General features: G+C 43.8%; 1 protein-coding gene across 10 annotated transcripts; it reads left to right on the top strand.

Moving 5' to 3' along the window:
* Positions 1 to 718: 718 nt before the first annotated feature.
* AKAIN1 (A-kinase anchor inhibitor 1) lies at positions 719 to 51,717 on the top strand. 10 transcript variants are annotated; one of them, XR_006338141.1, is made up of 4 exons: positions 719 to 2,758; positions 4,980 to 5,051; positions 48,632 to 48,706; positions 49,664 to 49,798. XR_006338141.1 is itself a non-coding variant. In XM_043888974.1 (2 exons), the coding sequence occupies exons 1-2, from the start codon at positions 17,669 to 17,671 to the stop codon at positions 49,861 to 49,863; spliced, it is 216 nt and encodes a 71-aa protein (XP_043744909.1). In that variant the 5' UTR covers positions 17,532 to 17,668; the 3' UTR covers positions 49,864 to 51,717. The 10 variants fall into 10 exon arrangements, 1 of the variants encoding a protein (XP_043744909.1); XR_006338143.1 differs by having other exon boundaries at positions 48,607 to 48,706; XR_006338138.1 differs by having other exon boundaries at positions 719 to 2,818; positions 48,607 to 48,706.
* The last annotated feature ends 8,639 nt before the right edge of the window (positions 51,718 to 60,356 follow it).

The raw sequence follows: 60,356 nt of genomic DNA, 5'->3' as shown, positions 1-60,356 counted from the left end.
CCCACCCCAGACCCACTCAAACTCTGGAGATAGGGCCAGGCAGTGTGTGCTGTCTAGTAAGTCCCTCAGGAGGGGTTGATGTTCCCAAAGCTTGAAAATCACTGCAGACAACTGTTGACAGCAGGCCACTTGACAAGGATCTAGGAAAGATGAAGGATTTCACTGAACTTGAATAGTTATCTGTAGTTTGCCTCACATAGGTAGTCACTGCTCTGCTGGTCCATGACCTTCAGTTAGTTGGCAGGAAATGAAGATGTCTGAAATAAACCTATTAGATGAGACTTAGCTTAGGCAAGCCGGTCCAATTGTAACAACCTGCGTGACACAGACTTAAAAGCAAAATGATGCTCATCTGCTCTAGGTGCACTCTCTAGTTGAATAGATGAACAGTTGCCTGATTTTCTGGAAAATTATAAAATGCCCAATAAAGCCACATAAACCAAACTCAAAAGAAAATAACACACTTGTGCACCACCCCCCACCCCAACATGAACCCTTAAGTTCACCTGACTTTTAAAAATTATTTATTTATGGCTGCACTGGGTCTTCATTGCTGCCTGCTGGCTTTCTCTGGTTGCAGTGAGCAGGGGCTACTTTCGGGTCGCAGTGCATGGGCTTCTCATCGCAGTGGCTCCTTGTCGCAGAGCATGAGCTCTAGGGTGAGCGGGCTCAGTAGTTGTGACACATGGGCTTAGCTGCTCCGCATCACGTGAGATCTTCTCAGACCAAGGATCAAACCCGTGTCTCCTGCATTGGCCCGTGGGTTCTTCACCACTGAGCCACCAGGAAAGCCCCATTTTACTATTTTTTAAAATTTACTTTATTGTGGTTGATTTACAGTAATTGTATTGTAGTGTACAATTGTACAGTTTGTGTTAATTTGTTCAGTATAGCAAAGTGACCCTTTTCATATAATTTTCCATTGTGGTTTATCACAAGATACTGAACCCATTAAAAGTTCCTTGTGCTGTACAGTAGGACCTTGTTGTTTATCCATTCCCTATACACCAGTTTGCATGTACTAATCCCGAACTCCCAATCCTTCCCTCCCCAACTCACCCCCCCACACACCTTGGCAACAAGTCTGTTCCCCGTGTCTGAATCTTTCGTAGATATGTTCATTTGTGTTGTATTTTAATTTTCATAACCTGTCTTTAATCAAATCATGCAAAAATATAACCAGAGGTTTTTACTACAGTCCTTATGTATGTAAACTGTTCACCAAGGTGGCAAGAGATGAGTTTTTCTTAATACAAACTATCTTAACTAGGAATTTAAGCTATTTCAGTGAGACTATACTGACCACCGGAATGACAAAATTCATGGACATTTAAGGGAAGGTAGTACAGACTTTGATGCCTAAAGGATTTCAAGAACTCCTTTCTTTAAAAGGAGGGCTCCGATCTTTCTTTTTCTTCCCCTTATTTGGCTCCGTAAGAGAAATCTGAACTAAACTCTAATGATCAAGTTATGCCTTTAATAACAGAAGAAAAACTGAGGCCAAAGCTATCAAGTAATTTACATAAAGAGGGAGCCAAGTCATCTAACATAGGAGAATCAAGTGGCTACAGCTTAAAGAATGCATGCCCCCCCCCATCCTTTTTGCGATTAGTTGCACCCATCTTGAAAAAATACCATCTTTGCTTATTAAGGAGCAAACATAAAAATTACTCAAGTTGACTCTTCTGCCTCCTTGTAAGATGCACGTTTTTAACACGTACTTAATTTTTTAAATTTACTTTTAACTGGAGAATGATTGTTTTACAGTATTGTGTTGGCTTCCAGTCATATTAACATGTATTTCAAAACCATGAGGTGAAAAGTTAAAAAAGGCCATAAAACAAGAATCCAATATGCCATTCTTTACACACGACATCAGAACATTCACTTAGAATTTTTTTCTTACAACTGTGTTCCTGTGGAGATACACTTGGTCTTACTCATCTGTATCTCCTGTAACCCCAAGTACGTAAGATACATATTTACATTTTAAAAGGAAGTACTTTTCAAATGTATTGTCCAGCGCCTGGACTTCTCCGACTAAAAGGCACAATCTCTGAAACTGTTGTGGTTTCAGAACAGAAACAAAGTATGTGGAAAACAGATTCCTAGGGTACAAGGGCCAATATTTGGTCGCCAGGCACGCGAACCCTGGCATTCGTCTCAGGGTTTCAGCTCTCCATCGGTGTCCCCGGGGGTGTGACAAGCTCGGACACTTCCTAGGTGGCCCAGATCGTCCAGGGCGGTCTGCAGCAGCCTTCGCAGACTCGGAAAGTCTCGGGAAAAGCCACGGGGCAGGCGGGCGGGCATGCCTGGGACAGCAGGTCTGCCTTCTTGCACAGCAGCCGCCGAACCTGCTCCATGAGCGCGCCTTTATCCCTGCGCAGCGCGTGGTTCAGGCCCAGGACGTCCTGCATCAGGACCGCCAGCGCCTCCATCACCGCCCGCCAGTTCCCCCCGTGCCGCCGCGCCGCCGCCGGAAGTGCGTGTCGCTCGGGGGCGGGTCACGGCGGCGGCGCGTCTGGCCTCCGCGGTCCAGGCCGGGCCAAGGCCCGAGCAAGCGCCCGTGGGCAGGGTCGCCAGCATTATTGGCCGCAGAAGCGGCGAGCCGAGAGTCCTGGCGCCGGAGGGCGGCGGGGAAGAGAGGAAACATAGGGTAACTGGCGGCCGAAACGCGGGACCTGACGCCGCGCTCGGCGGAGGAATCTGACTTCGTGGCAGCGTGCAGCGACTTCCGGGGGGCTCCCTCCGCGGGCAGGTGCTTAAAGGGGAAGCCGCGCATCCGTGGGAGGCTGCGGGTTCGCCGGCCCCTGCCGAGGTATCATGCCGTCTTCCAAGTATTTTGAAGTTCCACATTCCTGGATGTTAACATGTTACGCCCAAGACCTCACAGCCAGGAGGAGGCAGTTCTAATAAATCCCGCCCCCACCCCACCCCTGCTTGCAGAATAGGCCGTCCCTTGGGGCTTCCAACCTGCCAGGAGGCTTCCAGCCTCCCAGGTGCCTGACGCCTTAGCCTATCGCATCCTAGCTTCCCGGCTCTATGAAGCCCTTGCTGGTTCTTTGGTAGGTTTGTGTTTTTGTTTTCCTGAGGACACAAGTAACTCAGAGTTGACACACTTACTCTGGCTATAAAGTCGGGTGGGTCGTTGGCGGAAGCTTCCCGAGTGCTAGGTGTTTGAAGATGAGCTTGAACTTCAGGTGGCGCAGGGTCTGTAGATTGAAAGGGACCATGTCGAGATTAACGCCGTCTCTGTATGAATGAAAGGAACACGTTCCATCTGGTTCAGTTTAGCCAGTTTTCTGTTCCTTCTTGAGTCAGTTTTGGTGATTTGTGTGTTTCTAGGACATTTTTCAGTTTTGTTTAATATATTGGTGAACAATTATTCATGGCATTCTTTTATATAAAGTTGGTTGCATTGTCATTTTCGTTTCTGATTTTAGTTATTTACATATTTTTTTCCCTCAGTCTAGCTAAAGTTTGTCAATTTTGTTGATTTTTTACCCCCTAAGAACAAGACATTTGATTTCATGGAATCTATTGTTTTTCTGTTATCTATTTCACTTATTTCTGTTTTAATCTTTATTATTTACTTTGTTCAACTAGTTTTGGGTTTAATTTGCTCTTCTTTATCAAGTTTCTTAAAGTGTGTTATGGACCTAATTGGGTCCCTTCAAAATTCATATATTGAAGTTCTAATTCTCAGTGTGACTGTATTTGGAAATAAGGCATTTAGGGAGGCACTTAAGGTTAAAAGAGGTCAGAAGGGTGGTTTTGTTTTTCTGAAGAACACTGACTAATACATTCTTCTTTTAGTCATTTATAATTCTTCTTTAATCAAGGGTACATTCGTGGATATATTCTATAGGAAAATATCTTTCAAGTGTATTTCCTACCAAAATAAAACTACTTTTTACAAACAAGAACGAGGCCCATGAATTTGTGTGTCTGTGTGTGTGTGGTTCTATGCAGTCTCAAGATGTATTAAAAGGTTTGAAAATATATCGAATGATGGTACACACCTACTTTTTGCACAGGGTTCTGTGTGTGTGTGGTGTCCAGTTTTTTGCAGCCCCATGAACTGTAGCCCACCAGACTCCTCTTTCCATGGAGTTTTCTAGGCAAGAATACTGGAGTGAGTTGCCATTGTCTACTCCACGGGATCTTTCCAACCCAGGGGTCGAACCTGCATCACTTAAGTCCCCTGCATTGGCAGGAGGATTCTTTATCACTAGCACCACCTGGTGAGATGTAAAGTTGAAGCTCAGGCAGAATTCTCTGGGAAAACTTCAGTGTTTGCGCTTAAGGCCTTCAACTGATTGAGTGGGGCCCACCCAAGTCATGGAGAGTAACTGCTCACTTTAAGGTCAATAATTCTAAATGTCAGTCACATCCAAAAAAAAAAAAAACACACCTTCAGAGCAACATGTAGACCAATCTTTGACCAAACAATTAGTCACCATCGTCTTGCCAGGTTGACACATAAAATCAGCTACATGTACGTTTAGTCATTTTAGAATAAACATTGAAGACATTCAAAGAAGTGGCCCAGGCAAACATGGGCATTTGTAGAACTCATCTCAAAGTTATTTTTTATTTGACTCACAAATCTTTTAGAAAAGAAGTGACATCAGGAATATTTCAAAACAGTTAACTTCCTTTAGGCAAGTAAATGCAGAACCATGTCCCTGTCTGGGTGGGGTTACTCAGAATATATTTCAAACTGCTAAAAGAAGTTATAACAAAGGACAGTGTGACCAGCAAATAAATGGTTGTTTTTATTTCCAGCATGTACCTTCATCACTTGTTCACTCTCTTTGGGCCATCGTTTACAGTGACTCAAAGTGTGAGTCAGGGAGTGAGCTGTCCCCAGATAGCACATTAAAAAGACTTGTGAGACTCATAAACTATACAGGCTTGATGAATGGATCACGTATGGAATTGAAATAGCATTTTAAGTGGTTATATTTCTCTTGCAGATATCCTCAGGAGACAGTCTTCCTGCCTCCTGGAATGAATGCGCTTTGCTTTGATGTGGGCGCCATACTAAGGTAACAGTCTGTCTTGATCATTTGTCAGTGTGTCTGGAGCCCCAGCTATAGACACCAATCTTTACAGATTTGTAGGGGAATCAGATGAGTAATGCATGTGCACACATTTTGGAAGCAATCAAAAATTAGAATGTTGATGATACACGTAAGACAGTGTCTTTACCAAAGAGATTGTAAATGTCAGAGGATTTATCAGAGGCCATTTGTTGGTTGCAGAGCTGGATACAGTGTTTAAATGAATTTTGGCATTTTGGGTGGGAAGGATGGTTTAATTGAATTTTTGGAGCTTTCAGTGTGGGAAACAAAGCATTAAAGAATGTTCTGAACTCTAGATTTTAATAGCGGAGGCAATAATATGGCTTCTGTGACTCTCAGTTTAATGAGGTTAAGTGGTCCTTTAAAGGACAGAATTTTAAGACCAACTATTTGGGTTTATTGTAAAAAATACCAATCATGAAAAATTTTGAGAAAATGTTCTCTTACTTCCGGCCCCTCTTTATAATGCATTCATTGAAATGCTGATGCTCTTCATCTTGGGTCTTTGTCTTTTCCTCCTCTGCACCCTCTCCGTTTGTTATTAAAATCAGGATAAGACTACACTCCTCTGTATTCCAAAACTTCCAGATCTTTGCCTCCAGCTCTCTTCTCACCTCTGGACCACTATTCTCAACTGCTTCCGTGTGTCAAAAGGATAAAATGAAATCTAAGTTAAAATCCCTATCTCTGCATCAGCTTCTGTTGCAGAATCTCTAACTGGGCTAATAGCATCACTGTTCTGTTAGTTGACCCTAGCTGCTGGGTAAATTCCAAAATTTTAGTGGCTTACCCAAATAGATGTTTATTTCTTACTCATGCAAAGTCCAGTCAGTGCAGAGAAGGTGTGAGCCTTGTTTCCAGGGACCCAGGCTCAGAGCAGCTCTTCTTTCATCCCTGGTGTGCGCTGATGTCCAGCTGATGGGGGAGAGAACTGAGGATGGACCGGAAGTGGTGCTCATCCTTGGCACTCATTCCTTTGACCCCAAATCAGTCACCTTGTCATGCCTGACTGCAGGGGAGACTGGGTTAGGTCATCTGCTCAGTGAGGGCTTACCTGATCACTACTATTTAAAATTTCCAACTTCTTCCCAGCACTCGCTCCCTATTCCCTTCTCCCACTTAATTTTTCTCCACAGCAACCATTCATCCTGGTGAAAAATACATTTCTATATGTTTGTGCTTTTGTTCCTCCCTCCCCAACGAGAATGTAAGTGTAATGAGGAGAGGAGCCTTGTCAGCTTGTCAGCTTGGTTCCCTGTCATGTCATCAAGGACTGTGCTCGACCTGTAAAAGTCTCAGTGTTTGTTAAAAGTGAGACTGAATGAATCCAAGTGCATATTGTGAGTAGGCAAGTCGGTCTATAAGTCTGGAGCTTAGAGGAAAGGTCTTCACTGGGGCAATGCATTTGGGACTCATTGGCATAGAGATAGGGTGACCATGTATCCAAGTTGGCCCTGAACAGTCTGGGCATAATTGCTAGTAGTACCCCACCTTTACTGTTAAAAATGCTCTGTTTTGAATGATCAATTGTAAAATTCTAAAAGTTCGTGATAAATAAAACCATAGAACTGGATGGGGTTCCCTAGAGAAAACCTGTAAAGTAAAAACAGAAGAGGATCCAGGAGGAGCTTAGGTCCCTTAGGAACTTAGGTTCCCTAACTTTTAAAGCCTCAGAGAGGAGGGAGGAGCCAGAGAAGGAAGGAAAATCACAGAATCACAAAGCCAAGAAAAAAAGAGTGGTTCCAAAAGGAAAGTGAGAGATTGATCAAGTCAAAGTCTCCTGAGAGCTGGAGTTAAGAGACACCCGTGGAGTGAGAGACACCCGTGAGATACTTGGAAGTCAGGGAAGACCTTGGCAATAGAGCTCATGGTGGAGTGATTAGGGCAGAAGCCAGATTGATGTAATGGAGAGAGGAGAGATAAGGAAATGACAGCAAGTTATAGAAAATCCAATTAGTTTGGTTGTGAATATAAAAATTCTGGATCACCCATTTAGCAGATTGAGTGTGTGCTCAAGGCAAAGCTCATAGCAAAACAAATATGCAAGAATTTAGTACTTGACAATTTGAAACAATGAACTAAAGGAGTCATTGCCAACAGCTCATAGTTCTGTTGGGCCTTCTGTTCGTTGTTTTAATGTTGACTTTACACGTGGGAGAGGGTACCTGAGTACTCAGTCCACTGAGCAATCTGGTCTGGCCCTGAATGTGGTCACAGTGAAGGTGGGAGTGGCCTTGAGAGAGAACATTTTCTGTTTTTGTTGGAAGAGATTTGAGCTGAAATGTTGCTGGGCAGGATCCACGTGAGAGGGACCTGCAGAGCACACAGGAGACGGCAGAGAGGATGGATGGTGGCCTTTCACCTGGGCAGGTGGGAGGACAATGGGAAGAGTGGCCAGAAGGTGGGTCGAAGGGTATGGACCAGCTATAACTGGAGGAGGATCTGGGCTCATGTACAGCTGGGTTTGTCCAGGTAGACATGGGAGGAGACGTCGCTGTGGCCTGAGGTCTTAAGTGTCCCTGAGATGGAGGAAAGACCACCTTTGTGTGCAGGAGGTGTCTGTCTGTGGTTTAGAGCAGGTAGAAGGGTGAGAAGATCAGCGACCAAGGAAACAACGTCAAGGGTGCTTTTGAGGTTGGTGATCATGAATCATCGGCCGACATGTCTTCAGTTACCCAGGTGATTACAGGAAATCACAGGCTTTTTCTGTGATTTCCAAAACCACCGAGAGAGAAGTATGTAAGAGGGACGTTATCTTCCACTTGTTTTTTTTGCTATGCCGTGAGTCAGCATAAACATGTGGGGAAAGTAGGGATCATTAGGAGAAAAACATTCTGGAAAACATTCACTCTGTTTTGTTTTGTTTCTTCTGCAGGAATGAGTGGGATTGATACTGAGGTTTTCCTGAGATGCAGGTCTCTCTGGATTGGGTGGGAGTCAGGGGGCCTGGGTCACAGTCCTGGTTCCGTTGGAACCATGTGAGCCTCTCTCTCTGAGTTTTGGATTTCTCACAGAAAAGCTGTGAACAGATGATCTTATTTTCCTTCCACTTCTAGAATCTATGAGTCTATGATGTTCTGTCTCCATCTCAGCTGCCTCCAGCTGGCAGGCAGGCGTGGAAGTCTCAGGCTTCATTGTGGAGTTGGAAGAGTTCTTACAGATCACCGGAGCCTGGATTTGTGCTCCTAGACACTGGCTTTGGGAGGGCTCTGATAAACTTCTTGCTGGATGCAGTTTCGAACCCATTAGCAGATGCGGCGAAGGAGTCAGGCCGGGATAGATTAAAACATTGTTTTATTAGTGGTCAGTCTGATACTGGAAAATGTAGATTAGAGGAGCAGGCCAGCCGGCTCTGTGATACTGAGTTCCCAAATGAGGTCATTGCACCCACCACAGTCACAGGAGTGCGGAACACTGCAGGTCTTCCAGCATCGTCCCTGAGGGTGCGATCACATGGGGAACGAGGAAGACACAGACTTTCTGCAGGCTCCCTGCTCCTCAGAGGCCGAGGGAGGAAGCAGGGTCAGTCAGCAAGTATCAGGTTCTCTCCTTGACTTACCACTCAAAAAAGTTACTTCTTGTAGGGAGAAATAAGGGTGCAGCAGAAAGGGAGAGAGGGGCTTCCCTGGTGGCTCAGTGGTAAAGAACCCTCCTTCAAGCAGGAGACACAGGAGATGCAGGTTTGATCCCTGGGTCAGGAAGATCCTCTGGAGGAGGAAATGGCAACCCACTTCAGTATTCTTGGCTAGGAAATCTGATGGACAGAGGAGCCTGGTGGACTACAGTCCATGGGGTCACAAAGAGTCGGACATGACCAAGTGTGCAGGCATGGACACAGAGAGGGAGAGAAGGAAGGCGGGAGACAGAGATAGAGAAAGAGCAGGATTTATGGTAATGGACACCATCCTTTCCGAGGTTTATGAGAAGTGTAAGTGTGAACTCCAAGTGTCTGCATCGCAGGGCAGTTTTGGTCATATAACACACACATTGTGTATGTATATGCATATGTGTGGGGTACATACAGATTAAGTGGGCAACAACATTATTTTGTTCAGATGTAAATATATGTGAAGATACTGGCAGTGTGTATATCTTCCCTCTGTGTTAACATGGCTGCTCATTTAAAATCTCAAATATCAGACCTGGGTCAAATGAATGCTTTTCCGTGGACAGAGGCTCAGATGTCTGTGGGTATTTGCCCATTAAACTTTACCTTTACACATTTTTTTCTTTGTTGCTCTTTTTTTTTTCTTTTTGGCCATACTACATGGCACGTGGAATTTCCCTGACTAGGGACTGAACTCATGCCCCCTGCAGTAGAAGCATGGAGTCTTAACCACAGGACCACAGGGAAGTCCTACACTTATTTTTTTGGCCTGTGAGTCTCTAATTTTAACTTATATAAAACTTATTTTGAGAAAAACCTCATTTCTGTAAAGTTGGAGGTAATCTGTCCATTGTTTGAATTCTTTGGTTTTTCTTTACATTTTTACTTGGCATTTAATCCTATTCTGGCTTGCAATATCATTGTTTATATGTTGGTCTTTCTCCTTTATTAGAACAGAACCTTCTTCCTTTTTTCCCCCTTTTTTGGACCATGCCATGCAGCACGTGGGATCTTAGTCCCCAACTAGGGATTGAACCTGCGCCCCCTGCATTTGAAGCATGGCGTCTTGACCACTGGACCGCCAGGGCAGTCCCTAGAACAGAGCCTTCTTGAGGGCAGGGATCCTATCTTATTTTTATACCTTCCACAGTGACTAACCCTCTGCTTTGTGTTTCATAGGTGTTAAGCAAGTATGTGTCAGATGAATAGTTAGTGAACAATCTTCAAAAAATATCTTAACTGAAGTATAGTTGACTTCCAGTGTTTGAGGTATGCAGCTTAATTGATAACCTTAAACATTATTTTCCCATACCATTTGAAAGGGCAGATCAACTAAGCCCATGGGACGCAACTGCTGAGCCTGAGCTCAGAGCCTGCATTCCGTAACAAGGGCAGCCACCGCAATGACGGCCGGGCTCTGCCACTAGGGAGTAGCTTCCACTCGCAGCAGCTAGAGCTAGCTCGAGCAGAAAGCAGTGAAGATTCAGCGCAGCCAAAAATAGCCAATTAAAAAAAAAAAAGTAGCCGGTAAATTAAGAAATACTTAGAAAGTAAAGTCAGGCAAGTAAAGGATCACTTGACTTCCAGTGTAGATGAAAGATGCTGCCTCTATTTGAGAGAGTGAGAACACAGGAGGATATTTATTTGGGATAAGGATGATGGATAAAGTTTCAAATAAAGTGAGTCTAAGATCTCCTACCTCAGCCCACCTGTCACCTCATTCAAGACAGTTCTGAGCTTTGGAATTGGAACAAGGATGGCTGCTGCAGTATAGTAATTAAAGACAAAAAAAGATTTTCCAATGGTTTGGTTTTTAAGCTATCCGCAAATCTCCTCGAATCAGATCCACCCCTATCGCATCTTCGTCTGTGTGGTTGTCCCCACATAGATGGCAGGGGCCATCTGAAACCTCTACTATAGTTTGTCATCAACAAACTATACCCTTGGGTTGAAAATGGCCCCTGACCCCGTCCAAGAAGGAGGAGATTGTGTTGGCCCACATTCCAGTGTCCTGGCCTTTGGGAGGGTCCATTGGTCACAGTCCTCCTAGTGCACAAGAACACTGAGGCCCAGCTACTGCCTTCTGTGTTTGTGAAAAGAGAAAATGTCATGCTCTGCAGTTGTTCTTAATTTAGTTTTTTTTTTTTTTTAATCCTTCTTACTTGAGTTTAAATTCTGGCCCTACCATTTACTGGCTGTGTGACCTTTGCAAACCTACTTACCCTCTCTGTACCTCATTTGCCTTGCTTTTAGAATGAGAGCAATAACAGCATCTATCTCAGGATTAAATGAGACACATTCAGGCAAAGAATTTAGCCTAGAACTTGGCATAGTCATTCAACTGTGTTTCTCAAATGGTTGAGGTAGAACTGAGACCATGCTGAGCAGTGTGAGCTTTGGGATAATTAAACAGGCACAGGTTCTGGCCCTATGGTGATACCATTGTAACACTATAGCAAATAAACGGTGTGTATATTTATGTGTGTGTGTGTGAGATAGTAGTTGGTGGTTACACATACCAAGATTAGTTAGACAGGAAAAACCTCTCCAGGAGTGATACCTAAACTTGGACTTGGATGAGAAAGAGACGGGTGTGTGTGGGATGGAAGGAAGAGCATCTCAGGTGGCCAAAACCTCCGTGTGCATGTCCTAAACAAGCACTGGAAAAAAGCATTTAGTGTGGGTGCTAGAGAGTCACAAACCTCAGATGGGGAACAAAGGTTGTTTTTTTTTTTTCTTTTAAATAACTGCTGCTGCTGCTGCTAAGTCACTTCCGTCGTGTCCGACTCTGTGCGACCCCATAGACGGCAGTCCACCAGGCTCCCCCGTCCCTGGGATTCTCCAGGCAAGAATACTGGAGTGCGTTGCCATTTCCTTCTCCATTAAATAACTGAGAGCCAATCTTTTTATCATTGTCTGATAGCAGAAAACTTAATCTAGTTACTTCTAGGCAGGCTCAGTCAAAATGATTATTCAGAAATTTCTGAGTAAAGTTCTGGATTTTTAAATAGCTAACATAGGATCTCCACTGTGGACGTTGCTTCTGAGGCTGTGTCTAAACTCAAGGGGAGGGGGTGAGGGTGGGGTGTCCAGTTTGCAGGTACTTGCTCTGCCTTTGGCGTAGCTTCCCTGATGGCTCAGTAGGTAAAGAACCCTCCTTCAATGCAGGAGACACGGGAGATCCCCTGGAGAAAGAAATGGCAACCCACTCCAGTATTCTCCCATGGACAGAGGAGCCTGGCGGGCTAGAGTCCAAAGGGCTGGAAAGAATCTGACATGACTGAGCGACTGAGCAAGCAGGCTCTGCCTAGGCAGTTACTGAGACATGACTTTGTCTGTCCTTTGCTTCTGAGACTTATCTCTGGTCCAGTGTCTTAGATGCCCGTGTCTCTGCATGGCCTCTGGTCCCTCTGGAGCCTTCCTTATTCTGACCTGAAGACCCATCTTGAGATGGAGCCTGAGACCTGTCCCTATGTGTCCAAGCCCTTCTGTGTGTGTGAGTGTTCTCTAGGGCTGGAAGGGGCCTAGAAGGTGACCCTGAAGCTCACCTGCCTGACCATTCACTTCGCCATCTGTACATTATCCCTCTAGCCTCAGCCTGGAAATTTTCAAGAGGCTGGAGAACTTTTTGAGCTATGAACCCTTGGAAGTCAGATGAAGATCTTGGGATTTTTCCAAGTTCATCTGGGTTCTCAAGTCATTTCCCCTTGAGGCCTGCTGGCTGAAAAAAAATGCGCAACATGAGAGTTAAGTTTTATTTGGGGTAATATGAAGACTGCAGCCTGGACGACAGCCTCAGATAGCTCTGAGAAACTGCTCCAGAGGGGCAGGGGGGAAGGTCAGTATAGATGTGATTTTGGTAAAGAGGGAAATACATGCAATCAAGCACGTATTTTGCCAAAAAGTTTCTCATGACGTCTCATGAAGCCTTTGCTAGTTACGAGGAACAGTCATCACCATGAAGGATTTTAGTGCTTTTACAGATTCGAGGAGATACAAGAATTGAGTTCATAAAATCAGCTCCTGAGAACATCTGAAGACCTGTCCTGCCAGTTTTTCCCCTGAGCGCAGAGTGCCTCATTTCTGTTCTCCACCCTCACTTCCTTCAAGGAGTGTTGAGGGTCAGCAGCTGAGGCAGCACATGATTTAATCCTTGTAGAGGCAGATGGCAAGCATAGCAAATGCCAGTTTGCAGTTGACAGGCCCCACCTCTCCACGGATTGACCAGGGCTGGGAGCAGGCCGAGACACAGTCCCTTTGTTTGGAGACCTTGCGAAATCTATAGTTTCTTATCTATCCTTGTTAAAAAAAAACAACAACAAAAACCTTGCCTCCAAGCCCCAAAGGAGATTTCAAGCAAAATAAATGCAAAATATTTCCTTTGGGGTTTGAATGAGTTTTCAAACAAAATAAAACAAATGCAAAACTGGCTATGCTTTTTTCCTGCTTTTCATTCCAACTCTATTTATATTACAAACTTAACCTTGAGGCTGGGACTCAAAACCTTTCCCCTCTGCTCTGGCAATTGATTGAAAGCCTCAGCTTTCAAGACTTTTAGCCCCTGTTCTGCATTTCAAGCGCTTATTTTAACATTCAGATGCTAGGAAAGGGATTGTTTATTTTCTGAACTCATGTCAGTCTCTCTCTGAAGCAGTAAGATCTAGCCGAAGGTCTACTGTTGTTACTTAAACTGGTGTAAAAATCAATTACCACGAAAGAAAGTGAAAGTATTAGTCATTCAGTTGTGTCCCACTCTTTGCGGCCCCATGGACTGTAGCCTGCCAGGCTCCTCTGTCCATGGAATTCTCCAGGCAAGAATACTAGAGTGGGTTGCCATTTCCTTCTCCAGGGGATCTTCCCTGCCCAGGGATTGAACCCTGGAGCAGGCACGTTCTTTACTGTCTGAGCCACTAAGGAAGTACTTCAGGTGAATTCTTTACCTCGTGAGCCACCCCGGAGAAGCCTGTTAACATGCTAGTTATGCATTATTGGCTTATTCAAAGACCTTGTAACTGTTTTCTCCTTAGATTTATCTGGCAACTTCTCAGTAGTTCTAACTATCCATGCCCCTGCCCAACATCCACTGATGGAAGCCAACCTGTGAGGCCTATTACCTCCTCATCTTTGTCCACCAGCCTTCCAGAGTGACCTCTGTGTCCCTCACTTCAGTCTCTGGGTTCTTTCACTTCCTCCCTGGGGATTGTTCTGCAGTCACTTAAGCAGGTGCTCTCGAGACCTTGCTGTCCTTCAGGTCTCCACCTTAAACCAAGAAATCCTGCCTTCAGTTCTGGCAGCTATCTTCCTTTGCTCTTGGGAAGCTCGTCTTTCAACCTCACAGCTCCTAATCCAGAACGACCTCTTATTCTCCTCCTTGGAGGGTTCCCCCTGGCTTAATTTCTTTACCACTTGGATCCCATTGGCTAGTGCATTCTTAGCTGCACTTTCAAACCATAGTGAGGTTTCATTACACACCCTGCAGAAGGTGGAAAAGTACAAGGACAGACAGTGCAAGGTGTTGATGAGATATAAGACGAGGAGCAACTAGAACTCTGGTGGGAATGGAAAGTGTTAACAGCCACCCTGGGAAACAGTTTGATCATTTCTTATAACATTAAGCTGATACTTACCCTAAGACCCAGGCATTCTATCCTAGGTGATTATCATAGAGAACAGAGTGACTGGGCACATGATCCACACCCAGACTTATGCAGAACATTGACAATAGCTTTATTCATCATAGCCAGAAGCTAAAACATCCTCGAAGCCCATCAACACTATTGAGCTGCCACTGTTGTGGCAAGTAGAGGTACAACGTTGGTAAATTTCAACAATGTAAGGAGCAAGGTAAACCAGACACCACAGAGTATACACTATAGGATTCCATTGATATGAAATTCTAGAAAAAACTGGAAAAGCTATAGTGACAGAAAGCAGATCAGGGACTTGGGGACATGCAGAGGTGGATTGGGACTGACTGAAAAGGGACACGGGCTTGACCAGACGGGGCCTGCCTCAGCATCAACAAGAGGCAAGTCAGCTGATGGGCAGGATGAAGGGTGTGTTTCTAAATATTCAAAAAGAGGTGCTAGAAGTAATTTCTTTTTAAATGCTAATACATCAACATCTTGCTACTTAAAATGTAGCCCACGGACCAGCAGCACCTACAGCGTGGACATCACTAGGGAGCTTGTTAGAAATGCAGAATCTCAGGCCCACCTGCAGTCTCCTGAGTTATCATCTGCATTTTGACAAGATCTCCATGGGATTCACATGCACAGTCAGGTTGGAGAATTACAGGTTAGGAGAATATCTAACATATTTAGTTTGCATTCCTATAGGGTGTCCTCCCTCATTAGCTCAGTTAGTAAAGAATCCACCTGCAATGCAGGAGACCCCTGTTCAATCCCTTGGCTGGGAAGATCCCCTGGAGAAGGGAAAGGCTATCCACTCCAGTATTCTGGCCTGGAGAATTCCATGGACTGTATAGTCCACAGGATCGCAAAGAGTCAGAAACGACTGAGTGACTTTCACTTTCACTTTCAGGGTGTCCTCCACTCCCAGTAATTTCCTGGAATGTGTTTAATACTTCAGGTGGACTGGTTACCAAGCCTTTTTTTCTTTTCCTACCCTCCATTATTTTTTCCTGGAGACAGAAATGGCAACCCACTCCAGTATTCTTGCCTGTAAAATCCCATGGACAGAGGAGCCTGGCGGGCTACAGTCCTGGGGTTGTTGGACACGACTTAGTGACTAAACCACTGGTCCTCTTAATAAATCCATTAATCCATTATCACATTTAATCTTCACAAATCTGCCTGCAATGTAGGAGACCCAGGTTCAACTCCTGGGTCGGAAAGATCTCCTGGAGAAGGAAATGGCAATCCACTCCAGTATTCTTGCCTGGAAAATCCCCTGGACAGAGGAGCCTATCAGGCTACAGTCCATTGGGGGTCCCAAGAGTCAGATAGGACTTATCGACTTCACCACCACCACCAATCTTCACAACAAACATTCAAGATACTGTAATCCTTCTATTGCAGATAATACAGTTAACACTTATCTGAGGTCACACAGCTAGTAAACAGTGAAGATGTTCTATTTGAGGCGGACTGATTCCCAAGCCTTTTTTATTTTCCTACACTCCATTGCTTTTTCTTGAACTTTGTAAAGAGTAAATTGTTTATGCACTAAGGGAATAAACTCATTAAAATTTAAGCTTATAAAAGAGAGACCTTTTGAGCATATTAAAAGAAAGGTCTTTCAGTTGTTTAATGAGTATTTCAAATACTGTCTTGCACTTCTGTCAGTAATAAAGCAGAGAGAGTGAAGCATCATTGGTTTCACATTTCTGGTATAACCCAGGAAGTGGGAAGACTGCATCCTGCATATACACACCCTTCATCCTGCCCATCAGCTGACTTGCGTCTTGTTGCTGCTGAGGCAAGCCCCATCTGTTCAAGGCTGCGTTGAGCCAGGTGCTAAGAGCAGTACTGATTGTTTTCTGCTCAGACTGCCCATATGCCTCCATGCAAACTGTAGTCCAAGAGCTGTAAAACTATTTGCATTTGCAATCTATCAGATGGCTTTGAACAAAACTAGTGCCAGTAAGGCCATTTGAATGCTTACTATTTGCCAAAAGAGTGTAGAGCTTATGGCCACCAACCAAATTAGTAAGAAATCTGGTGTTTTCAGAAAAGCTACATTTTCCAGGGAGAGATGCAAGTGAAGAAACCCCAGTGAAACAATGGTGATGACCTGGATCACCCTTCGTTCTTGGAAAACTCCACTCAGCTGCAAAAACAGGCTAAAACCTAGAGTCACTGACGTTCGCTTTGAGTATAGAGGACCCTTATGTCACCCTAGCTCAGGGGTTGTAACCCAGATGGATTTGTTTCAAGCTGGGTAGTATCTAGTGTGGGCTGTCCACACCACACAAGCATTTCTTGGCAGAAGGAGAAAATGTTTTAAAATAACAGTGTATTAGAAGCTCAAAGTGAGCATGGGGGCCACGTCTGGGTAACTTCATACTATGTACACTGGGTGTACACCCGGCTGGGCGTTCATTTGGATAAAGGCAGGGAAAGCACTGATGTTTCTTGATTGGTCTCAGGGCTGTTCTCACACCTGGAGGGAACTCTGTTGGCCCCACCTTCCACAGGGTGTGTGTGTGTGTTGGTGGAGGAGACCTGCCTCACCGAGGCCTCTTTCCCCTGCTATGGACAGCCCTGCTGTCTCTCACAGGATGACCTTGAGGGTGTCCAAGCTCAGAGCTTTCAGAGCAGCCTGGGAGCAGGGGACCTGATGTGATGCCCTCCTCCCACGCTCCATCCTCAACTTGTTCTTCCCTCCAGCATCCTTTCTGATGTTAGGTAGGGACTTGGGGGCGAGAGCGGAGCCATGACTCCAAGGACCCCTTAACCGAATAGTGGGGTCCCACCCCTCTGCTGAGCCAACCCAACTCGGAGAACTCGAGTCAGCCTCTAGAGTAAAGCTTTTTGAGTTTATATATGTGTGTGTGTGTGTGTGTGTGTGTATTTTTTTTTTAAAGGGCAAACTCATCCTAAATGTCAGTTCAACATCCACGGGGGGGCGAGAGACAGCAGGTAATTAGAAGCAATTAGCTGCCCCCTGCCGGGAAGCCGGGCATTTACCTTTTCTCTCTTCCTCATCCGTCGGTCCCTCTCGGTGGAAGCGGTGCCGCTCCCCAGGCAGCGGGTGCGCCGCGCTGGCGCGGGCATGAGAGCTGGACCGAGCAGCAGCCTCCGCTCCTCGCGTCGCGGCGCCGGGCAGAGCGGTGCATTGTGGAGGCGGAGCGCGCGGGGCCGGGACCGCGCGGCCGGAGCTGTCCGAGGTGCTGAGCGCCCGACCCGCGCCCAGCGCGCCCTGCACCGGCCCCCAAGCCGTGGCCTGCCCCCCACCTTCCGCCTGCCCGTCTGTCTCTCCTTACCTTGGGGCGCGGCGGCTGGAGGAAATCATGGTGTTCGCTCCAGGTACACCGGCACCTTGCTTTTCCACCAGGTGTCCGAAGGGGAGCAAGGGAGAGAAGAGAGGCGATAGGGAGAAAAGGCCTTTACCTTACGGGGCACCTGTGCGTTTTGGAGTTACTGTCTGTGAGCGGGCCGTGGCGGGGGGAGAGGGGGGCGCGGGAGAGAGAGTGTCCCTCTCCCAGCAGACCCTCCCCACCTGTCCTCTGAGAACCTCAGGCTCGGTCCTGCCCCATCACTGCTTTCCGCCTGCCCCTCCGTGTCCCGTCGGACTCCGGCATCTTGAGAACGGGGACCTTGGCCAGTAGCACGCGCGCCCATCCGAGCGGGAGGGCGGAGGGATGGGGCACGGAGTAGTGGGCTTCGGGCTACTTCGGTGGGAACCTTCTTCAGGGCCGCTTCCCCCTCCATAGAAGTGGCAGACGGACCAGGGACCTCCTGAGGGGAAGTGTGTGCCGCCCGGGGAGCGGGACAGAGGGCGGAGGAGGGACGCGTACTCCTTAAAGAATTGGACCTGGTACTGAGGCTGCCACTGCGGTGCCGCCGGCGGTTGCAGTGTGTTTTTGGAGCTGGCGGTGAAGGACTTCTGTGCGTTTCTGCTGTCTGTCGCTGCAAGTTGGCCAAGAGTCAGGTTTGCCTGCGGTTGACCGGCGGGCCGGTGTATTTGAGTCACCGCCCCCAGCCTCCCTCCCTCCCCAGGAAGGACTTGGGCGCGTGTTTCGGCTGAGGTCAGTCGAGTTAGGGAGTGGCAGGGAAACTTGACCATTGTTAACGTAGGAAGCTCTGTCTCCGGGACCGACCTTCCGTCTTTTCCCCCCACCCCCTCTCTTAAATGACAGGCTCTGATAGTAATATCATTGAAGACCGCTGGGCGGGGGGGGGGGGGGGGGGGGGGGGGGATGGGGGGAAGGAGAAAGGGAAAGAGAGAGAGGCCTGAAAGTCTTTAACTTTGTTGTAATTCTTTAACTTGAAAGGTTGGTTTGCATTCGCTGTAGCCATGGACTTCAGCTAGCTAGGGAGGAAAGGTAAAATGCATTTTTTTTTTTAAGGTAAGAGTTGAGCCTGGCCTTCAAAAAATTCAAATAAAAACAGGAAAAAAGGAAACCTCACCCTGCCCCCACCCCCCTCCCTGCAACCAGCCGAGGAGGCAGGAGTGAGGACACTCAGGACAGGCAGTGGCTCCGAGAAAAGCCCCGGAGCCCTTCTGCTGTCTGTCCCAAATAACTCAAGGTGCGGGGGGCAGGTTCTGTGCAGCGAAGGACATTCAACCAACCCAGGGTCTGGAAAATTGGGAAACAGCAGCTCCTTGTTGTGATTATAAGCTACCTAACGCTTTATAAGTGGGGATGTAGCTCAGTAGTAGAGCGCATGCTCTATGGGGCTTCCCCCATGGCTCAGTAGGTAAAGAATCTGCTTGCAGTGCAGGAGACACAGGAGATGCCAGTTCCATCCCTGGGTGGGGAAGATCCCCTGGAGGAGGCAATGGCTACCCACTTCTTTATTCTTGCCTGGAAAAATCATGTAGATAGAGGATCCTGGCGGGCTACATGACTGAGTGACTAACACTTTATAAAGCATTTTCAGGTCTTTATCTCACTTGATCTTTAAATTACCCTCTGAGGTAAGCAGTGTCATCTCTAGCTTACCTCCTCTGGGATGGTGGTGGTTCCAGATAATCAGCTGGAGTTTTCTGATTTCCTCCCCATCCCCACCCCTCCCCCATATCTCAGAGCCTATCTTCCTGACAAAATGCTATACCATTTTCAGGGGTAGCTGCCTTTTGGTCCAAGGTCAGACATAGTGAAAAGGAAGTGTTCTTACACTTCTAAGGTGGGAGATGGACTGGTGTTGTCGAGTTAGGATCGTTGGGTGATGTTAACTTTGTTGTTTAGTCACTATGTCATGTCTGACTCTTTTGCAACCCCATGGACTGTAGCCTGCCAGGCGCCTCTATGCAGGGGATTCCCCAGGCAAGAATAGGGGAATGGGTTGCCATTTCCTTCTCCAGGGGATCTTCCCAAAACAGGGATTGAACAGGGATTCTCCTAAGGCGTGATTGTGAGTGAAAGGTTGTGAAATGAGTGGTGGGGAATTTCTGGAGTGGACTGACTTGGCTTAAGCAGCCCACTATGTAGATAGGGCTTTATTTTTTCGTTTCTCCCCAAGTTTTGTATTAGTGCCATCTCTTTATAATAACCCTTAGAGATGGCATAATTTGACCTGAATAGGATATGTACGGAAACCCATAGGGAAACACTTTTTGGGTCATTTCTGCAATTTTGAATTTTTCTTGAAAAGTCATAACGATTTTGGGGCAATAAGGACAGGGTGATAAAAATATTTTGTCAATTATCTGCTCGTCTACTGATCACTGTGACATTATTCTGAAAGAAAATCAGGACAATGAATTATTTTTTTTAACCTTGCTAAATTTTCAGCATCACAGTGTCATTTCTAGGACTACTGCTCTTCTAAACCTCTTTAATCTGGGGCTCCAGATGTTTTGTACTAAGTCAAGGGAAACACTCCCCCACCGCTTTCTCCAAGCCAGCCTGACAGTCATGACGGGAGGGAACAGAAGCAAGTGCTATGATTATACCAAAATTAATTTTAAAACTTAGATAATTCAAGATGAAAATAATAACAAACTAACAATGGGCTGTTCATTGGGTCAGTGGGCACTATGTCCTTCAAAACCCATGGTGGCTTTTCTGGATTTTAGCAAAGGGAGACAAGAAGCCTGAGGTCTAGTTCTGGCCTTGCCTGCACACGCTGGCCTGTCTTTGAATTGTCCTGCTACTTCTCTGCTTACCTTAAAAGGCAAGGTGAAAAGTGACAGAGATTCATGAAGCCAATTTAAGTCCAGGAGTACAGTGGAATGAAGTTTACATAACTCTAGTTATGATTCACTCTTACCATATTTTTGCATTCTCTTCTTTCAGTTAACCTGCAGATTATAAGGGACAGAGCTTAAGTTGGGCAGGATCTTTGGGTGGTTTTTTCACTTTATATAGGGGAGACAATTCAGTTCTACCCTTTTCCGTCTTCTTAATCCATTCAGGGGCCTCCCTGGTGGCTCAGTGGTAAAGAATCCACCTGCAAGATTAGATGCAGGTTTGATCCTTGGGTTGGGAAGATCCCCTGGAGAAGGAAATGGCAACCCACTTCAGTATTCTTGCCTGGGAAATCCCAAGGACAGAGGAGCCTGGTGGGCTATAGTCCATAGGGTCACAAAGAGTCAGACACGACTGAATTGACTTTGCATGCACACTTTTTGTTTGCATGCACACTTTGCATGCACACTTGACTTCTAAGTTTAGTTTGAAAAACATTTAGCAAAAATAGTTCTAGAGAGAGCTGTCAGAAGTATTTAAGAAAATACATGTTACAAGGGAGTTATAGCTTTTCTTTATTTACATAAACCTATTGCCAATTCCTGAGAGATCCATGAATAAATAAATTATATAGCAGGCAGTCTTAACTGTAAGGTTTACAGTCTGCCAACTTAAATTCTCTTCTGTTGGCATAAAGGCTTTTTTTTTTTTTACTTTTATTAATTTATTATTTTAAAAGATTTATGTTCAGTTAAACTGACCTCTTTTTAGATGTACAATTCTATGAGTTATAACTCATGCATCAGTTCAGTTCAGTTCAGTCGCTCAGTCGGGTCTGACTCTTTGTGACCCCATGAATCGCAGCATGCCAGGCCTCCCTGTCCATCACCAACTCCCGGAGTTTACTCAAACTCAAGTCCATCGAGTCGGTGATACCATCTAGCCATCTCATCCTCTGTCATCCCCTTCTGCCCCTGCCCCCAATCCCTCCCAGCATCAGGGTCTTTTCCAATGAGTCAACTCTTCTCATGAGGTGGCCAAAGTATTGGAGTTTCAGCTTCAGCGTCAGTCCTTCCAATGAACACCCAGGACTGATCTCCTTTAGGATGGACTGATTTAGAGTCCAAGGGACTCTCAAGAGTCTTCTCCAGCACCACAGTTCAAAAGCATCAATTTTTCGGCGCTCAGCTTTCTTCACAGTCCAGCTCTCACTCATGCATAGAATGGTGTAATGACCACAGAACAGTTCCGTTGTATCAAAAAATCTTTTCCTGCTACTCTTTTTGTAATCAGCCTTTTTCTCCTACCCCTAACCTCTGGTGACCACTGATTTATTTTCCACTTGTACCGATTAGCTTTTTCCAGAATATCATATAAATGGAATCATACGGTGTATAACCCTTGAGATTGGCTTCTTTTACTCAGTATAATGTCAATGAGATTCATCTGCATTTTTGCCTACATCAAGAATTCATTCCTTTTTATTATTGAGCTGTATTCCATTGTAAGGATGGATTCACAAGGTATTTATCCCTTTGCCTGAGTATTTAGGTTATTTTCAATTTTTGGTGATTATGAATAAAGTTGTGATAAACATTTCTGTATATGTTATGTGTGAACATAGGTTTTCATGAGTCTATAAATATTAATACCTAGGCTTGGGTAAATATTAATACCTAGGCTTGGAACTATTGGATTTTACAGTAGGTATATGTTCTTCAGAACTTGTACCATTCTGTATTACCATCAGCAGTTTACGAATTCCAGTTGTTTTTCTAACAGGCATGTAATGGTATTCATTGTCATTTTATTCTGCATTTCCCTAATGGCCAATGATTTTGATAATTTTTTTCAGAATTTTATTTGCCATATGTGCATCTTTTTTTTGTAAGTTAATTTTTACTTTATATGGGGATAGAGTTGATTTACAATGTGTTCGTTTCAAGGGTACAGCACAGTGATTAAGTTATACATATATATATGTACCCACTCTTTTTCAGATTATTTTCCCATATAGGTTATTATACAGTATTGAGCTCCCTGTGGTATACAGCTGGTCCTTGTTGAAGGTGTATCTCCTTTTGGTGAAGTGTCTGTTCACATCTTCTGCCCATTTTGTGGGGAGATTATTGTGTTCTTATAGTTGCATTTTCAGAGGCCTTCATATATTCTAGATATAAATCTGTTGTTGAATATGTGATTTGTAAATATTTTTCTTCTAGTTGTGGCTTGGCTTTTCATTCCTTTAACACTTTAGCCATTTTTAAGGGCAGAAATTTTAAATTTTGATGCAATCTAATTTATCAATTTGCTTCTTCTAAAGATTTTACTTTTGATGATGTCTTAGAACTTTTTGCCTAACCTAGTGTCAGGGAGAATTTCTAAAAGTTTTATAATTTTACATTTAGATTGAATCACGGGATTAGATGCCTCCTGTCAACATTTCATGTAAACCTAATTGTTTCCTCAAGGCCCCACCTCCTAATACATCACATAGGAGCTTAGGGCTTCAACATCATAATTTTGGAGGGACAACAAACATTCACTTCATAATAAGTTGATCAATCCTAAAGGAAATCCTAAAAGATGATGCTGTTAAAGTGCTGCACTCAATATGCCAGCAAATTTGGAAAACTCAGCAGTGGCCACAGGACTGGAAAAGTCAGTTTTCATTCCAGTGCCAAAGAATGTTCAAACTACCACACAATTGCCCTCATCTCACACACTAGCAAAGTAATACTCGAAATTCTCCAAGCCAGGCTTCAACAGTACATGAGCCATGAACTTCTAGATGTTCAAGCTGGATTTAGAAAAGGCAGAGGAACCAGAGATCAAATTGCCAACATCTGTTGGATCATTGAAAAAGCAAGAGAGTTTCAGAAAAACATCTACTTCTGCTTTATTGACTATGCCAAAGCCTTTGACTGTATGAATCACAACAAACTATGAAAAATTCTTCAAGAGATGGGCATACCAGACCACCTGACCTGCCTCTTGAGAAATCTGTATGCAGGTCAAGAAGCAACAGTTAGAACCAGACATGGAACAACAGACTGGTTCCAAATTGGGAAAGGAGTACATCAAGGCTGTATATTGTCACCCTGCTTATTTAACTTATATGCAGAGCACATCACATGAAGAAATGCTGGACTGGATGAAGCAAAGGCTGGAATCAAGATTACTGGAAGAAATATCAATAGCTCAGACATGCAGATGACACCACCCTTATGGCAGAAAGTGAAGACTAACTAAAGAGCCTCTTGATGAAGGTGAAAGAGTGAAAAAGATGGCTTAAAACTCAACATTCAAAAAACTAAGATCATGGCATCTGGTCCCATCACTTCATGGCAAATAGATGGGGAAACAATGGAAACAGTGACAGACTTTATTCTTGGGCTCCAAAATCACTACAGATGGTGACTGTAGCCATGAAATTAAAAGATGCTTGCTCCTTGGAAGAAAAGCTATGACCAATCTAGATAGCATATTAAAAAGCAGAGACATTACTTTGCCAACAAAAGTCCATCTAGTCAAGTCTTTGGTTTTTCTAGTAGTCATGTATGGATGTGAGAGTTGGACTATAAAGAAAAATGAGCACTGAAGAATTAATGCTTTTGAACTGTGGTGTTGGAGAAGACTCTTGAGAGTCCCTTGTACTGCAAGGAGATCAAACCAGTCTATCCTAAAGGAAATCAGTCCTGAATATTCATTGGAAGGATTGATGCTGAAGCTGACACTCTGAGACGTTGGCCTCCTGATGTGAAGAACTGACTCATCAGAAAAGACCCTGATGCTGGGAAAGATTGAAGGTGGGAAGAGAAGGGGATGACAGAGGGTGAGATGGTTGGATGGCATCACTGACTTGATGGACATGGGTCTGAGCAAGCTCCGGGAGTTGGTGATGGACAGGGAAGCCTGGCGTGCTGCAGTCCATGGGATCGCAAGAGTTGGACACTTCTGAGCGACTGAACTGAACTGAAAGGAAATCAATCCTGAATATTCACTGGAAGGACTGATGCTGAAGCTGAAGTGCCAATACTTCAGCCACCTGACGTGAAGACCCAACTCATTGGAAATGACCCTGATGCTGCGAAAGATTGAGGGCAGAAGGAGAAGAGGGAGACAAAGGATGAAATGGCTGAATGGCATCACATACTCAATGTATGTGAATCTGAGCAAACTCCGGGAGATGGTGAAGGACAGGGAGGCCTGGTGTGCTGCAGTTCATGGAGTTCCAAAGAGTCGGACATGACTTACAACAAAGTTGATTTTTGTATATGGTATTAATTATAAGTCAAGTTTTTTTTTTGTATATGAATATCCAACTGTTCTAATCCATTTTTTAGAAAGACACTGTTTCTCCATTTAATTACCTTTGTAACTTGTGCAAAATTATTTGACTATATTTGTGTGGGCCTGCTTTTTTCTATTAGTGTGGGACTGTTTATTCTGTTTCATCCATTTTATCTTTCCACTAACACCACACATATTGATGACTATAGCTATATGGTAAGTCTTAAAATCAAGGAGTGGAAGTCCTTCAACTTTGTTTTTCTCTTTTAAAATTGATTTGGTTATTGTAGTTCCTTTGCCTTTCCATATAAATTTTAGAATCAGCTTGCCCATATGTACATAAAATCTGCTGAGATTTTGGTTGGAATTTTGTGAAATCTGTGTTGTTTAGTTTCCCATTTTTGAAGATCACCTACATATTTTTCTCTTATTTATTTCTAGTTTAATTTTGTTATGGTCAGAAAAATAAGTTTTCTATGGCTTCAACTGTTTTAAATTAGGTAAGGTTTGATTTTGAGACAGAGCACTGTCTGTCCTGGTGAATGAATCATATGTGTACTTGGTAAGGATGTGTACCTGCTCTTTTCAGGAAGTTCTTTATCAATGTCATTTTGATACGGTTGGTTGATGATGTTGTTCATTTTTCTCTTTTCTAGCTGATAGTCAGCACACTTGGTCTATTGACTACTAGGAGAAGAATGTTGAAGCCTAGCAAAAAACTCGATCTTTCCATTTCCCCTTTTGGTTTATCACTTTTTCTTCATGTATTTTGCTGCTCTCTTATTAGGTGCATATGCATTTAAGATTGCTGCATTTTCTTGGTGATTTGTCTCTTTTATCATTAAGTAGTGTCCCTCTTTGGTAATTTTTCTTGCTCTGAAGTCTGTTTTGACTGGTAGTCATGTAGTCACGTCAGCTTTCCTTTGAGTACTGCTTGTATGGTACAGTTGATTCTCATTATTCATAGATTCCATATTTATAAGTTTTCCTACTTACTAAAAGCTATTAGTGAAACACATCAAATGAAATCAGTGTTCACAGCACTTTTTCTATGTCATTCAAACACATGTATGGAATGGCAAAAAAATTGGAGTTGCCTGACATACATATTCCTAGCTGAGGTTGAACAAGGTGGTGGTTTGCTGTTTCATTTCAGTTCTCGTGCTGTGAACAAGTGTGCTTTTTGTAGATTTTTACACATTTGTGCTTTGTGTGTGTGTGTGTGATTTCACTGTTTAAGGTGGCCCTCAGTTGTAATACTGAGGTGTTGTCTAATGTCCTAAGTATGATAAAGTTGTCATGTGTCTTGTGGAGGAGGAATTTATTAGATAAGCTCCATTCAAACATCAGTTATAGTGCTGTTAGTTTTAAGGCCAGTGTTAGTAAGTCAACATCATGTATTAAATAAGGTGTCATTCGGAATTCCCTGACAGTCCACTGGTTAACACTTCCACTTCAGGGGCATGAGTTCCAACCTTGGTTGAGAACTAAGATCCAGCACATTGTATGGGGGTGCCAAAACATAAAAAAACAAACAAACAACAACAACAAAAAAAAACAAAGAAGCAAATAGCAAAGTGTTTTTAAACAGAAACATAAATAAAACAAAGTTATGTATTGATCAGTTGGCAACAGTGTTGTGACCAGAGGCTTGCAGGAACCTAATCCTTGTGTTTCCCTTGGGAGCATTAGTTCCATATTTGCTAATTCACTGTTTGCAGTGACTTTATAGGATGTAACTACTGTAAATAATGAGAATGACCTGTATATTATTGTCCATCCCTTTACTTTGATGCCTTTATTATTGCATCCACTGTGGGGGTCTTATAGACAGCATATTGTTGGGTCTTGCTTTTTAATCGTGTGGGGTGCTCAAAGGTGGTAAGTTAGCTACTGACTGCCGGGATGTCTTTCTTGTATAATTACTGCATTTTCTAATTCCCCATCATCATTTAAAAGTAAACAGTGTTTCATCAGTTGAAAAATTTTACAGTTAATAGTTCTAGAAATTATAATAAGCACAGATAATCAAAAAGAAAATAAACATCACAATATTATCCAGCAGCAACTGTTAATATTTTATATATAACTTCTCAGACATTGCCTCTGTAACTACTTCTCCCACTTTTTTCAGCAAAAAAGTTATCCTGACATGCCTGTAATTTTTGGACATGACTACTTGATGTACCGTTATCTTTCCACACCGTTCAGCTGTCTTCTACATGTCACTTTTAAAAGAGGCATAGAGCAAAGTTGTCATTGTTCCCATTTTTACAGATGATAAGAGTAAGGTGCAGAATGCCTGACCAATTTTAGGTTTCAGAACCAAGATTTGATGTCAACTACACCTATTTCTGTACACAACATTGTTTTTAAATACATTGCAAGCAACAATTTGCACACTAGAATTAGAGACAAAAGAAAACAGATAAAACCGGTCTCCTTTGAGGAGAATCTCTGTGTACTGAGCATCTCTTCTGCCAAGTTAGAGGACATGAGGTACTCTTTCAACCACCCTGAAACGGGCTCCATCCTCTCACACTTGCTGGATTCTTCATCTTCTGGCAGCTGTCAGTGATGGAGAGTGAAGCAGTAGATAGCCAGAACTGGCAAAAGATGACCTGGAGAGCAAAAAGGTCTAGCAGATTTACACAGGGCCTTTTCATTTCTAAAGTATTTATATTAACTAATTGCTATATGCAAGACATTCCTTGGGTTGAGAATAAATGGCACTGGGTTAAGTATAGTCTCTCCTCCCCTATACCACTCATGAGAATATTTCAGTTATTTGATAGCAATTCAAATGTGAGGCAAAGTTAGTTGCTGCAGAAGCTTGGGTTTGGGGACCGATAGGCCTGGATGCAAATAGCTCACCTCTGCCCTGTCCACACTGAGTGGCACTGGGTAAGTCATCTTGCTGATTTGTCCACTTGTTAACTGAAGGTCAGAATATCTGTTTTCCAGAGTGGTGAAGAAGGTGAACTTGAAGTGCCTGGCTGACAGGGGGTTGAAACAGTAACCATTACTGACATTATTGTTTTAAAAGGCAGTAACTAAGAATGTGTATTTTTAAAAAAATATTTTATTTATTTATTTATATGGCTGTACTAGGTCTTAATTACAGCATGTGGGATCTAGTTCCCTGTCCAGGAGTCAAACCTGGGCTCCCCTTGCATTGGGCGCATGGAGTCTTAGCCACTGGATCACCAGGAACATCCCAAGAATGTGTTTATACACTTTTGCATGTATATGATTTAACGATTGGATCATCAGTCTTGGGGAGCTATACAGTTGATTCTCTCTGTGCAAGAAGACTGCCTTACAGGTTCACTGTGTCACCTGGGTAGAGGTTATGAAACTTTGAAGTGAAATGCTGTGACAAGCTGAACTTGATGATAAAGCAGATGTCAGAGAGCATCCTGGGATGAATAAGTTATGAATCATGGAAAGTTGCTGTTCAGAGGCACGCAGCTGCGTGCTTGAAAGCAGATGGCTGTCTTGCTGATCTGAATGATTGTAATCATCTCTAAAATTAAATCTGAATGATGATTTTCTGGTAAAGGTATACTTTAATATTTGGTGTATTTTTCATATTTAACTGCTACTTAGGGTAAATTGATAGTTTGGGATTTGAGATATTGATTCACATTCTCTATGCCTTTATTTTTTTTTTTTCTTGGAGCCTTAAGTTTCCATTTTGTGATTGTATGTCATTGGTCACACACACACATTCTTAGATACTCTTCTCTGAACATTATCTTTGGTCCTTTATAAATCTTGTTAGGAATGAGACAGGAAGGGGGCAGGGCACAATCTTTTCAAGAATGACAGAGCCCGAGGACAGGACATAAAGGGATTAGACCCAACCATGTCCAAGATGGTGGACTTCCGGTAGACCTTAAGCCTCGGTATGCGAAATATATTCAGATTATGAATGTATCTGAACACATCTCATAAACTATGTTTGAATGATCTCTTTGGTATTTAGAGAAGAGGTCTTCACAGAGTCCACATCTGTGTTGTGTTGTCTGATAGAAGTTGTTTATTTTTCTTTCCATGGAATTTATTTCTAATGTTCTTGTGTAGTTTTTCTTTTTTGCCTTCCCATTTAAATTTTACATTGTTTCAAGAATAAAAAGTGAAATTCAGTCTTTCTTGCAGTATAGTAGATGAGATTTTGATCACCCCTAGCCAGGGAATTTGGAATGAAGTGCCCTATAGACTTAATTGCAATCTGACTCATGCTTCAGAATAGATTATTTCACCACCAATCAGGCCACGCTGTACAAATCCATACGTAATAGTTGTTTTGCTCTAAAATTAACTTAATCAAGGAGGACAACATTTAAAGCTTCATTATATGTTATTTCTCGTGCCTTTGGGGCAATGATAGTAGGGTGGAGCTCATGACCCTGAGAATGGATTTCGGGAAAAAGAACTGGCCTAGCAGCTCCCTCCCAGTACCTTAGAGCAGAGTTCTTAGTGAGAGTCATTGCCCCCTGGCCTGGGGAGAGAGGCCTTCTGTAGCCTTCGTGGTGGGAATGGAGCCGGGATGTTGAGAATGCCAAGGTTGGTGTGTGGGAGGGGTGGGGGGCGGTGGGAGATAAATACTTTAGGTAATTGCATATATTTATTCAATCTGTTAGGTCTTCCCTGGTGGCTCAGATGGTAAAGAATCTGCCTGCAGTGCAGGAGACCTGGGTTTCATCCTTGTGTCGGGAAGATTCCCTGGAGAAGGGCATGGCAACCCACTCCAGTATTCTTGCCTGGAGAATTCCATGGACAGAGGAGCCTGGCGGGCTACAGTCCACGGGGTCTCAAAAGAGTCAGACATGGTGGAATGATAAAACAACAGCAGCAGCAACATACATATATACTTCTGGCCAGAACAGTGGAAGTGAAGTCACTCAGTCATGTCCGGCTCTTTGTGACCCCGTGGACTGTAGCCTACCAGGTTCCATCCTCCATGGGATTCTCCAGGCAAGAATACTGGAATGGGTTGCCATTTCCTTATCCAGGGGATCTTCCTGACCCAGGGATCGAACCCGGGTCTCAACACTGCACAAAACTTACTGAATTGTCTTTATTTCACTTTATGATATGCTCATGTTCTACCAACATTGACCTTATGCTCCTGATGACTCAGGAGGGCCTGATCAAAAGGAACTAAGGATCATCCTGTCTTTCCTTCTCCTCCTGTGTTGTTTTCAGCTTAGGTTGTTGGCTCATACAGGGGAGCGGTAAGTAAGACTGTGATCGGGTCCCTTGGTCGTGAACATTTCTTAGACATCACTGCCTTCTTCATGGGTTCTAAGCAGCTGTGGTTCTAACAGCAAATGTGGCTGTCCCCCCCCCCCAACCCTTCCCTCTATTGTAGACAAAACACAATAGTGCTTGCTTGAGGGCCTCACATCTCACTGAATTCATACATATCACATGTACGTTCTCAGCTATGTCTGATTCTGTGTGACACTACAGACTGTAGCCTGCCAGGCTCTTCTCTCCATGGGATTTCCCAGGAAGAATACTGGAGTGGGTTGCCATTTCCTCCTCCAGGGGATCTTCCCGGCCCAGGGATCGAACCCACATCTCTTACATCTCCTGCATTAGCAGGCGGGTTCTTTACCACTTACACCACCTGGGAATACATATGATAATCTGTCGCAATTCTATGCTCACGGGGCATCACTGAAGCTACACAGACATGCGTATGGGGTGGCTGAGAATGCTGTGCTGCGTGGATCTCCTCTGGGCAGGTCTCTGTTCCATCATCCCATCCAACTTCACTTATAGGACTCAAGTTCACTGATACGATTGTTAAAACTTTCAAGGCGGCAACAGCAGAGCACTAAATCCAGCACAGGAGCCTTCTGAAGGTGGGGCTCCATGTGACTGCACCAGTCACATGCCTGTGAAGCTGGCCCTGGCTGCTGGCATATCTCCTGGCTTGAGGCTAGGGATGCCCTGAACATGGTGCGGTACCCAGGCCTGCCCCCCATCAAAGGCACTGCTGGAAAGTTCGGTCTTCTGCATCTGAAGAGCATCTGAGGTCTGCACACAGCCAGTTCTCTTTGTGGAGCTGTTCCTCTGGTGGGCTCTGCTCCGAGATCCTCCATGTCATGGTCACTCCATGGGAGACCACTGCTCTCTGCTCACCCTGCAGTCGTTGGGCCCCTCTCTGCTTTGTCTGAGCGGGCAGTTCTGCTTATTGCTCTTTGCTGTCATCTTGCTGATGAGGACAGGTTCTCCAAGGTGGACCTCGGTGGCTTCTGGATGTGGCGCGTGGCCCTCAGGGTCCCAGTAGGCAGCGCCCCCCTTGAAAGGGAACCGTGGGTACCGCCTCTCCCTCAGGGCAGGACAGTGGGAGGCGGTGGCCCTCCTGAGCCTGGCCCGTCTCGGGCAGTGGTTCCCGGGCTGTCCTAGCCAGGCTGCATCATCTTCAGCACCAGGGTCCACAGCACTATTGTGACTTTTGTGCACGTTGGAAAGTTGGGAAAAAAATGTCCATGGGTGAAGAGCTGGTTTAGGCAGCCAGAGAATGTACTGCAAGGAGCAGAGAGCAGGTGTGGAATGAACTGGGGGTGGGGGGTGCAGGGGGGAGGGCAGTGTGGAGGGAGGCTCCAGGGCAAGTGCTCCAAGCGTCTTCCTTGGCTTGTTGTCTTCCTGAACCAGGTCGTGTGCGGCGGGAGGGGGGCGGATGTGAGCAAAGGTCCCAGACAGCCCAGAATCAATCCCCCAGCCCTTTTCTGGTGGTTGTCCCATTTCTAGGTCTCTAACCATGCACAGCAGATGGCAGGGGTGGGGATGATGGCAAAGAAGGGCCAGTCTGGACAGGTGCTCACATGGCAGTTGCTGCTGCCGCTGACCGCCCTCTGTGTGGTCCAGGGCTTAATGATTGCTCTGTGCTCCCAGCATTCAAGACCATTCTCTGAAGCTTCTTTCTGAATTTCCAGAGCTTGAAAAAAAAGTCGTAGTGAAAGTGTTAGTTGTTCATTCATGTCTGAATCTTTGTGACCCCATGGACTATAGCCCGCCAACCTCCTCTGTCCATGGAATTCTTCAGGCAAGAATATTGGAGTGGGTCATTCCAATATTTGGAATTCCCTTCCCAGTTGTCATTCCCTTCTCCTGGGTATCCTCTGGACCCAGGAATCGAGCCCAGGTCTCCCACATTGCAGGCAGATTCTTTATTACCTGAGCCACCAGGCAAGTCCCAGAGCTTGGTTCTTGTTAATTGTGTATGAGGCAAACACTCTGTGCCAGACCTGGGCTCCTGTAAAACAGACATGACCCCTGCCCTCAGGGGGCTTATCATGCTTAGTCACAGGGACTAGAAAAACAGCTACCCAGTGTCTTGACTCTGTTTTTTCCATCAAAGGAAAGGGCATGATTTTATTCCAATTAGAATATAACCAAAGTCAGCCCCTCATTTCTGTTTTGGCTCACAGTCGAGTCGCCAGCTGCTTTTGTTGGGTTTTTATGTCACTGATGGCTGATCATCTTTTTGGACGTGGGGAAAATGTCAGTATCTTGAATCAATGATTTGGAAAACAAAAAATAGGCAGAAGTTGAGACAGCTACACAGTAAAATACAACACACACCAGAAAACACCTACTATGCTCCATAATGTGATATTTAAAAAACTTTTGTTTAATTCTACAAAAGGCTTTCAGCAATTGTGTTCATTACATCTGAAGGAAATTCACATGTATTATGCGGCAGTGTCTGGTCAGTCAAAGTAAGTTCTGGGGAGAGGATCTGAGCATTTCCATGGTTAGTAGTAATTAACATGGTTCTCTTAGGCTCTTTATTTTGCATGTTACTGTGTCCACTTGCAAGATTTTAATGATTAAATGATTTTTAACCAATTGTGAAATGAAATAATCCTCATGCATTAGAACTCAGAAAATATTTAATAAGACTTTTCACCAAATCTTTTGTCCTTCTTCAAAGTATCTGATTATGCTGTAAACTTTCAAACAAGAAGTGTGTTATCTACATCCCATCTATATTTTCTTCCATCTTGACTTTTTTCTTCATTGGTAGGACCGTGATCTTCACAATCTTAATATGAAGGAGGGAGTTTTATAGATTTGGTATAAATGAATTGAGTCAGGCACCTTAGAAATTGCTTCTCCAGGCAGTAAAAGTTCAATTTCTTACATTCTTGGAAAGCACCAACAGAAAGAGTCCAAGAAAAACTCTTTTGTGATGGAAGTTTTCCCCCCTAAAACATTTTTATTTTATTTTATTCGAATGTTTTTATGAATTGTCTTAGCGTTTGGTAACATGATTTCTTGGAGGAAAATATCAATGCATATAATTATATTAAAATTATGTAAAATATATTACATAATTTAGTCTGTGAAGTATCACAAGGAATAAATAGGGCTATGAATCAAGGACTAATCATTCTATCAATAATTACTTATTAAGTAAGTATACCACATAGTAAGAGCCTAGTCTATGAAGTCAGGCTGCCCCAGTTTGAATTCTGCTTACAAGCTGTATGATATTGGGCAATTTACATAGTCTTTTTTTTTTTTTTTTGCTTGTTTCCTCATGTGTAAAGAAGGATAAAACATGATCAACCTTATTCTAGTTATTACTACTCCATCACAAACCACCACAATACGTAGTGGCTTTAGCAACAGAACAATAGTCATTTGGGTCATGAATCTTCAGTTTGGGGACGGGCACTTGGCAGAGATAGCTTGTCTCTGCTCCACTGCATCAGCTCGGTGGGATGATGAATATCTGAAGCCACGTGCACTTCCATCAACTGATGGTTGATGCTGACTGTCAGCTGAGATTCTACCTGGGTGCTGTTGGTTGGAACACTTCTATGTGGCCTTCCCATGTTGCCTGGCCTCCTTACACTGTGGTGGCTGGATCCACGGTGAACATCCCAAAGGAGGAAAAATCCATGTGGATGTGGTATTGCCTATCCTTAGAAATCAAGCCATCCCTTCTCCCATATTCTGTTAATTGAGACCTTCGCAAATGCTTACACAAGGTCAAGGGGAAGGGAATAGAATCCATCTCTTGATGAGGGATGGCAAGGTTCTGAAGAATATAGGAGACCAGAGATATGGGTGTGGTCATTTTGGGAAAACACAACCTTTGACTTGCTTGATGTGGTTTTTGTGAGTCAGTTCATAGATAAAATGTTTAGCACATATGAAGCAGTAAGCACATGTGCTGTTGTTATTGCAGAGCATGTAAAATGTGCTAAGTGGATTGTATAAATTCTTTGGTTAGAAAGACAGAGAATTCTGCAGTTATCAGTTGTCCCTAATTTCAGCATAAGGAAACCAAAGGCTGGAGGCTAACTTGCCCAGCCATCCAGTGAAAGAACTGAGGTCATGAGACCAAAGTTGTGAGTGCTTGTTATTTCAGGTCAGACTCTGGAAACTTACAGAGCTGGCAATCATGGAAATAGACCTCTAAATAATTAATTAAGACAAGAAATGAATGCTCTGCCTCTAGAGAGCCTTGGAATCAAAGATAGACCTGATTATAGAAGAAATAGCCCTTTTCTCTATCTTGTAGTGTACTTGTGTTCAGTTGTAAAATTGGTTTTTCTGCTTTTATTTTGTGGTTGATAGGATCAGATGAAATTCTGCCCAAACTTCTAATATCACTTATTTTGCCACATAATGCATAGAAGGCAGTAGTTTTGTTAAAAATCATAATATCTTTTTAAATATCCCAAATGTGTGAAGGCCTGCCAGTCTCATATACAAATATTATAACCATACCAGGAGATTGTACCTGAAGAAGTGGGCAGATGAGAAGTCCATGGCGCAGTCCAGGTCTTCAGGTGGCAGGAGGGAGCTGGGATGTGGTGCGGGGTGGCCCTTGTTCATTTCAGACACCTTTACCTACCACTCCAGGGCCCAGCGAGCCCCAGCCCAAGCCCACTCCCACAGGCTGAGATGCTGACGTGAGACTGCAGGAGGGCGTCTCGCTACCTGGGACCAGTTCTTTGCAAATAAACTTTCTCTTCTTAATGACGCCTCTGTGATCATCATTATGTTGGCACAGCTTGGCCAGTGCTCTCCCTAGAAAAAGCCCATTTCCATTTATCTTGGCTAAGCTGATGCTTATTGAAAACTTGGAAAACTTATTGGAAAACTTGGGGCAAAACAGGGTCTGTCTGCTGGCTCCCGAAGGTGGGTTTGGCATTTTCTCGATGTAAAATTTCAGCAGTTACCGTCTAAAAGCTTTTAATTTACAAATGGTTGTCCAAGCTCCTATGAGTGCCACAGCCTCCTCCAACTATTACTTGGGGCCCCTGGATCAGAGGCCCTCAATATGAGGGTTAGGAGAATATGTTGCCTCAACAATTTAGGGACTACGCCCCTAAACAGCAGGAAGTAGTTATGGAATGAAAACAATGCCCCTTTCCCTTGGCAACACAATTCTCCTAAAAGGAAAGGGGGGAATGAGAGAGTCATCTCCTAGGCAGGTTGATAGGAAGTCTAGGGGTCCCCAAGGAGAGAGAGGTCTGGGATATTCAAGGAGGAAGAAAGGACAAACGTTTTTACTTTTTTCCTCTATATTCTTTAGGATTATATAACAATAATGTATCCTGCCTGAGGACAGTCTTTGGATTAAACCTTCTGGCTAATTCTGTTATCTTAAAACCTAAATTATGGGAGTAGGTCTGGTCTTTACAAGGATGTATTCCTGCCTGAGGACAGTCTTTGGATTAAACCTTCTGGCCAACTCTTATCTTAAAGTGTAAATTATGGGAGTAGGTCTGGTGAGGTCTTTATAACCTCCAGACATTCTTTGGATTCACTGGAGAGTATATAACTCCATTGCTAACACTAGCAAGTGGGTACTCTTTCTACCCCCTTCTGATGTCTATGTCAGAAGCTTTCTCTATCTCCTTTATACTTTAATAAAACTTTATTGCACACACACACACACAAATTCAGCGGTTACAGTTACTAAAACTTGAGGCCAGTAGGAGACTGAGGGGCTGCAGGCAAAGAGTAACTTACTTGCTGGGCATAGGCTGTAATGGTAGGTAGTTAATATGAATATGTTTTAATGAGGGAGGACTCATTGGGTTGGGGGCAGGGAAAGAAATGGTGGTCTCCTCTACAGTCTGCAGTGCCTGAGGTCCTATCTTTCTTCCTGGCTGTAGGAGACACAGCGCTACTTCCTGTAGGTAGGGGAACAAGGGAGGAAATTCATGAAACGTGCTCACTGTGCCAGGAACGTAGCAGATGTCCAGTACAGGTTACACAGAGGCAGCCGCAGTGGCAGCAGTATCCACGGGCACATAGCACTTCAGGTAGGGGAAATATGGAAGGAGGCAACATGGGAAAAGTAAATGTGACGTGCACTCCAACGCCAGCTAGACCGTAAGGGAAAAGTTTTCAGTGGGCATTGGTGAAAAGTAAAATATTTAAGGTAGAACCAGGACAACATCATAAAACTCAAGATACTGTCCTATGGTTATTACTGATAAACTCCTGTTATATGACTTGGCAATGGTTTATGAGACTGCCCTGTAAAACATCACCTCTGTTGTAAAGTCAATTGCTATAGACTCTTGATTGGATGATGTTGCCTGGTATTTCTGCAAAATTAATAATATTGATATGGGAGACACTGATGCTCACCTAGACAATAGAAAGTCCTTCTTCATCTGGGTAAGAGTCCTATTTTTGTCCTGGTTTCAGCCTTTCATCCATGTGGTTCAGGTAGCCTGTACCCATCTAGGCTATAATGATGGTTCTGTTCTTGTTGCTAATGATTGGTTCAGGGTGGAAAATGAAGAAGGCATCTGGTGGAAAGTTCCAAGCTCTTGGAAATAGCTACATTCTGCCTCTGGAGATTGCTTAATGAAGTTGTGATGCCTGGATCTACTGCAGCCATCTTGTGGACAGGAGGGAGAGATTAGCCATCATTTTATTATTATTTTCATTGGCTTAGTTTTCCCTGGGGAGAGATGCATTCCATCATCTCTCCATTTTTTGTACCGGATGAATGTATCTTGCTGTTGTTTTTGCACACTCTGCCTGTGTTAAACCCTACTTCTTATTTCTGCTCCATGATAGTGTCGATTCCGATCCCAGAGTCTCTTTGCTTTCTTGGGCTGACTGAGTCCCACTTTCCTGGCAGTCCTCCTATGGTATATTTCAGAAAGTGACTTTTTCCCCATTTCCTATGTCTGTTCAATCTCATATGCTTTTCTTCCAGAAATTTGTAAAGGTCTGTCTTCATTGGTGTCCTCTGTTCCATTTTCTCTGCTTTTTGTGGTGTGGGTTTATTCTTTATGCAGTGGAAGGTGCACAGGCTAATGCTTGGGCTTAGTGGATCAGTTTGGTTATTTCCTTTGTAAATTTCTCATTATAGTTCCATTATTTATGTTTTAATATTACTCCTTTCAAGGATTAAACAGTGAGAAGTCAGCTGAAACAGTAGTTCAGCTAAAGTGGAGATGCCGAGGATCAAACCTGGGACCTCATACCTGCAAAGCATGTGTTCTACCGCTGAGCTACATCCCCCACTGCTCGTTATAGTTCATTCCTATTTATGTTGGAGTTGTCATCAATTTGCAAGACCTATTTATATATTAAGATATCAATCCTCTTTTTCATGTATAGACAGTATTTTTCCTACTTTATTGCTTTTGGGAATTGTTTGTGTGTTTCTTGACATACGGAAGACTTTATTGTAGTGTAGTAAAATGTATCCATCTTCTTTGTGGTTTCTTTCTTTGTTTTTATTCTTAGAAGGACGTTTTCTCCCCAATATCAGATGTATATTCCCTATTACATTTTTGATCCTCCCTTCTTTTCTTTTTGAACTCAAATGGGTTAAATTTAACTGATAACATTTTCAGTTCATGGCACACCATCATCACTGGTGCATGCAGAGCCCTTGATTTTTACTTTCTCTTTTCCCTTTTGTCTTCTATCTTCAATGGCATTTCTCTCTCCAATCATATACATCTACTGTAGTGCATATAGTGTATGTTCTTCATTTTAGAAAAACATTCACCAGTTTTTATCCATCTGGAGTTAGAGATTTAAAAAATTAAAAAAAAAAAAAGAAAGAAACCACTCAGTTTTCTTACTACCTTCCTCTAATTCCAACTGCCTTCTTTACCAAATGTCAGGTTCCAGGTTTTCTAACCTGTTCCGTTTCTCTGTCTGTTTTGGTGCTAGGATCACACTGCCTTAATGATTATCTAATTTTAAAACATTTGAATATGTAGAAATGAAAATCACATGCAATGCTCTTCTTGCATCATTTAATTCTTCACTTTTTATTAATATGATAGACAAGGGGGCCATTCTTTAATAACTAATAGCACATTTATATATGTTAATATAGTAAATTGCTGTCACTGTCATCTAAACCAGTCACGTGTTACAATTTTCAGACTGTGAAAACTATCCTGGTAGATGTGACTCTAGGAGCAGGAACATATTTAAAAGTAGTGCCTATTTTTCACCATTAAGGGTAATGCTTGCTGTGGGTTTGTCATATATAGCTTTTATTATGTTGAGGTATGTTCCTTCTATTCCTGCTTTCTGGAGAGTTTTAATCATAAATGGATGTTGAATTTTGTCAAAGGCTTTTTCTGCATCTATTGAGATAATCATATGGTGACCCAGCAATCCCACTTCTGGGCATATACACCGAGAAAACCAGATCTGAAAGAGACATGTGCACCCCAATGTTCATCGCAGCACTGTTTATAACAGCCAGGACATGGAAGCAACCTAGATGCCCATTAGCAGATGAATGGATAAAGAAGCTGTGGTACATATACACCATGGAATATTACTCAGCCATTAAAAAGAATTCATTTGAATCAGTTCTAATGAGATGGATGAAACTGGAGCCCATTATACAGAGTGAAGTAAGCCAGAAAGATAAAGACCAATACTGTATACTAACGCATATATATGGAATTTAGAAAGATGATAATGATAACCCTATATGCAAAACAGAAAAAGAGACACAGATGTACAGAACAGACTTTTGGACTCTGTGGGAGACAGCAAGGGTGGGATGTTTTGAGAGAACAGCATCGAAACATATATACTATCAAGGGTGAAACAGATCACCAGCCCAGGTTGGATGCATGAGACAAGTGCTCGGGGCTGGTGCACTGGGAAGACCCAGAGGGATGGGGTGGGGAGGGAGGTGGGAGGGGGATCGGGATGGGGAATACATGTAAATCCATGGCTGATTCATGTCAATGTATGGCAAAAACCACTACAATATTGTAAACTAATTAGCCTCCAACTAATAAAAATAAATGGGGAAAAAAAATAAAAGTAGTGCCTATGACTAATTCAAAAGGAAACAGAGGTTCACATGCTTTAGTGAACTTTGGCTTAGAGTTACTGAAGATGTTGACTGTGATTAACATTCTCATAACCTTAAATCACACTCTGTCAACTTCTAAGCAAACAATTTCAAATGTCATTTTGTGATTGATAAAGTAGGAGCTAAGAATGAAATCCGGGTCTGACCTTCTTTTTATCCGTGCCGAGCAAACTTTTCTATCTGGAATTGATATTTATCAGCAGCTTTCATCTTTCCTGCGTGTTTATCGTGGGGTTGTGGTTTATATATGGTTCTTATTCCATGGAGCATATGGAAATTGGTGGTGAGAATCAAATTTTCTTCTTTTGGACACAAAATAGTGCCTTGTTCCATGAAGCAGCCCTTAACTGTGGTTCTAGGTGCTTGATGTGGGGGAGGAGAGGGAGGGAGGAGGAGGGTAGCAAAGACTTTTTATGCTTCCCAGGGCAAAACAAAAAGGGAAAAGTGGCAACTGATGAGTACCTGAAGAATTAAATGTAGTAATTCAGAAAAATGAAAACTCTAGCATTTTGTTGCAGCAAAACAGGAAAAAAAACCAAAAACCCCACAACTGCCTTCCTTTAAGATATGAGAAGTTAAATTTCTACCAATAATTGGTAATATAATAATTGAGGGGGCTTAGTTTGGAGGAGGACTTGGGACACTTTAGGTAATTTAGGTAATTATTTAGTTCAGGGAATCTTCTCACTAATAGATGCTTATAATCTTTCTGGATACTGTGTACATTCTAATTGATTTACTAAAAGTCACATAGTTTAAAAGCCATGAAAATAATAGCTAATCACAGTAATTGCATAGCACATTTTACAATTCTGAATATGAGAGGATTTTTAGAAAAGGAAGGTTGAACCCAGATAGGTCAAGTGAATTGTGTCAAGTTACTCAGTAGCTTAGGAGTAGAGCTGGCTTTGCATATCAGACCTTTATCAACGCCCAGTGTGGGTTCTGCCTTGTAGGAAATGCAGACTTCTTTTTCTGAGAATCAGCTGGTTATCTGGAGCACTGGGTGGAGACTGAGGATTAGCCAAGGTCACTTTCAACCAGTGAGTGCTCAGTGCAAAACAGTTGAGTTCATTGAATTAGAGATAATGAAGGGGAAGTTAGATACACATTTTTCACTTGCTTTTCCTGAGTTAATTTTCTTTTGAGTGAATGAAAAATTCATTTAGTAAAATAAGTACAAAATTTTAATATATCTGAAACCACCAGTGGCTCTAAATTGTGTTGTTTTTTGTTTGCTCAGTTGCTGAGTTGTGTCTGACTCTTTGCAACCCCATGAACTACAGCACTCCAGGCTTCCCTGTCGTTCACTATCTCCTGGAGTTTGCTCAAACTCATGTCCACTGAGTCAGTGATGCCATCCAACCATCTCATCATCTGTTGCCCCCTTCTCCTCCTGCCCTCAATCTTTTCTGACATCAGGGTCTTTTCCAGTGAGTCAGCTCTTTGCATCAGGTAGCCAAAGTGTTGTAGGAAGGGGGACCCCCTTCCAGGGCCCGAAGTTGGGCTCTTGTCTAACACTTGGAAAAGAATTGTCCGAGGAGACACGTGCTGACAAAGCAAGAGATTTTATTGGAAAGGGCACCCGGGTGGAGAGCAGTAGGTAAGGGAACCTAGGAGAACTACTCTGCCGCGTGGCTCGCAGTTTTGGGTTTTATGGTGATGGGATTAGTTTCCGGGTGGTCTTTGGCCAATCATTCTAATTCAGAGTCTTTCCTGGTGGCCCACGCATCGCTCAGCCAAGATGGATGCTAGCAAGAGGGATTCTGGGAAGTGGACGGACAGGTAGTGTCTCCTCTCGATCTTTCCCGAACTCTTCCGGCTGGTGGTGGCTTATTAGTTCCGTATTCCGTATCAGGATCTCCTGCCATAAAACAACTCATGCAAATGGTTACTATGGTGCCTGGCCAGGGTGGGCTGTTTCAATTAGTGTGCTTCCCCTAACAAAAGTATTGGAGCCTCCGCTTCAGCATCAGTCACAAGCAGTGAAATACTTACTCCTCAACTTCACAGAAGGGCTTCCCTCTTCCCTGGTGGCTCAGATGGTAAAAAATCTGCCTGCATGCAGGAGACCCGGGTTCAATCACTGGCTGGGGAAGATCCCCTGGCGAAGGGAATGGCTGCCCACTCCAGTATTCTTGCCTGGAGGATTCCTTGGACAGAGGACCCTGGTGGGCTACAGTCCATGGGGTCACAGTCAGGCACGACTGAGCACCTGTCACTTTTTCACTTACAACTTCACCGAATTCTATTATGTAAAGGCAAATGAACTTGTGATAAAAGTAGGCACTAATAGGCACTAATAGGTAATATATTTCTGTCATCTTGCTGGGATTAATTTATTCCTCCTCCCTGGGTTAACATGATTTTACATAAAATCATTTCCATGTACATTTATTTTCTGTTTTTTTCCATGTGAATTTAAAATTAAAATATGAGTTGTTGTTTTTCCCCCAACCATCCTTTTTTTCATTTTGCTGTAAATTTTCTACACACAGAGAATATAGTCCAAATATATTCACAAATAGAGAATATATTCCAGGTGTAATATCTGCCTATGCTATATATTCAAATGCGTATCATCTTTTCTGTTCATTTGGTAGAATGACAACCTCTACCCCTTTCCCAGTTTTCTAAAAAGGCCTGATTGTTGTACTACTGGGTTTTTTAAATAAACTGCCCAGTACATTATGTGACTCCCATAAGTCTACCAGATGGATCCCAAAGATACTGAGTCATATTGTTCAGCCTTCTGAACACACATATTGTTAACATTATCTGCCAGCGTTTTAAAAACTCATTTGCAAATATTCTACCTGTTAATGATTCAGAGATTTGGGAGTGTATCTTCTAGTTTTCTTACTTCTTAGAATCCGTTTTAATCCATGTCTGTTAACGCTGATCAACTATTGAAAAAAGAGCTTGAAAGCTGCCAAGAAGATAACATGACTTTAACATACAAAGAGTTTCAAGCATGTATATGAGAAGGAGTTTTTCCATCGATTGTATTTTTAAAACATAATATAAGGTCTTCATCCTGTACCTTTCACAGTGCCTTTTGAAATGATTTCTGAATATCAAAAAAAAATTTTTATTGAAGCATAATATATCAGATTTAATATAAAAATCAGATTTAATTGAGGAATGAGATACCCTGAGAGTGCCTATGGCTTGACTGAGATATACTTGGTAGAAACTTTTCCAGCCACTGCCTGCAATTTCAATCGGAATTTAGTAATTTGGTTTTATTTTGGGGTAGCTCATCTGCATCCTCAGCAGGACTGTTTCCCTCTCCCTTCGTCTCTCCCTCCCTCCCTTTCTTCTTTTCTCTGAGTCTGATTCTTGCACCAAGCGTGTGGTACATTTGCTATGCCCTGACTTGGGGTTTCGAGGCTGACCGCCAAGGCTCCCTGAGACCCAGAGTGAGACACATGTTCCGTGGGTCTGACAGCCGCTCCTCACGTCAGGGTTTATTTTCCTTCGGTCTCTCTTCCTTCTGAAATATCACTGGGAAGAAAAAAAAAGACATAAAGCATCTGATCTTGCCTTTCACTTCCTTTTCTATTTCCAGCCACCTGTTCTTGTTTTCTAATTAACCCCAACACGGTGACAAGAGCCAAGATTCTCATGGTTCTGTAAAACGCAGAATAAAAGAAAAGCCACATCTACTAGATTGCTGCCCTAAGGGAGACTCGACATCATCTCTGAGGAAGGCCACGCTCTTATTTCTTTGTCCAGTTTGTAGAGGAAGCGACGGTGACTTGCCTTCTCACTCTTCTGCTTGAAAAGCAAATCAGAGCTTTCTGTGTATGTTGACTGAGGGGAGGCGTGTTCCTATGAGCTCAGAAAGGCCCAAAGGTGGACTTAACCCCATGCTTCTAGGCCAGGGCCTCTGCACAGGCTGGTGGCCTCCCAGCGCCTGCGTGTGAACTGATTCGTTAGAGCCTGGTGTGTGCAGGGTTCAGGGGCTTGACAAACGCCTGGAGAGTCTTTGTGGCAGACGCTTGGCCAATAGGAGTAGAATCACCCGGCAACATCCGATGGGCCTTTCCACACTGCCTTGTCTGAAAAGCATTTGGAACCAAGCAGAGGGTGCTGAGAACTGACACAGAGGGGCCCAACAGGATGGGAAAGGAGGAGAGAAAGGAGAAAAACTGGCTGGTTAGAAATGACAGAGAGGAACTTGCTGTAAAATTTCCAAAGTGGCGATTGACCGGGTTAGATGTGGCCAGGAAATCGGAGCAGCCTTTCTGATATTCTCATGCCAGAGTGCTTTCTGCATGGAGGCTGGTGCCAGAAGGGCATCTCCCGGGCACTTTCCTCCGGAGCTGGACTTTTATCACAGGGAAGCAGCAAAAGGGAGTGGAGGCGGCCGAGAGCAGGGAATGAATGGAGCCGAGAGAAGGGAGGAGACAGAACAGGTTGGAGAACGGAACCTGGGCGCCTGGGGTGCCAGTCCCTCACTGGGCAGATCCTGAGTGTTCGCTGTGGACCAGGGCTGGGCTCCGGGGTCAGGGGTGAGCAGGACAGATGGGGTCGTGTCCTGGGGCTGATGGTCTAGTGAGGAGGGACAAACCAACAGCGTAGGTCAGGCCACCGTTGGCAGACGGGTGGTCGGTTCATTCCTGATGGCTATTCCTTCACTCATTCCCTCTTGATGGGAGATTTTCTAAGAGCTACTCCGGAAGGAAGGCTTTTCTTCTCCACGCTGAGGTCAGAAAGCTGAGTGGGACATTGCTGCATGGGGTCAGGTGCCCCTTTGGAGTGGGTAGAGCTGGATGATGGGTGGAGGAAGGTTAGTTCCACACTGTGTCTCAGCTCCTTCATGTGTTCCTCCATTCGGAATTTGTAGATAACATCTGTCAGCTTTTCACTGCTCCCGGCATCTCTCGGCTTACGTGGGAGCCAGAAGGACCCAGGGGGCCTTGGCGCTGTTTCAGGGGATGGGGACCCCATGCCTGTGGCTCCCACTTCCTGTGGTTGGAAGACACAGTCTCAAGAACTCCTTTTCTGTTGAGATGAATAACATTCACATTCATCAAAAAGCATTTCTCAGTTCATAGCCTCTTTTTGTCACTGGGCTGTGCATGAGGAGGTCTGTGAAATATTTTAACCTGACAGTGGAATCGTCTTCAAAAGGGTGGGAGCTGCTCCTTCAAGGGGAGTAAGAAAGATCTTACTTTGTGTTAGAGCACAGTGCCCCTCTGCTTATCCTTCTCAGGCTCCTTCTGTATACGCCCATCCCCCCGGGACGAAGAATTACCACTGAGAGATTATTTAGGTAAAATATTAAAATCTAATCTTGCACTGATAACTTGTCACAGCTGGGAATTTGATTCCTTCTTTAGCAGAAAATGGTGATTGTGAGGATTATGCTGTTCATCTTTAAGGAGGACAGTACGAGAGGATTTTTGTCTCTGTTTTTTAAGGATTCCTCTGAAGGCACGCAGAGAGCGAGGATCAGCTCCTTCCTGCCCGCTTTCCTCTCTCCTTCCTTCCTCCTCTGCCTCCCTCTCCCCTTTCCATCTTGATTAGAAAGGGAGAGTGTGCGCCTAGTTTTGCCCAGGAACTCAGAACCTTTCATTAAATATTTACGAGAGCTGGTAATTTGGTCAAGCAATTCTCATATGAATGAGGACAGGAAACCTCTGGACTGTGTTTCTAGCTGCTCCAGAGCTCACGGAAGGACAAACTATAAATGGCTTCATGCTTCCCTGGTGGCTCAGACGTTAAGAATCTGCCTGTAATGCGGGAGACCTGGGTTCCATCCCTGAGTTGGGAAGATCCCCTGGAGGAGGGCATGGCAACCCACTCCAATATTCTTGCCTGGAGAATCCCCATGGGCAGAGGAGCCTGGCGGGCTACAGTCCATGGGGTCGGACACGAGTGAATGACTAAGCATAGCACAGAGGGTTTCTGTGACCAGAAAGCACCGTGGATGCGTTGGTGATTCTGTGTGTGTGATAAAATGAAACCACAGTCTTGTCTCAAAGGTTTCCCCTGACAACACTCACACACACAGTTACACACTGACACAGCTACACATTCACACACACATTCACACATACAGACATTCGTGTACACACCCACAGCCCATCTGGGTAGCAGGGCAGACAGCCCTCTGTCTACGGACATTCCATCCCGCTCTGCAGCAACCCCAGGAGTGGCCACCAGGGGGCAGCAGAGGCCGCAGAACCCAGCCGGCCCCGCTGGAGGGGCGGTGGGGGGAGCTGAGCCTCTGGGGGCGGAGGGAACCCCTGGGGTACGGACCTGGCTCCTAGAGAGAGGAGAGTTCTAGTTCCCCACCATCCCCAAGTTTGTTCTGCTTCGGGCCTGGGATGTCACCTTTTTAAACACATGGGTTCACATGGTCCTTACCTTTCCTGTCCCCTTCGTACCTGGCTCCCGTGTCCCTGGAGTGGTCATCCGTAACCCTACCTGCCCTCCTTTCCTGGCACATCCCTGGGGTGGGGGACTGCAGGAGCCCACAGGCTGGGCCAGCTGGGGTCGTTTGGGGGCTCCGGGAGGGGAGGAGGGGCAGTGGGTGACATGGCCTCTCGTGAGAAATGAGCTGATGAGAAGAGCGGGGTGGCTGTCACAGGGTGCTCTGTCCCTCCCACCCCATGCTGTTGGAGGGACGGACATGTGGGGGATGGACATCTTTCCATTCTTGTGAAAAGTGTCATATACCCTAGTTTGGAGTCAGACTCTCGGTTTCCCTGTTCCTCTGCATTGCCCCTTCTGAATCTCTCCTGCACAGAAATTCTAGAGCTGCTGCTCACTGCAAGAAAGTGGGGGCTGGAGGACTTGGTTTCCTGCATCTTTGGGGTGAAAGGAGGGAAACTTGTAGCTGAATTTTGCAGAAATCCATGTGGAGATCAGAACAGCCTTTTGGGTCTCTCTGAACTCACAACCCAGTCTTGATGGAGTTATTTGTTATCCAAGTGTTCAGAATATTAAATACCTAACACATTTCTGAAGTGGCATTTTCACAAGCATTTTTTCCTGCCTCAGTTTCCTCAAGTGAAAAGCTCTCCCCCCCCCCCCCCCCCCGTGTGTGTGTATGACAAAAAGCAAAAGCAGAGCTTCCCTGATGGGGATGTCTGCAATTTGCATGTTTAGTGACCCAGTGGGGAAAGGCGACAGCTAGAGATGCTGCTTCTTATACAGCCTTTACCACCGGCTCTGTGCGATCCAGGGAAAATCACTAATCGGATTCGGCCCCCAAAATGGCAACACTGACCTTTTCCAAAATCCACCAAACTGGAATATATAATAGGGTTAATGTCATAGAGGCAAATGACACTTAGGTTCTTAGGGGAAAAAACAGTGTACATTTTTATCAGAAGGATATTCCTAAAGTCCTTGGAAGCATGGTTTTGATGGATATAAATAGGGAATTAAGACCAGTTATTAACCAACCACCTTGCACTTGAGGTCCTCTGGTGACTTCCGGTGGGCGGGGGAGGTGCCCGGTGGAACAGCAGGATCTGAGGGGAGGGGGCGAACAAGAGGGCTCAGGACAGCCTTCCAGAGGCCAGCCCCACGGGGTAGGTGGGGTCTCTCCCGAAACTGACCACAGGGATGGATGCCTGACTGCGTGTCGGGGGATGGGGCAGTGGGTTACCGTTCAGGGTGGAAAGACGCTGAAGACATATTTAGCCACATCTCGATTTCTTGATTTCAGCGTGTTTATATTGGGCGTTTCGAGTTTAAAGCTAATTAAATCGATTCATCATCTTTTGTGAAATACCAAAACGATTTGGTAAATGCTAAGTAGGCTAGCGGACGTTTACATCATTTAACACGAGGCGTAGGCCACCTGCAACCTGTAGGTGATTCATTAATTTCAAGTAAGTTTCACGCATGTAAGTAAAGGGCAAAACTGAGGGTTTCCAGTGCGGCTCTGCCTTCTTGTGTGTTTGTCATGTAGGTGTCTAGCCATAAATTTGCTGCCAAGACCCTTGTCAGGAAGCTTTTCCCCTCTATGTTTTCTTTTAGAATTGTATGGTTTCAGGTCTTATATCTAAATCTTTAATACATTTTGAGTTAATTTTTGTGAGTGGTATGAGATAGGGCCTAGTTTCATTCTTTTACATGTGAATATCTGATTTTTCCAGCACCATTTAAAAAATTTTATTTTCTCAACTTTTTATTTTGTGTTGGGGTGTAGCTGGTTAACATTGTTGTGACAATTTCAGGTGAACAGTGAAGGGACTCAGCAATACATATACACGTACCCATTCTCCCCCAAGCTCCGCTCCCATCCAGGCTGCCACCTGACGTTGGGCAGAGTTCCATGTAGTGTACAGTAGGTCCTTGTTGGGGATCCGTTTTGAATATAGCATTGTGTACATGACCTTCCCAGAGTCCTTAACTGTCCCCTCCCCTGGCAGCCATAAGTTCATTTTCTAAGTCTGTGAGTTTCTTTCTGTTTTGTAAGTAAGTTCATTTGTATCATTTCTTTTTAGACTCCACATATAAGGGATGTCCTATGATATTTCTCCTCTATCTGACTTACTTCACTCAGTATGACACTGCCTGAGTCCATCCATGTTCCCAGCACCATTTACTGAAGAGACTGTCTTTCATCTATTGAGTATTCTTTGCTCCACTGTGAAATACTAGTTGACCATATATGCATGGGTTTATTTCTGGGCTCTCTCTTCTGTTCCACTGGTCTACATGTCTGTTTTTATGCCAGCACCATATGGTTTTGATTACTGTAGTGTTTATAAAATAGCTTGAAATCAGGAAATGTGACCCCTCCCCTACCCGCTTTATTCTTCTTTCTCAGAACTTCTTTGGCTATTTGGAGTCTTTCGTGGTTCCGTATATAACTTCTTGTTTTGCATTTCCTTTCTTAGTGCTCTGAGTGGCTTTTACCCTCATCTTCATCCTTCTCTTTCTCTGTTTGGGCTCATTGCACCTCTTTTTGCCCCACATGCTGTGCCACAGGTAGAAATTCCTGACCCAGAGCAGAGTGGCGATGAGGGCAGTTAAGGTTAAGCCCACCTTGCAAGTCCCCAAAGGGATCCCCCGTCACAGACTGCCTCTGACTTCTTAATCAGTTTCTCTTCATAGTGGATAAGCGAGGGGAAGACGATTTAGCTTGGATGTTAGGTCACAGCTAAATTCAGAGTAGATTTTCTTTTCTCTGTCTCTTGTTAAGAACTCATCCTCCTCTTACCCTTAGAGCCTTCTGTCCTCCACCCAAAGAGTGAAAAGTCACTTCACACAAGGATCATTTGAGAATTCACGCAGATCTGGTTTGGCTGAGATAATCTTTCTAGGAGCACCCCTGAACCTTTGTGCTTCGTTGTCTGCCCACGCAGTTATGCTGTTTGGTGGTCATAGGCCAGTCTCCCTGAGGGTTGGAAGGGACCTGCTGCCAGTGTACATCTTCTTGCTTTTCACCTTAGCCTTGCTGTTGCAGGGAAGTCATCACTTCTTTGTTTTAGCGACAGAGCCTCCCTGAGTCAAAAGCTGGGCACATGGCTATCTGGTTGGTGACTGGATTTGTGGTCTTCTGTGTGGTAAGTGTGGCCACATGGCTCCGTTTCCCCCAGTAAAATGTGAGCAGAGTGATGTTTGCAGGGTCTGCAATGATTCCTCCAAAGGAAACTCCCTGCCCTTCCTTTTCCCTTTGGCTTCCTTCCAGCCCCAGAGGGGGTCTGTATTAATAAGCTCCACTCATGCAATACTTTGGCCGCTTGATGTGAAGAGCCGACTCATTGGAAAAGACTCTGATGCTGGGGAAGATTGAGGGAAGGAGGAGAAGGGGGTGACCGAAGATGAGATGGTTGATGAGATGGCATACTGACTCAATGGACATGAGTTTGAGCAAACTCCGGGAGACAGTGAAGGAGAGGGGAGCCTGGCGTGCTGCAGGCCGTGGGGTCGTAGAGAGTGGGACATGACTGAGCGACTGAATAACAACATGCAGCTGAGGGCGATGCAGTCAGAAGCGACAGAGCAGGGAGATGGAAGGAGGCAGGCTCCCGTGGGAACCTGGAGGAGCAGAACCTCCAGAGGATGCTGGGAGGATGGGAGTAGAATTTGGGTGCATCACTGGGGAAGACCCATGGCGATTCTGCTGGAAAGGGAGATGGGGAGACAAGAGTGTTATGTGTTAGGTCCTCAGTCGTGCCAGACTCTTTGCAACCCCATGGATTCTAACCCACTGGACTCCTCTGTCTGTGGAATTCTCCAGGCAAGAATACTGGAGTGGGTTGCCATTTCCTTCTCCAGGGAATCTTCCCAGCCCAGGTTTTAAACCCGGGTCTCCTGCATTGCAGGCGGATTCTTTATTGTCAGAGCCGCCAGGGAAGCCCCTGCTGTGCAGGGCTCCTTGCAACTAACTCGGTGGGCCCCCTAGAGATCTTATTTAGTAGCCTCTTTTTCCCTACTAGCCCTGGCCTGTTTAACCACCCCCCTCCACCCCCACCACAAATGAACCTTGTGCTTTCCCCTCCCTTTCTGTCCTTGGCCAGGTGAGAAGCCTGGAAGTGAGCCTGACGAGGCAAAGCTGCAGACCGCCAGCAGACGGATCGTGCAGAATGCCATCCTGCGGGCCGTGCAGCAGGTCTCCCGGGAGAGCCAGAGCCGGAGGAGGGACGCCAGGGCCGGCGACACCGCCCGTGGCAGCCTCCGCCTGGGCGCGGGGGAAGCCGCCAAGAAGCGCGAGAAGTAACACGTGGACGGGGCTCTTAGCACACGCTTGGTTCCCAGCCGTTTTGGAAGTGTAGGATGCGTCACCAGAAAAGTTGCCGGTTAGCAAACCGAAGAGTCATTCACGCCTAGCAGTAGGATGAATTCGAGCTAGCCCTTGGCCGAAGGGCACTGTCCTGGAAAGTGCATTAGATAGCTCTGTTTATATTAATGCAGTGCCTCTGAAATAGTCAGGCAGGCAAGACACTGCCATTACAGATGTAGTTTTGCAGCACAATTCATTTCTAAAGTTCTTTTTAAAAAAATGGTTCTGTCTTGTTTATTTGGCCTTGTATGCATTCTTCCTGTAACTTAACTTACCAGTTCTTTCTGCTGAAGCACCGAGTGCCCTACTGTGATCTTTACCATATTTAAACAAGGCTTGCTGGAGAGGTGAGGGAAGGGCATTGCAGTCCTCCTCAAATATGGAACTGAAGGCTTTAATAAAGTGGGGTCAGGCCCAAGATCATATTAAGAAAAGGCAAATTCTAAGTCCCTCAGGATCTCACAGAGGCATGCATTTATATTATTTTGTAAAAAAAAAAAAAAAAAAAGAAGAAGAATTTAGATTTTCAAGAACTCAGTCTCAATTCTCTCAATTGTTTGATAGTTGATATTTTCTCCCTGTGCAGAAAGCCTTGCGAAATATTACAGATTTCTTTTTCCTATTTCACAATGAAAGTAAGACAGGTGAACCTAAGTGCATGAGTGAAGAGCAGCTGGAATTGTAGATTCCATCCTGAGATGCCCTGGGGTCTGATTATGGGATGCGGGGTCCTCGGAAGGAGCTCTGAGGCCTTATAAATGTTGTGTGGCCATCAGACTATGCATACACACTAGTACTTTGCTAACAGGAACTTTTCTTTTCCCATCCACAAATTAGATTTTTGTTTTATGAGACTATGAATATCACACCTATCTGGAATGAATGACACATAAAATGGGAAAAATCATTTTCTCAACTCTCTGAAATGTGAAAATACAGTGGGATCAGCAAAGTGACCATGTTGTGAATGCAGTCATGGGAATGTATGTGTGCAAATGAATGAAGCCACCTGTGTGGCAACAGAATGACTTCTGCTCCCCTCCCACGTGGGGGCCACACAGCCTTCTGTGTCCTTGCAGGCCTATTTCCTGGGCTCCCCGACAGTTACTGAGTCGGTGCTACCGCGAACAGAGGAAGAGTCTGACCTTTGTTAGAAACTTTTGGGCTTCGGAGTGTCAATGTCTACATCTGACGGTTTTTTAAAAAGCAAAGTACCAGAGAATGAAGTGTGACTGATATTGACAGACTTCTAAAATCCCACTATTTACACTTTCCAGAATGGATACTGTTGAGAAATGAATGAGAACAGTGTCTCATCAGTTCTGTTAGACGCTCTCACACCATGTGGAATGTGATGGAATAAATTCACAGGGAGAATGATTAGGGAGGGAGCAGAGGGGTTAACCTTCAAATGTGGTTTATTCATAATTTTCTGTAATACTCATGACAGTTGAAGAACAAGTTTAAGTCGAAGTCATATAATGGATGGAATATAAATTGTACAACCTAGATAATAGGAATGAAGGTATTAAGGGAACTGAGTCAGGAGTATCCACGATTGAAAAAATAAATCCAATGCTTGTAGTTTGCAAGTGATCTGGCCCTCTGTCTAGTGAGATGTCTGGATAGAACCAGCCTTGGGTTTAGCTGCCAGATGGCAGAAACCCATAAACATGCTCTCTTTCCCCTCTGGTGTGTCTGTGCTAATACTCTGGGGGATCTTGGAGAATCTCTGATTAACCTCTGTATCTAAATGTTATTTATAAATAAAATATACCCAGCTTTGAAACATGTTGTCATTTTAAGCCAAGTTTTCTTCACCCTACTGTTTGGCTCCTTTCATATGGGTCCACGAGGCATCCCAAGGCTGTTTTCCAAACCTCTAGATTCTGGGATCCTGAAAGCATTTCTTAATAGGCCATCACTGACCCTGTCTGAACACAGCTGTGGAATGCAGGTTCCTGAGGCAGAAGCAAAAAAGCTTGTGTGTGACCTTTTGATCTCAGGAAGTGAAGGTAAGTAGGTTTGGAAGCCAGGTGTGTTTCATGGTCTTTCTGAGATGGAAAGTCTACAGCAAGGAACAGAGATACTGATATGTTCTTGGAAGGAGAAGAGAAAGTTTATCTGTCACTGCACTCGACAGGTAGGTGCCATATTAGCAGAATCCTAAGGAAATGGCAACCACTCCAGTATTCTTGCCTGGAGAGTCCCATGGACAGAGGAGCCTGGTGGATTATAGTCCTTGGGATTGCAAAGAGTTGGACACAACTGAGTGAACACACAAGAAAACTCAGCCATAAAGATAAATGAATCTGATAAACTTCTCCTTATATCTGTCTCCGTATAAACTTACGAGGTTTTAAAGGAGCCAAGAGAACTTCATTTGGAGGGGGCCTTCCCCTTGGTTATGATCACAAGCCAGCACAAAGCTTTTGGTCCTAGGAATTCATTGTGTGTGTGTGTGCTCAGTCATGTCTGACTCTCTGCGACCCCATGGACTGCAGCCCGCCAGGCTCCTCTGTCCATGGGATTTTCCAGGCAAAAGTACTGGAATTAGCGGGAATATGTATTTCATGCCCTTTACCTCCCTGGCTTAATAGATGGTAAAATGCACATGGACCTCCCAACTCTGTATGTTCAGCTCTTTGTCTTGGGCTTTGCCTGTCCCTGGGGTGGAACTGGAGAGAAATTCTTTTTGGTGCTTTGTTTTTCTGCAGGTACCCACCCACCGTGAACAGTATTGTAAAGAGAACTTACTGCTTCATCTTTGTTTCTCTTTTTTCTCCTTTAACTGCTTTAGTCTTCATTTATGGCATGGTTTCTGGTTACAAGTAAATGAATTGGCCATTTAAAAATAATCTTTGAAACTGCGCCACTTTGGCTACTTTCAGGGTTTAAAGTCTATAAAAAATTACTATTAAAAAGTTACAAAAAAGGAAGAAATTTTACATTTATCCACAGTAACAACTATTCTAATTAAAAGGCAGTAGAGAATGAAATCTCTGAAGAATCTGGTAACTAGTTTAGCAACTCTAGTACCCAAACTGGTGTAAAAATTAAATACCCCAGTTTGAGTAATTCTTCAGTTTATGTAAAGAGAAAGCAGAAAATACAATCATGTTGTTGGCTGTCTTGAGTGTGAGAAAGTTTTCTGAAATATGTGACTACACGTTAACTCATGTGTGTCATCACAACTTCACAATCAATTTGTAGCCAGGAAGATTTTATTCTCCTTTTGCAGAGAAAGTCACACTGAATCTCAGAGAGGGTAAGTGTGAAAAGTGAGTGGTACTGTTGGGCATAAGAATACATACATCGGGCCTCCCAGGTGGTTCAGTGGTAGAGAATCCGCCTGCCAGCGCTGGAATCCCAGGAGATGGAGTTTGATCTCTGTGTTGGGAAGATTCCCTGGAAGAGGAAATGGCAACCTGCTCCAGGATTCTTTTTTTTTTTTTTCCAGGTAAGAATACTGGGGTGGGTTGCCATTTCCTTCTCTAGGGGATATTCCCAACCCAGGGATTGAACCCTGTCTCCTACGTCTCCTGCATTGGCAGGAGGATTCTTTACCACTAAGCCACCTGGGAAGCCCCAAGCCTAATCCCCACTTCAGTTTTCTGGAGAATCCCATTAACAGAGGAACCTGGCAGGCTATAGTCCATAGGGTCACAGGAGACCACAACTGACCACACACCTACATCCATCACTGTTCTTTGTGGGCATGTGCATTAGCTGGGGGAACTTAAGAATATAAATTCCAGGGATACTAATGTTGAGATGGACCAATCAAACTGCCTTACAGAATAAGAAATGTAAGACATAGTAAAGGGCCAGCAGAAACCATCATTGGGGTAAAAGAATGCCATCACCCATGAAAAGTGGCAGCAAAGAAAAGAAACAGGAGACCCCAGAGGGAACAAAACAGAAAATCACAGCAGAGCATGGCAAGTGACTCCTTTCCCCTCTGCTCCTCAGAAGCCACAGAATCCTGACCCACATGTGGAGAAAGGTGGATGAGGAAGTGTCTTGATTGTCTTCTGGCTCCAGTGTAGGGTAGAAATGGGTGAAACAGGAAGCAGGACTCCTTTCAGAGACAGGACAACCTGGTCTTACAGAAATGAAAACAGAGGGCCGGGAAGCAAAACACATGTTTAGAGATCTCATCGTTTTCTAGGGAAATGGATACATATACTCAACAGCGATATTTCCAAGAATCAAAGAAAAATTCTTGAAAATCCTAGGCTGATAGCTAGTCCTTTACAGAGGTAGAACTTGGAGCTGGTGTCAGACTCCTTCAGAGCAGTGTGTGACATCCTAAGGTAAGAGAGAAAGGCTCTGGAGAAGCTCTGAAGGATGGAAAGTGTGAAGGAAGGATGTTATTTCCAGCCAGGATGTCACTCAAAGACAAAGGCAATCATAAAAAAATTGGTAAAGAGCCCTTCTTTGAAAACCTGCTTGGTCAGAAACTTCAGCCAACTAAAAAGATAAAGAATCTAGGTTGTTGACCATAAAGAAAGCTGAGTGCTGAAGAATTGATGCTCTTGAACTGTGGTGCTGGAGAAGACTCTTGAGAGTCTCCCTTGGACTGCAAGGAGATCAATCCTAAAGGAAATCAGTCCTGAATATTCATTGGAAGGACTGATGCTAAAGCTGAAACTCCAATTCTTTTGGCCACCTGATTCGAAGAACTGATTCATTGGAAAAGACCCTGATGCCGGGAAAGATTGAAGGCAGGAGAAGGGGATGACAGAGGATGAGATGGTTGGATGGCATCACTGACGCAATGGACATGAGTTTGAGCAAGCTCTGGGAGTTGGTGATGGACAAGAAAGCCTGGTGTGCTGCAGTCCATAGGGTCATGACTGAGCAACTGAACTGAGCTGAACTGAACTGAGGTTGTTGGGAAGCTGTAGTACAATGATTGGGTGAGGACAATGCTAAGTCACTTCAGTCATGTTCGACTCTGCAACTGTATGTGCAGGAGTCTGCCAGGCTCCTCTGTCTATGGGATTCTCTAGGCAAGAATACTGGAGTGGGTTGCCATGCAATCGCCAGGAGATCTTCCCAACCCAGGGATTGAACCTGCAACTTCTGCATTGCAGGTGGATTCTTTACGGCTGAGCCACCGGGGAAGCCCAGTGAGGAGCAGTGCTTTCACTTAAATATCAAGTGAACGTGATGTAATTGCAAAAATTGGGCTAATGAAAAGATTGTGAGTTCTTCTATCTTGATAAAATAAAAATATAACTTACAAAAATCAGAAGATGGGGCTGGGGACATGACATTGTGGTAATGACTTCATCTATTAGAGAAAGACAGTTTATCTCATCTTAACTTGAATGATGTAGTTTTTAAAAAACCCAACGATTCCATAACTGATTTCATAAATTATATAACTGATTTCATAAATTTCCTTAACCCTCAAGGAATGCACTGGAAAATAATATCTTATGATAAAAGTTTATTTAAAGTGTAGAGATTCCTTTAGCTTCCATTTTGTTTCTTTTTCTCTCATGAAATTAAAAATGAATGAAGTTACATATATAAATTCCCTGGATACCAGGCATGACCGCTGTTTGCTCGTTCTTCTACTGAAAGTGATCACTAGACTCTTGCAACTCTTGCAGCTCTGAAGATCTGGAGTCATTGTCCCACTGGGAAAAACAATTCTGTTATTACACCTGGGTCACAGATGGTCCATGGTTCTAAGTAATAACAGAAGAGATAGCTTTATTCACATACTGCTTTTATTTTTTAAATTTTCTTGTTCTCTTTTCTTATTGAAGTATAATAATAGTTGATTTACAATGTTGGTTAGTTTCAGGTACACAGCAAAGTGATCTGGTTATATATATATAATTAATATATTATGTATAATTAATATAACAATATTATAATTATATAATATAAAACATACTGTTATATTATTAAATATATTATGTAATATGTAATATAAATACAGTATTAAAATATATTGTAAAATATATTTTATAAAATATTTTAGAGTATAATTTTATTTTATATAATAAAATATTATAAAATGTAATAACAATATAATATACATTATATATAATTAATATTATACCTAAGCCACCAGGAAAGTATATATATGTGTATGTATAATAATATATTTGTATATATATATATATATACTTACATATATATATATATACTTCCCTGGTGGCTTAGATGGTAAAGAATCTGCCTGCAATGCAGGAGACCTGGGTTCGATCCCTGGGATGGGAAGATCCCCTGAGAAGGGAATGGCTACCCACTCCAGTATTCTTGCCTAGAGAATTCCATGGACAGAGGAGCCTGGTGGGCTAGAGAATACATATGTATATATTTTCTCTTTCAGATTCTTTTCCCTTACAGGTTATTACAAGATGCCAAATATAATTCTCTGTGCCCTACAGTAGGACCTTGTTGGTGATCTGCTTTATATACAGTCATGTGTATGTGTTAATCCCAAACCCTTGATTTATCCCTGCCTCACCCCTTTCCCTTTCGGTAACTGTCAGTTTGTTTTCTGCCTGTGGGTCTATTTCTGCTTTGTAAATAAGTTTGTTTGTATCTTTTTTTTTTTTAGATTTCACATATAGGTCATTTGATGTTTTTCTGTCTGGCTTACTTCACTTAGTATGATAATCTCTTGGTCCATCTATGTTGCTGTAAGTGGCATTATCTTGTTCTTTTTTATGCTGAGTGATATTCCATTGTATAAACATACCACATCTTTATCCAGTCTTCTGTTCATGGACGTTTAGGTTGACTCCATGTTTTGGCTATTGTATGTAAATAGTGCTCTTATGAAAGTTGGAATGCGTGTATCTTCTCTATTTATAGTTTCCTCTGGGTACATGCCCAATAGTGGGATTGCAGGATCATATGGTAGTTCTATTTTCAGTTTTTTAAGGAACCCCCCCCCCATACTTCTCTCCATAGTGGCCGAACCAATTTACATTCCCACCAACAGTGTAGGAGAGTTCCTTTTTCTCCACACCCTCTCCAGCGTTTGTTATTTGTAGACTTTTTGAGGATAGCCATTCTGACCAGAGTGAGGTGGTACCTCATCATCCTTTTGATTTGCATTTCTCTAATAATTAGTGATGTTGAATATCTTTTCCTTTGCCTGTTGGCTATCTGAATTCACATACTGCTTTTCGATTTTTAAAGTAAAAAATGTGCCTTGTGTGCGTGTTCAGTCATATCCAACTCTTTGCAACCCCATGAACTGTATAGCCCATCAGGCTCCTCTCTGACCATGGAATTCTCCAGCCATTTCCTTCTCCAGGGACTCTTCCCAATCCAGGGATCGAACCTGTGTCTCTTGTGTCTCTTGCATTGACAGGTGGATTCTTCACCGCTGAGCCACCTGGGAAGCCAAGAATGTGCCTTAGATCCTCTCAACTGATTTCTGCCGAACCGTTTAACCAGTGTTTGCTCTGCACGCCTGACACTCTTGTTTAAGAACCACCCTCCCGCACACTCTCGCACTAAGGCTCACTACTTGTTACACGTGTGGCCGGCGTTGGCGGGCTTTCATAATCCTTTAGCATTTGCCATTTTCCTCCGCTTGTGTGCTCAGCCCACACAAGGCTAGCTGGAAGCGCCAGGGAGCTGGATCCCCAGGTGAGGCTTTCAGACGCTGATGGATGGTTATAAGTAGCCCAGCCTCCTTGCCTTAGGTGGACCAATCCCGAAGCTCTCAGTATGACCAGCCCGATTCATTTCAGATGTGCAGAGTCCCTCCCTCCTGTCTCTCTTTCTCTCACGCCGCCATCTCCCCGCTGGTGATTTCTTGGGTAAGCTCTGAAAAGAACTACTTTCACTCAAATCTTCATCTCAGAGTGTACTTTTCTCAGAAACCCAAACTTAAGATAGTGGTACTATGCGCTTAGTCCCTCAGTCATGTCCAACTCTTTGCGACCCCATGGACTGTATCCCGCCAGGCTCCTCTGTCCATGGGATTCTCCAGGCAAGAATAGTGGAGTGGGTCCCTATTTCCTCCTCAAGGGGATCTTCCTGACCCAGGGGTTGAACCCACCTCTCCTGTTGTCTCCTGCATTGGCCAGCAGATTCTTTACCCGCTGAGCCATCTGGAACGTTCAGTGGTACTATGGGTGTTTCTTATCAAAGAAAACTGAAGTCCCTAAAGACTCGTGTTTGTTGCAGGCAAAGCTGAGCAGCTTTTTTGGAAAGATAATCTGCCTGAGCAGAAGCTGGCGTCATTTGAAACAAATCCCCAAAGTTACAGACCGTGAGTTGCTGAAGAAATCAGACGTGGTGTGTATTTTAACTTTATTATGGAGATCTTGGCTGTCTTGATATTGATTTATCTTGGTCCTGGTTTCCAAGTTGGCTAATTTATAACAGTTGAGCCCACATAAATGTCAAATTAAACAGGAGAGAGAGGGAAAAGTGACTGAGGGATTGTGGCCAGGCCGTCCACCTCCTGAATCTAAAGAACTGAGATGTAACAGGAAGCAAATGTCAAGTCCCAAAATTTGAGCAGTTCCTTTCCTAACAAAATGGAGTCCTTTTTGGCAATTCTTGAGAGGGTCACCCCCCTTTACATTTATTTATTGTTTTGCTTGTGCTTTATAATTAAAGGTTGCCCTTTGAAGTCTGGAGAAATTTGAAGTCTGGGGAAATTCTCTAGAATAAATTCACGAAGACTTAGAATTTCTTCCTAGTTTTTTTAAAAGTTCAAAGTTGGTGGGAACAGGCAGTGTTGTTGGAATCAGGGGAGCAGGAATCTGTCCACCAGGTGGGCTTGTGCTCCAGGTGGGATCACTCAGAAACCCTGTGTTGGTCCTTCACACCGTTTATCACAATCTGCCATTACATGTTTATTTTTTAGGTTATTTGCTTAATTTCTGCTTCTACAGCTAAACTGTAGGCTTCATGAAAACAGGTGACATGTCTGTCTTGATAACCTGTATCTTCATACAGTGTCAGCAAAGAGTAAGCTTCCAGTAATTACTTGCTGAACAAGTGAATACATTACCTGCATGATATCAACAACATTCTTAATTTTCCTGAGAGTTAGTTTCCTTAGATGTAAAATAAAAATTGGCTAAGATGATCACTAAGCTTCTTTCTGGTTCTAAAATTAAATTATTCCATGTAGGGTTTTTTTTTTCCTCTAATTTTTAAATTGAAATTTTATGTAAATGTACAGCTTGATGAATTTTTATGTGTGTATATAGCCAGGGAAGTACCATTAGATTGATATAAGCACATTTCCTCATGCCCCTGGCCAATTGATACCTCCATAAAGCTAACCACTATTTTGACCTATATAATTAAAGATTAGTTTCGCTCATTTTTAAACTTCATTAAAGATGGAATCATGCAGTATGCACTCTTTTTTGTTTGGGGGGAGTTTTTCCCTCAACATTTTGTCTGAGATTCACTCATGTTGGTGAAAATAGTGGTAATTTTTTTTTATTTGCTTTGTATTCTATTACATAAATGTATGTCTACTTATCAACTCCATTAGGGTTTCCCCTCAGTTTTGGATATCACAAATAATATCCCTGTCCATATCTTTGGGTAGATAGCCAGGAGTAGAATTTCTGGGTCATCACATATATGTGTTTACTAGATTCTGTCAAAGGGGTTTCCAGTGTGGTAGTAATATGTGAGAGTTCCAATTGCTTCATATGTTTGAGGCAGACCTCATCCTTCTAGAGGAACTGTGTTTCCTGAAACATGAGTTATGGGGGGATTTCACTTCCTAGCCGCCTGCCTGTTCTGCCAGAATCCAGCATGAGTCCTTTGGGGGAAAGCCTAGCCCCCTTTTGGATATCTCATGTTTCTATTCAGTCCATGAGACTGCCAGAATCCTTGCTGATTTCATTTTCCTCAGTCCTCACCCAGAATCAGCCAAGACCCCACCCCCTCCCGCTGGAAAGACTTGCCCTGATTTGAAACACCTGTTTACCCAGTTCCCATCACATCTCATCACTCTGCTTTATTTCAAGTATGCTTGCTTAGTTGGTCAGTCGTGTCCAAGTCTTTGTGACCCTTTATACTGTAGCCCACCAGGCTCCTCTGTCCATGGAATTCTCCAGGCAAGAACACTGGAGTGGGTTGCCCATTTTTCCTCCTCCAGGAGATCTTCCTGGCCCAGGGGTCGAACCTGTGTCTCCTGTGTTCCTGCGTTGGCAGGCAGATTCTTTACCCACTGAGACATTGGGGAAACCCTATTTGAAGGATGCTTTTGGTACTTCATCCACTCTTTTTTTCCTCTAGTTGCTACAGTGGGAGCATTGGGCTGTGTCCCTTCCTGAAGCAGGAATCCTCTGATTCTGTGAGTTATTAATCCAGACATGGTACCAGTGATATCATACCAGTTACAGATCACATTTTTAATACTAGGATGAAAGAAAAGAACAAAAGTCCAGCTTTCACTTTCATTTGTTTTA

Source organism: Cervus elaphus, chromosome 27 (genome assembly GCF_910594005.1).
Source record: "Cervus elaphus chromosome 27, mCerEla1.1, whole genome shotgun sequence".
Classification (NCBI taxonomy): domain Eukaryota; kingdom Metazoa; phylum Chordata; class Mammalia; order Artiodactyla; family Cervidae; genus Cervus; species Cervus elaphus.
This window is presented reverse-complemented; position numbering and strand designations above follow the sequence as displayed.